Genomic DNA, 72,089 nt, shown 5'->3' with positions numbered 1-72,089 from the left:
TGCCTATTACAGGTAGAAAAATGGAGATGGAAACAAATAACTCACGCGGTCCAGAATCAAAAACATAAGAGTTTGGAGTAGTAAATAACTTGTATCCATAGAACATTTGACGTGACATAGATAATAAATAAATAGGAGTTAATATCATTCCAATTGCCATTACAAAAGTGATGGCAATTTTGGGCATTAAAAGATATTTTTGGCTGGTAATTATTCCTAAAAAGACTATCACTTCTGCAACAAAACCACTCATACCCGGTAATGCAAGGGAAGCCATGGAAAAGCTACTGAACATTGTAAATATTTTTGGCATGGGGATAGCTACTCCACCCATTTCGTCGAGATAAGCAAGACGTATTCTATCATAACTCGTTCCTGCCAAGAAAAAAAGTGCAGCACCAATAAAGCCATGAGAGATTATTTGTAAAATAGCTCCGTTTAGTCCCTTATCGGTTATCGAAGCAATTCCTATAAGTATGAAACCCATATGAGATACGGAAGAATAGGCTATTCTTTTTTTTAAATTACGTTGGCCAGGAGATGTTGAAGCTGCATAGATTATTTGTACTGTGCCTACTATCATCAACCAAGGAGAAAATATAGAATGAGCGTGTGGTAATAATTCCATATTAATCCGAATCAATCCATACGCTCCCATTTTTAATAAAATTCCGGCTAGAAGCATACAAGTACCGTAATGCGCCTCTCCGTGGGTATCTGGTAACCATGTATGTAAGGGTAGAATCGGCAATTTGACAGCAAAAGCAATAAAAAATCCAATATAGAATATTATTTCCAAAGCCACAGGATACGACTGATTAACTGATGTTTCAAAATTTAATGTTGGTTCATTAGAACCATATAAACCGATACCCAAAACTCCCATTAAGAGAAAAATAGAACCCCCCGCCGTGTACAAAATAAATTTTGTGGCTGAGTAGAGACGTTTCTTTCCTCCCCACATGGATAGAAGTAGATAAACTGGAATTAATTCTAATTCCCACATGATGAAAAAAAGTAAAAGGTCCCGAGAAGAAAATGATCCTATTTGACCACTGTACATTGCTAACATCAAGAAATGGAATAATCGAGAGACCCGAGTAACAGGCCAGGCCGCTAAAGTAGCTAAAGTAGTGATAAATCCTGTTAATAAAACGGGTCCTATAGACAGCCATCTATTCCTAATTTCCAACGGAAATCAAAAAAATTGATCCATTTATAGTCCTCTACTAGTTGTATTAATGGATCGTCCAATTGGAAATGATAACAGAATGCATAGGTTGTTAGAAGAAGTTCTAACATGCATATACATATAGCATACCACTTTATTACCCTATTTCCTTTATGGGGAAGAAAGAAAATTAAGGAACCTGCAAATATTGGTAAAACTACAATTATTGTTAACCAAGGAAATTTGTTCGTGGTAAAGACAAGATACACTTGGACCAGAAAAACCTGTGCTCAAAAATAATTTCAATATACAATATTGTATATATATATACAATATCTTTGGTAATTGTATACAATATACAATATTGTATATATATAAATTACAAATTCAAATTAACTTTCCGATAATTGTATGCATCTTTGGTATATGATTTAGACTTTATTTTATAATAATGATAATTATTTGACTATAATTTTCAACCTTTATATGAACTTTACAAAAATAAGTTATAGACTTTAATATTAAAAAATCGAAATTAAAAATTATCTTCCAATCTATTTCAATTTTAAATCAATATTATAATCTCTAAAACTACTACGAATTATTTCGTACTTTCGTTTTAAATATTACCCGGGTTTGAAATATATTGTTAGTTCAAATACTATCATTTGGACACAATATTGAACAATATTGAAATATATCATATATTTTTAAGTACAACATTTTCATTTGATTAAATTTATATTATGTTACATATATATTATGTTTTAAATATGTTATACCGCGTGTAACACGGGCACTATCCTAAATCAATATTAGAATCTATGTTTCTTTTAAATGATTTGAATCACTTGAATCTTGCTAATGTTAGAAAAGAAAGGGAACATTTGGATTTGGAAAATGAAGTTAGCGAGAAGGTAAAATGGTTGTTAGAGTGTGAGAACTATGAGTCAAATTTTGATGATCTTCTAAACTCTTTGGAATATGAAAATTAAATTTAAGGTCACACTTATTAAACAACTTACTTATGCATGAATTTGTTGTTTAAATTTATTATGTTTGTTGACATGTTTTTCCACCCGTCGTAACACGGCCTATACCCTAGTTACTAATACGTATCTTATTGATATGTTTTTCCCAATTAGTTAAGTCAGTGTGCCCGTTTAGGCAACATAGGTGATTCACAGCGATCAATTCCATATATATCACGATGATTAAGGTTGAAGACACCATCTGGGTAAACGGGTTCATGGTTTACGGGTTTTGGATCATTAGGTAAATGGGTTTGGATAATAATATCCAGATCTTGCTAGATAGTCCCTAGACTATTGAGGTGGGTATAAAATAGGGTTAAAGTTTGGTTTAGGGCAACAGAAAATAAATAAGCACTCAAAAAAAGTACCTGTTCGAGCATCATTAACCAACTCCTTATAAATCTCGATTCATTTCAATATGAACAACAATTTAACCAATTGGATTGACTAGAATATAACGAGTAATGCAACAAAGTAATATATTGGGAATAGATTGAACTAATAAATAATTTCTATTTTATATACAAAGTCAAATAGAAATTTATATACAAAGTCCAAATAGAAAAAAGGAAAGACATGTGATAGCTCATAACAAGGTTTTTCCAGTTATAAAGAGTTATTATTGACGAGCTACAGCAATTGCGCCGATTAACGCAACTAAAAGAATTATTGAAATAAATTCAAACGGAAGAAAAAAATCTGTTGATAAATGAATCCCAATTTGTTGACTATTACTTATCAGATCTTGCTCTACAATCTGGTTTGCTTTTGTAGTCCAAATAATCCCGTACCATGACGTATCTGGAATAGTAGTCATTAGTGAAACAAAAAGACTTGTACAGACCACGGAAGTTACTCCATCTCCCACGGTCCAAAGACGGAAATCTTTGGAATATTCTGAACCATTTATGAACATCACAGCAAAATGATTAAAACATTTATGGCTCCTACGTAAATAAGGAGCTGCGCAGCAGCTACAAAATGGGAATTCGATAGAATATATAATAACGATATACAAACAAAAACAAATCCCAATGAAAAGGCAGAATAAATGGGATTGGCAAGTAATACTACTCCCAGACCCCCTAATATAAGACCTAATCCCAGAAAGGCTAAAAGAAAATCATGTATTAGTCCAGGTAAATCCATTATATATAAGAGATAAATAAATCAAAATCTTGCATAACTTTATTGACCCGGTCAGGAAAAAAGAAGTAACTCCACTTTTTTCTATTTTATAACTTTTTTTCTATTTTATAATAGTTCTTAATTATTCAATTTGAAAAATTCCATTTTCATGGATATGGATTGATGTAGATGTAGTTATTGGCCAAATCTCTCGAAGGAGTAATTTGAAATCTATATATTTTCAAATCATCAATTTTCAAATCATCAATATAGACTATAGAAAAGAAATATATTTTTCATATTAATATAAATTACTCGCCGCCTAATCCTAATCAATATAATTATGAATATAATTGTAGTTATTCACCAAACAAAACCTTCATTCTTTTAGATCAAAATGAGTTCTTAAGTTTTTATTTCAGGCAAATTAAAATTGTTCGAATGGTGTAATCGTCAATTATTGACATTGGTAACCGACCCAAAGCAATTTGATTATAATTCAATTCGTGACGATCATAAGTAGAAAGTTCATATTCTTCAGTCATTGATAAACAATTTGTTGGACAATACTCAACGCAATTACCACAAAAAATACATATTCCGAAATCAATACCCCACCTGTAATTTAAGTAATCTTTTCTTTCTAATATCAGTTTCCAATTTCCAATCAACAACGGGCAGATCTATAGGACATACACGAACACATACTTCACAAGCAATGCATTTATCAAATTCAAAGTGGATTCGGCCGCGGAAACGCTCGGATGTGATCAATTTTTCGTAGGGGTATTGAATAGTTACAGGTAAACGATTCGCGTGCGATAAGGTAATCATGAAACCTTGACCAATATACCTTGCGGCTCGTACTGTTTGTTGGCCATAATTCATGAACTCAGTTACCATAGGAAACATATCGTGAATATCTATAAAAAATAAGATACTTGTTTCTTTCTCTTGTTTGAGACAAGTCGTGAATATCGAAGTCTTTTTTTACAGTGAAAGAAGTTGGAAAGAAGTTGTTAATAATAGATTACCTAGAGAAATAGGTAAAAGAAATTTCCATCCAAGATTTAATAATTGATCCATTCTCAGCCGCGGTAGAGTCCATCTTGTTGCGATAGGAATGAACAAGAACAAATAAGTTTTAGCTAATGTAATAAAGATACCAATTATTGTTCCAAAAATTCTACCCCTTTTAGTAATATCAAAAAGATCAGGAACATATATGTACGGAATAGAAAGATTCCAACCCCCCAAGTAAAGAACTGTTACAAATAATGAAGAAACTAGTAGATTTAAATATGAAGCAACATAAAATAAACCAAATTTGATACCGGAATATTCGGTTTGATAACCTGCTACTAATTCTTCTTCTGCTTCTGGTAAATCAAAGGGTAATCGTTCACACTCGGCTAGGGAAGAAATTAGAAAAACTAGAAACCCTATAGGTTGACGCCACAAATTCCATCCCCAAAAAACCATATTTTGACTGCGCTTCAACTATATCAACTGTACTTGAACTGTTAGATAATCATAGTAGATGATAACATCACTGTTCCCATCCCTATTGCAAAACCGTACATGAGATTTTCATCTCATACGGCTCCTCAAAGTCACAAATAAATCCAAGGACCCATCCATTATTCTTTTTCTTGATATGTTTGTAGGATAGATAGATATAAAATGAAATCCATTGTAGGGTCCCCATTAGACACTGGAATTCTGTCTGCTATATATATATTGCTTCTGAATTCATCTTATCTTTTAATAATTTAAATTCTTCTTCTTTGTTGAGTAATAACTTAATCCTTGAATAAAATGTTTCTTGTAACAATATAAATAGATATAGATATTTCAACCTAACGTTTTCAATTACGAAATCCAATTATCCAATTAGACGTTGGATTAGTTCGCGAATCATGACAAGAATTATATCTCTATATAGAGAAAGAAAAAAATCTATTTTTTCTAGTGCAATTTCATTCAGTCTTTCTATTTCTTTTTTTTTTTTTTTTTCGTTCCTATTCTCCTTTCCTCAAAACAGGGACCTTAAACAAAGTTAAAGGATTACTTCGTTCTTGATAGTTATTTACTTAATCGGTGAATAGAAGTATACTCTGGATCGGAATCTGGGAAGTACTCCTTGATCATTTCTACCAATTTAAAGCCCCTAATTCTTTTTATACACAGAAATACACTTACATAATCTCTATTACGAATCCTTTGTGTACCTTAGTGTTCCTAGCTATCCACTCATTTTTATCAATCTACTTTCGGGTAATACATATGGTAATAGATAGTAAAAACCTCAGAAAGTTGATCTTTTGAACCCGCTTCAAGTCATGATGACTAATCAATCAATCTTGGGGTAAAAAGTCTCTAATACTTATATTAACTTTTCTTAACTTTTGTACATAGGAAATGAGATTCAATCTTTTACTGCAAATTATAAGCCGTTTCTTTCACTCATATAACTATCTGGTTTCCTTCATCAACCCCCGAATAATGAATAAAAAAAACGAAAAGATATATTCAACTCATGACACTTCCTTCCTAGAAAGAAAAGAAATAGCGGGAAATTTATGTCTTAACGAATCACACGTAGAGATATTGATAACCACACATAGAGTTAATGGTATTTCATAACTAATTGATTGAGCAGCAGCCCGTAGACCACCTAAAAAAGAATATTTATTATTTGAGCCATATCCTGACATAAGAAGGCCGACAGGAGCAATACTTGAAATAGCAATCCATAAAAAAACACCAATACTGAGATCGGCTAGAACAAGGTGATAACCAAAAGGAATTACTAAATAACTTAATAAAATTGATATGACTGCTATAGATGGTCCAATACTAAATAAACGAGTATCTCCTCTAGATGGAAGAAGATTCTCTTTGAAAAGTAATTTGGTACCATCTGCTAGAGCTTGAAGAATTCCCAAAGGTCCCGCGTATTCAGGACAATACGTTGTTGTATACCTGCGGATATCTCTCTCTCTAACCAAACAATTACTAGTACAACCTATTGTAATTCCTAATACAGGAGTAAAAATAGGGATAAGCACCCATATGATCCCATAGACCTCTTTTAAGGATTCCAATCTAGAAAAAGAATTGATAGCTTGTAATTCTGTTGTATCAATTATCATTTTATAACGATCAACTTCTCCCATAATGATATCTATACTACCTAGTATCGTCATAATATCAGCCAATTTCATTCTTTTAACTAACTGAGGAAGAATTTGCAAATTAATAAACCCCGGCGGTCGAATTTTATATCGCCAAGGAAAAACACCCTTATCTCCTATCAGAAAAATTCCCAATTCTCCCTTTGGTGCTTCGATTCTCGCATAAAAGTTCTTGCTTCGACAATTCAAAAGTCGGAGAAGGTTTTTTACTAATGAATCGATAGTCAAACTCATTCCATACAGTATCTTTTACTCTATCAAAACGGCGGATTTCTAAATTTTCATAGGGCCCTCCCGGAATTCCTTCTAGGGCCTGTTGAATAATTTTGATGGATTCTGTCATTTCACTGATTCGTACTAAATAACGAGCTAATGAATCCCCCTCTTTTTTGCCATTGGACTTCCCAATCAAATTCATCGTAACACTCATAATGATCAACTTTACGAAGATCCCATTTTATTCCGGAAGCTCGTAGCATTGGTCCCGACAAACCCCAATTGATTGCTTCCTCTCCACCAATAATGCCCACTCCCTCAACCCGTTCTAAAAAAAATGGGATTCCGTGTAATAAGCTTTTGATATTCAGCAATTCCTGTTAAAAAATAATCGCAAAAAATCCAAACATTTATCTATCCAGCCATGAGGTAAATCAGCAGCGACTCCACCAATACGAAAAAAATTGTGCATCATTCGCATACCGGTGGCAGCTTCGAATAGGTCATATATCAATTCTCTTTCGCGAAAAATATAGAAGAAAGGAGTCTGTGCCCCAATATCTGCCATAAAAGGGCCAAGCCATAACAAATGCGAAGCTATACGACTTAACTCCAACATAATGACTCTGATATAACTGGCCCTTTTAGGGACTTTAATATTGCCTAATTGCTCTGGCGCATTTACAGTTATTGCTTCTGTGAACATAGTAGCTAAATAATCCCAACGTGTTACATAAGGCAAATATTGTATAATTGTTCGATTTTTCCGCAATTTTTTTCCATACCTCTGTGTAAATAACCCAATATTGGTTCACAGTCAATAACCATCTTCACCATCTAGAGTAACAATGAGTCGAAGAACACCATGCATTGATGGGTGGTGAGGTCCCATATTTACTATCATGAGGTCTTTTCTTGTAGATGGTACAGTCATAGGTTTTTCCTGATTCATTCTTCCATGAATTGCTGAAAGCGAAAAGAAGTTCATCAAACTTTAAGCGAAGAATTCAAATGAACTCTTCAATTTCTTCAAATTAACGACTTTTTCTCTCTCGAATATCCAACCGCCCTATTAATTCTTTATAACGCGCTCTATTTTGTTTTGACAAATAAGCCAGCAACCGTTGACGTTTCCCTCCCCCAAAATTTTCCGCAGACCTCTCTGAGATAAATAGTCTTTTTTGTGCAATTCCAAATGTGAAGTAAGTCTCCGTATCTTATTGGTGAAACTTACTACTTGAAATTCAACAGATCCTCTGTTTTCTTTGTTTTCTTCTTGTTCTTTCAAAAGAATTGAAATAAATGAATTTTTTTACCATAAAATAATTTGATACTCCCCTTTTTGCAGATATTGATTTTATTGATCAGTAATAATAATGTCATAAATTTTCATGTAGTATACACAACAATCATAATTTCTTTATATTCATTTTATCAATTAACATTAACCTATTTTTGAGTTCATTTGCCTAGTGATACAAAAAGACGATACCAAATAGTTTATCTTTTTATTTATTTATAGCTTGAATTGATACGCCATTTCCTTATTATTTATCCTAATAGGACAGTACATGTGTGCATCGGGTTACTTGCATATAACATGGATATTTACAGATCACGGACAGCAGAAAAAATGAAAAAAGATGATTGATAGAACAACAGAATATATAGGAAACTCAAAATTTTCTATTATGGATACATATATATCCTTAACATACTAAAGCGGCTCCCATTATTGGTGTCAAACAATAGCGATTCATACAAGCTAAATCCTCTAATCGATAATTAGGCCAAAAAAAGAACTTTAATTTAATTAATTCATTTTTTTTTATGTCAAAATTTTCACTTTCAATCCAAAAATTGACTCCAGTTTTTTATCTTGTTCTCCTTGCAAAATAATTGATTTCTATGCACATTATTTGATTCTTTAAATTGAAAGAAATTAGAATTCTCAATTCTCTACGACGTCTAGACGATAAAATTTTTTCAGGAACAAGCAAATTAGAATTCTTTTTGTCTCTATTTAGAGTTTTTCTTTTATGTCTTGGAATGGATTCATCAAAATGATTCTTAGCAACATTTTGGGGGTTTCGGTATCTTTGATTACTTTGGTGCTTACTTTTATGAACCAATGAAATACCTATGATTTGATACATAAAAAACTGTCCATCATTTTTTACAGATAGACGGGCAGGTTCCATAATCAAAATTCCCTTTTTCGTTAATTGTGTAAGATTTAAAACGTCTCCTCATTATATCCAGATTCATTTCTTTCCTTTGAATATAGGATATAGTAATATTTCTTACATTTATGAGGCTAACCAGGAGACCGTATATCTGGATATTATCATCATTTTTTTGATTCAATTGATTCAAACGTCCAGTCCATCTTAATTGCAAAGGAAAATCTCCTTTAAAATAATATGTTTAGTTTTTCAATTGATTCTAAAAAAGATTCTTCAATATTGTTTTGATTCTTTAATTCAAAATATTGTTTTGAATTGGATGGGCTAAAATTTAAAAAATCCTCACCCTCCTCTTGCCTTCCCTTTCTATTTTGATTTTCACTAAAATTTGGATTTCTATTCAAATTAAAAAGAAGTAAGTTGCTTGGGATAAACCAAGGTTTCTCTTTATATTTATGATAAAGTATCACAAGCTCTGGAAAGAAAAAAATTTTCGGATTTGATATGAGGCGATTTAAGATTAATAATTTTTCATTCATTCCCATCCAATCAAAAAAGACCTTTTTGTAATTGATTTCGGAATTTGAATCGATCGGAAGATAAAAAAGACCATTATTATGAATTTTATCCCCTATTTTGTTTTGGTCCTTATTAGGTTCAACCTGAATATTTTTATTCAATTTCCAACCCAAATATTTTCTATCTTTATTTTTTTCCATATATATATAATTGCTTTTTCCTAGATAATTCTTGATAGGAATATTTTTGAGTATGTTAACAATTTTTTCTTTCTTTCTGGTGGAATTTTCTTGCTTCTTTATTTGTTTCTAATGATGATCTATAAATATAGGCCTTCTTTTTAGTTTCAGAATCAATATATTTATATGATAAACGATCATATCTATAGTTTTTTTGAAAATTATCTTCTTTATTTGGTAATAAATAGACTTTCGAGTTTTTTTTTTTTTTGTAATCAAATAATGGGTCTTTTTCATAGGAATACCATTTGTTTAGATCCTTATTTTGAGACGTCTGGCATTTCTTTTTTCCATTTCGCCCTTTTTGTGGGACTAATCTAGACCATGTAATCTGAGATAAATCGTATTGATAATGACCTCTTAACCAGTTTTTCCAGGATTCATTCCATAATTTGGAAGTTGATTATGTGTTACTTCGGAATCAAATATTCCTTGTCTTCCAAAAAAATCCTTTATTTCATTCTTAAGAAAAAAAGACGGTCCATTATACTGAAGAATAGATCTGAACTTATTGAAGTGAATAACCTGGGTTTGTGATAATTTGAAAAATACATATTTTTGTGACAAGTAAGATAAATCAAAAAAAATATGTGACTTCCCCTTACTATTTCTAAGATTATCAAAAGCCTTTTTTATATTGATAGTCGAAATAAAGTCCATTTTATTTTTTTTTTTTTTCTTTTCTTGATTTGTTTCGTTATTGTCAATGTATTTCTTAATAATTTTTTTTGTTGATTCCATAAAAAGTTGTAGAGCGATTCTGCGCATATTAATGATACATAGAAGATATCTATGTATATCTTTTCAAAGAAAAATTGAATTAATAATTCAATATTTTTTATTTTGAATATTTTCCAAATTTTTGGCGGTGATTTTCCATTATTCTTTTTTTTTTTTTTCGTTATTTCTATTTGATTTATGATTGTGTTTCTTTTTATCAATTCTATGTTTCATTTCTTCTTCTGCCTGTGAATAATTTGTGAAACCTGTAGATCGATTTTGACTAAGTGATTCATGAATTATCGGATTGCTTATTATAAAATCCTTTTCTATTTCAGTTTCATTTGATTTGTATATTTCTCGCGGTATAAATAATGGAATTTTCTTTCCTTTTAAAAGTTCTTTTAGTATTTGTTTTACAAATACTAATGCTTTTTCTTCTTTTTTTTTTATTTTTTTAAAGCTCTTCGAACTCTAAAATTAATTTTCTTATTTTGACTTTATAGTCTATATCTTTCAAAATTGGTTCAAAAAAGGAAGGTGTTTTTCGCGGAGGACCAAAAGGATATTCCGTTTCCATTCCAAAAACTGTTAAAAAACAAGAATCAAAATCATCTTGTTGCTTTTGATCTCTATCAGAGAGTCGTAGCTTAGATTTGTGCCAAGGTTTCAAACGAAAAGGATATAGGATTTTGATTTGAAAACCTTCGCTGAAACCAATTTTTAGGAAATTCTGTTTTGGAAAATTGAAGACCATTATAGCTACACTTTAGATAAATTTCTCTATTCCAATCTTGGAAATCCTCGTACCATTCCGGAGATTGTCTCAATAAAATACGGCCGATATTCTTAGCTATTATTAATAAGGGTAATTTAATATATCTTCTAAAAATTGATTGAGCTAGTAACAGAACACTTCTTGATTTTGTGCATATGGAATGTTCTCCCAGAATTCTATTGCGTCTTCCCTGGTCGTTTTTTTTTATTTGGAATTGTTGATTTAAAATCTCGAATTCTGACTTTTTGCCCGACCAATCTCTAATAAAAAAAAAAAGTTTCATTAGGTCAGATATAGGAAAAGGAAAATCTTCCGTTTTTTCCAAAAAAAAGCGGGGAATGGGGATTTCCTTGAGACGGTCCCCAAATAACCATTTTACCGCCTTTGAAGACGGCTAGAGGTTTTGATTAAGGCTCGACGAAAATCTGGTTCTTCCAAATAACTTATAAAACCCGAATCTCTATTAAATTTTTAAAAAAGATTAAAATTCTTGAAATTAGACTTCTTAAAACTTCGTGTGGAACGAGTTAAAAAATGCTATATGTTTAAATTTTCCTTGTTCGAAGCTGGTGATCCAGCCCTTGCATTATGCCTTGTTCTTTTCGTCGTTTTATAAAATATTGTTCCAACTCGTTGATTAATTTGTATGACCATCGAGGGAGTTTTTTACCTATTTCGTTTATTCCAATATATTTTTTTTCACGTTTAGGGTTAGTTAGAATTGCGTTCAATGAAAACTTTAACCTATTATTTGAATCGATTTTGACTTGTTTTTTTCTGATATTTCGATTTTCTGTTCATTTTCTGGAGAATTAGGATAGGGAAGAAGGATACCATGAATTTTATTTAGTTCAGCTTTTTCTGTGCAATTTTCTATCGAAGTTTCATTTATGATTGAAGAAGAAAAAAATTTCTTCATTCTTCCACGATACATCCCATTCAAAAAGGGATCATACATTTTCACTAGGCAATTTTTTTTGTTTTTCGTCTCAGCATTAGACAATCTAGTCTTTGTTTCAAGTATATTTAGAGAAAAAAATACTGTCTCTAAGGCCTCAATTCTATTATCAATTCATTATTTAAGTTGTTATTTTTATCTTGATTGGTATAAAGCCACTCGGCGTATAGTTCATCAGGGGAGATTTTTTCTAATGTAAACAACGATATTCTTCTTGCTAGTATTTCCCCAAAAGTTGACAAACTCGGAGGATATGTAAAAGATATTCTTTGTTTTCCATCGCTTTGGCATGTATAAAAAAAAATATTGTGAGGCTTCTTTTCTTACAGAGCCTTTCAATTTTTTATTTATCTTTCTTATGTATCGTAATGGACGAGTCCATCGGTTATAATCGAAAAAAAAAGTAAGAATAGGTTTTTCAAAAAAAAAAAAAGTATTTTTCTTCATTTTTTTTCTTTTTTTCAAGTATTTTGAACTTCAAATTTTCTTGATTCCCATACATATAATCAACTTCTTCTTCTTCCATTTTGTCGAGCTCGTTCAGTTTATCACTAAAAATAGGTGACGGTATTCTGCCTAAATAGTAGACACAGGTAACTAATGAATAAAATACTAAAGATACCAGCCATCTTTTTTTTTAATTCTGACTTTTTAAATTCTGACACAGGGTATTTATTAGATCGAATGTAGTTCCGAATAGATCGATTTTTGCCGTATCCAAACTAATAGCAATCCAATCCATTTCATGAATAAAATGTGACCAATTATCCAACCAACAAAACTACTTGTTAAAAATAAAATCTTGCTGTTGCATCGAAACATAAAAATGTTGACTAATCTCGCTAAACATTGAACTTGGTAAAATGAAATGATTCAATAATTGAAAAATGAGATTATTCAGGAATACACATCAGCTGAGACAAGTGATTTAGGGTTTAGGGGAAGTATTATGATGAATAATACAGAGGTTAAATGGTTTAGTTAAGCATTTAATCGATTAAGGAAACCGAATTATGCATTGATGACCAAAATTGGGTGTTTTTGTGACACTCGTCAATTTCAGGTTAACTCCGTTAATCCGAACTCCGTTAATTCAAACTTAAGATCACACGAACTGTAACGCATATCTCATTACATTTAAATTAGGTTTTAAATGACGCATGGCAATCACTACACAAGTAGTCTTTCGGAATTTCACCGAAACACACACGAGTCGACTCAAACCGTTGGTGAACAAATGATAAGTAATTGATAGTTATGTGTTAATCTATGTGTTACTTGATATTTTATATATATACATATATAACACTAAATTCAAGAAGCAAAAGCCTAGTTTATGCTAGAAATTGATTAACTAGAAGTTCAGGGGGCTAAGTGTAACATAATTAATAATATAAACATATTATTACACAAACCCTAACCCCCTAATCCCTGAATACGATCGTCCCCTCCCCCCCCCCCCCCCTCTCCTCTTGGCAGCCGTGAACACACACACACATACAATCTCTTTGCAAGCTTGTTTGAAGAATTAAAGTGGTAGCTAGGTAAATTACATCCTCTCTAGTTTATTCCATTGAGTTAATTGCATGATTAAGCATAATAAACATAAACCCTAGATGTTAAAACTATTTATTGTTGATAGATTATGAGTCTAGAGGGTTGCTTGCATGGTTAATTGTTCATAGGTTAATTGTTTATTGAGTTTTGATGAAAACTGATGCTGGACAGATTATTGAATTCGTGTTTGGACGACTGTAACTCGATGTTAATATTATGTTTTGGTGCGATTGTTGATTCTACAGTATCCTAGGTCGAGTCTAGTTTCTGAAAAGTCCGAGTTTGTAATTTTTGGACGTATAAAAGTCTGTTTTTATTATTTTACAAAACTGTTATGCAAGGCTGATTTGGGAGACCTGCTGTTAGACTGTTTTGCGACTAAGATATCTCATAAACTACAAGACCAAATGGGTTGGTTCCACTTCTAGAAGAAAATACATTGAGTTAGGAACCTAACCCAATTGGTCTTGCATTAATTGGATTTTTCATTTAACAGGAATAACAAATAACATTCTGTTGCGCATGATAATGATTGCTGTGTGTTTGCTGTGATGTTTGGATCTTTGTGGTAAAACCATATATGATAAAAATATAATAAAAATAGATATAGAAACCTAACCCAAGTATGCTTCTGTGATGATTTTTGGTGATTTATTTGACTTTTTAGAATTTATTAATAAGAGTAATCTTGTCGAGTGAAAATCTGCATGGATAATTTAGCTGCTGTATTATTTAAATTGTCATGAAAAGTGCATAACCGATCGATGTTTGCAATGTTTTGACCAAATTTCCCTTTTGGGGGATAATTGCTAGTAATGTACAATATTAATACTTGACACGTAAGTAGTTGTTCACACATGTAACGTATCACCAACGTGTTTGTCGAGTCGCACTTATTTCACAAACGAAACACGAAACGCATCTCATGCATAAGTTGTATGTGTCGAGTCTAGGGACTCACTCGTAGTTTAAATACTTAGAAAATCTCGTTTTTGTTTTTAGAACACTAGTGAGGATTTTCTGTGACGCACACCTTTTTCTCGGATCTTTTTGGTTATCTTCGCAAACAGTGAGTTTCACGTCCCCTTTTTACTCTTTTTAAACGCTTTTATTTGGAGGAGATAAAATACTCCAACGCTGTAGATTTTATTTAGTTTTTATATATCACTTGTAAGACTAAGTGGCAAACAAACCAACCAAAGTCCTTCATAACATCGAACCGGTTAATATTTGGATAATAGCGAGTCACTGTTGAGTAGTTCTACTGGGTTTGACAAACCCCACCCAACTCTAAACTCGACTGTAGGTCGAGTGGGTGTAATCTTGGCTAACACATTACCATGGTCGTGGTTGACATGGTGGCAAGGCAATTGATAAACAGTCAGCTTCGGTGTCGAACACTTAGTAATACTTGTTGATAGGTTAGCTACCTATTGATATATAAATTGACTTAACACTATCTGGTAACGCAAACGCAAACGCAAAACGCAAACGCAAAACGAAAACGCAAACGCAAAACGTAAACGCAAACGCAAACACTTTGTTTATATAAACCTGTGAACTCACCAACACTGTGTTGACACTTTTAGTATGTTATTCTCAGGTAGCCGAGGCGGGCGAGCGGTATATGAACATGCATTCGCTAAACACCATCGCTTTGAAAACTTCTTTTAATTTTTATCTTAATAACTTGGGTTTTAAGTCGTCCTGTGTGGCGCAAACTTTTTGGTTTACAATTTACGCATCTGCATTTTTATTTAAGACTTAATGTCCTGTTGGGTTGAAAACTTTAAACATGGTGTTTGATAATAACTAATGATTCCGATCCTGTTAGTTCACACCCTCTGACGGTAAAACTCCGTTAGCGGATTACTTTTCTTGGGGCTCAAAACTCGTGATTTGGGCTTGATTAGGAGTAATTTAGCCCTTTAACGAATTAACGAACCATAATAACAAGAGCTGCCCAGACACTTGGACGCGCTACGTGACCAGGTTGGTCTTCCTCCCCGCGCGACGCAGCAAGGGAGGTTGGCCAACTCTTTTCTAAATTGTCAGTTTTAGTCCATATGGTTCCAAAAATGCATTTTTTTAGCCATTATAAGTAGTTTTAAAGGTTTATAAGCATTGTGTGACAAGGGTAAAAGTTATTAAAGTATAAAATTAGTTAAACCAAGTTAAATACAAGTTTTTATCAAACGAAAGATTCAAAATATAATCCCGAGTAGGGTAAATGAATACGAATTCAAATACGAAAAATCTGAGATGTTACATCATGTCTCACATTCTGACCAACCAGACGTTGAAGCGTGTCACAAGTAGGCTAATTTTAGCCTACATACAAGTGCATATTTCATCCTACTGACTAAGAATAGAGAAGCCGGCTAAGGAAATGCATTTGTAAGCTAATCTTAGTGTAGATGTAACACATGGCAACTCAAAGGGTGAGATCCACTAACTTTTTTTATTTTATTTTTATTTTTTTTAATCATTTTCAATGTTAAAAGCACCGGTAAAACATAACGTCCTTGGCATATGTAGAAACCTATGATCGGCTAAATTTGAAAAAGTCTATGGTCTTGATATATTTTTGAAAACACAAAGTTAAAAATATTCTCGTTGTTATTTCTGCATACCAAACGTTACCTTATAGTCTAGGTTGGATGTTTGACCGGATAATCAAGATAGTCCTTTTGTTGTATTACATCAATTTTTGTTGGGTTGTATGTTATTTTGGTTTTATTTTTTTATACTCAACTTTGATAACATTTTTTTTTGGGTTTGGGCCTTATTTGAGTTGGGTCCATGTTAATATACTTTCTTATTTACTTTTGAAAAGACATTCGACTTCTTGGATATATAAGTGGGCCATTATTTTGCACTTATATGCGCAAATGCAAGTAGAGGTGTACAAAACCGGTTTTTCCCTCAAACCAAATCGGTTTGGTTAAAGCCTGGTCAAAACCGGTTTGACTCAAACCCGTTCGGTTAATAAACCGGTTTAGGAGCAAGAGAGGTCGACCTGGTCCATGTCGGTTCAGTTTAGTTTATAACCGGTTTATAATCGGTTTTCCTCAAACCGGTCCGGTTTTAAAACTGGTTTGGTTGTTCAAAGAGGAACCAATACCAAAACTAAAACTGGCGGTTTGGGTCGGTTCATGAACCAGTTTGGGTGAAGCCGGTTTGTTTGTCAAACCGGTTACGGTTGGTTTTCCATGAACCGGTCTCAAACCTGTATTTTTTTACACCTCTAAATGCAAGTATGCAACTATGCGAGTAATTAGTTGAAAGTTATGGTTTTATGAGTGGTTATTATACTCATAAGTCAGACCTCTAAATTTTTTCATTTACAAATTCTCATCCACAAATTCGATTAATTAGTTGAAAGTTATGGTTTTATAAGTGGTTATATATTTCTACTCACAAGTCACACCTCTAAATTTTTTCATTTACAAATTCTCATCCACAAATTCTTCTTCATACTCTTATTGAAACAGAGTAATGATTTAATGAGTTAGATGAATGGAAAACTCATTGTTAATCCAATGCAAGTATACATTATAGTCTTAGAGATATAAAATTTCATCAATGTTTTTGATGCAGGAGCATCTGGTTCATTAAGTCGGTCCGGCCCGGCCCATCTCAATTGTTTATTTTTATTTATAAATAAGTTGTTAAGTCTTTTGTTTAGTTAGTTGATTATTTTGAATAAATAATTTGTAAGCTTTTAAGCTTGTTCACCGAATCATTCGGTTTGAATCGTTTGAATGAAACCATTGTGTTCTTGAGCCATTTGATTTCTAGTCAAAACTGCATCATTTGGTATCAGAGCTTTTGTTGTTCAAATGGCTCTACGTGAAGGCGGGTGTTTTCTTGTTCGAAGAGTCGCCGACCGAGGCATCGATGAGAACATTGGTGGTTCACGTGCCCGTGGAGAGGATCGACTACCTACTCGCAGATTTGCCGCTCGAGGCAGCGATCGAGTCTGTCCCTACCCATGGGATTACGAGATCAAAAGACTCAAGCGACGAGTCCGTGATCTTAAAATAAAACAAGAGATCAAAATGCTCCAACAACGAGTCCGAGATCTTGAGTTATAATGGGAGATGCGTGTTAAGGAAACCGAATCGGGAACTATCGTCTGGGACGATGTTAACGAGGAAGAGGAGCATCCTTTCGGCCATCCCCGTCCTCAGTTCGACGAGCCGATCTATCAAGAAGAGTGTTTATTGGAAGACAAACCAAGATTCGATGAAGATGGGAGTGATTTCGATGAAGAAGAATGTTCATTTGTGCAAAATATTCTTAGCGGTTTTTTTGGTGGTGATAGCGTGATAAGGAGCGGTGTGGCTATCGCTAAAACTGGTTCAGTGCACGGGGAAGATGAACCAATTATGGAGTCAGAAACAATTCAACCGTGGATCGTGGGAAATATGCAAGTTGAATGGTCATGTTTCAGATCTCCGGATTTGAAAATTAAACTTGAAGATAATGGTTTGACTTTTGAACCAAAACCTTCGGAATTTATTAAGGAATTGCCAATTCAAAAGGATGAAGCCTTGACTCCTTATCCGATAATTATGGAATTTCAATATGGAAACAATATTGAAATGGAGGAATATATCTTGTGTGAGGATATCTTTGCTAATAAAAAGGTTTGCATGCATGAGGAAAGTATACATGGGACACATAAGATTATGAAAAACTCTAAAGCATTGTGTGAAAATATAAGTCAAGTCCATGTGGGCGTAGGTACTCTCCAACAATGCCCACCATTAATTCTTATGGATGAGACAAAGTGTGAAGTTGAACTAGTTACGCGGGTTGTGATGATAGTAAATAAGGAGCGGATTGATGTTCCATTTGATCCAGGTGGCTTTGTTCCGGAGACAAAACTCGAGGACGAGTTTTTTTCAAGAGTGGGAGTATGATGCAGGAGCATCTGGTTCATTAAGTTGGTCCGGCCCGACCCATCTCAATTGTTTATTTTTATTTATTAATAAGTTGTTAAGTCTTTGTTTAGTTAGTTGATTATTTTGAATAAAGAATTTGTAAGCTTTTAAGCTTGTTTACCGAATCATTCGGTTTGAATCGTTTGAATGAAACTATTGTGTTCTTGAGCCATTTGATTTCTAGTCAAAACTGCAACAGTTTTCCCTAGATTTGACCAAGTTAGGGTACATCAAACTAACGACTCCCTCCAATTTTCCTATTTAACCATGTGTTGAATTATGAGAGGCATATAGTAACATGGAATAGAAATTCGATTCGGATGCTTTTATATGTACTTTGTAAGATTATATGCATTTTTAGAGTAAATTACAAACAACATCGGTATATTATAAATTATGGATTTAGAAATAAAATATGGATTTAGTCGTTTCATTTATTTCCAGTTTTTGTTCGCGATTTTTATTATTTTAAATTGGTTTGGTCTCAACCCATATCATGAAACTTTATGTGAGTGGTCTAAGTCTAGTTATAGATTTAAGTTTAGAATATGTGTAACATTTATTTACTAATGACAAGCATTTTATTAAAACATAATAACCTATTTAAGTTATTATCAATAGATATATTATTATCCTTATTTCCTATATAGTTAGACATCGGCTTTGAATCTATTTAGAATAGTTTTATATACCCTCTAGAAGATGATGGAAATAAGTACAAAAGACCAAAATCAGAAAATCTGTCACTTTCATGTGGATGGCCGATGCCAATATTGATTTTGCAACTATTTACCATGCCATTTTATATTATTAAATTAACCCCATGTAACTAGCGTATTTAAAATGATAGTTTAAAACATTTTTGTTTTGAAGTAAAAGATAAATAGGCATGATAAAGGGACATGAATCTTGCACCAACGAAACTATCATGTCGTTTTTTTTATTAGTTTAGTGCTCACTTAAAATTTTGATTAGTTCACATGACACCAATTCATGTTGACACTTTCAAGTTGTTTATTTTTTTGTTAAATTATTTTAGCCTACGGTTTAGTGTCAGTAGCGTTGATAAAGGCCAAATTCCATGTATACAATTTAGTGCCTACTTCGAGTTCCTTTGGTATTGGAAATGTCGATAACAAGCTAATCATGTGTTTACAAGTTAGTGCCAATGTCGTCGATACTGTGTAAGGCTATATTTAAGAGGCTTATGTATTAGATAGTATTTCTATGTAACTTTATGTTTCGTTTAACTAGCATCAATTCTTAATATGTATTAGATAGCATCAATTCTTAATATTTTAAAAGTAAAAACACCAGACCGATGTAACGCTCCGTGTAAGACAGTTAGTGTCACTTGGCCCTTTTATAGTTTGTGTCTGTATGTTAATTAAAAATTATAGAATTAAATAACGGCCTTCTTTCTTTACTTTTTATATCAGTTAATAACTTTTAATTATAAGCTAATGCATTGCATTGCCCTGTCATTTGTCACATCCATTATCCATACCACAATCGTATTATTATTTTCTTATAAACTACAAATTGGTATATATAAGTTTAAATAACCAAATTTACATATATTAAAAATATTATATTTATTTATGAAAACTAAGTTAACATATAAAAAGACAGTAAATCTATTTTAAAAATAAATCACGAGCTAATAGTAGACTTTGACTACCTGATTCAGCCTATCTTCATGATTGTGACACATTCATAACAAACTGAAACAATTTGTTACCTTTATACTAAATAAAATCATGAACAAATTTTTCATGTAAATAGTTTATTCTTCTTGCAAGCATTTTATTTGTTATATGCTCGAGCAGAGAGCGAGGAGCGTCCTTTATATAAGAAAACCTCAATCATCAAACGAACAATGAAATTAAGCCGACTAATTGAGCCGTTAGAGTGTCAATAGAGTTTGCACAAAAGAGGCCGCCACGGCACCACTAGAAATCAACACCACATAAAGTCGTTTGTGTACATACTAGTATGTTGGTTTTCACATTGATCCAGACCTCGAAATCACAAGTCCAAAGTGGGTGCTCTTAGAGCTCCACAGTGCCAAACCTGTACAAATCGTCACATAAAATTTTAAATTTTTTTAAAAAATCGTCACTTTCTTAGATAGTTTTAAATAATTCAAACACATATTTATAATCATTATTTATTATAATTAATAAAGTATAACAATGATGTCTTTTTTTAAGAATGGGTGTCGATATCAACAAAGGTGGATAAAACTTTATATAAAATATTGTATGGCTCCCACTTTGCTTCGTGACATTTGCACTATATAAACAAACAATAGGCCCTAACAAATGTTAATAGTTTGTCCAATTTCAACGACTAATGGACACTTATTCCTACTTAATCCGATCATCATCGGATTATCGCCGGAAAATTCGTCGAAAAGCTACCTTTCAAAAACGGTGCTTAACTATGGCTAAGCAGCATAGAACGCGGTTCTACATACTCCGACGATGCGTCTCTATGCTCGTGTGTTGGAACAATCACTCCGTCTCTGATTGATCATTTTAGCTTTCGAATTATGCATATGGCTTTGATCTTTCATATGTATATTACGTTCGCCCAGGCAGGCAGTGAGCTGGCAGTGGTGGAGATCGAATTGTTACTAGTTATTTTTGAATTGTATGGAACAAGTTTTCGAAATTAATGAATGTTTACGAAAGAAAATTGTGGTTGTTTTCGTTCATGTTAACGTTTATAAGGGGTGAGCAAATCTCGGTCCTACCAGAAAAAGCCAAAATCTAATATGCTATCATGGTCATTAATTTATGACCAAGATAGCATACGGGGTTTTAGTTTTTATTGGACTTGTGTTTACCTGATATTAATAATGATATTAATAAGATCACATACTTGATAACTAGTATAAGGCAGGATAGTAATAGGATTATAACTAAATTGATTAAGTTGTGAACAAAGGGGCATTAAGTGCATTAATTAGTCCAAGGTTTTAAGACAAATTCTAGCTAAGAAGATCATAGTGTAATTTTTGCAACTTGGCTAAATAAAATACGGATAGGGTTTGATATGTGATGATTGTGATAGATAGAGTGAAGATCGGATAATAGGGATAAAAAGGAAGAACGATTGTATTAACGAAAACGTAAAGGTTACAAGTTTCGGGCCTAGCCCTATTTCACTGCATAAGCAGGAGCTATGACAATGCCATATTCAACATAAACGTACTCCCCCCTCTCTATTAGCTATTGACACCTATTTATAGAAATATAATTACACTTAACCCCCTCCTAAAATAGACAAATGACAATTATGACTAAAACTAGAGTATGATTCTTATCAAATTCCTAGTTGCAGCCTATAAACATAGGATTTATATCAAACCCAAACCACGTTAAATTGTCGTGTTCTTATTTTTCTTTATTTCTGCATGCAATTCGTTAAATTCGCCACTTGACTCCACTAGATGTTAGCTACCGTTTAAACTCATGAACTAGATCATAATGATAATATAATTAAGTCTTTATTTTGCAAGTTTATTTTATATAAATAAAGTCGGCTAGCTTCTATCCTATCTGGAGTTTGGAGTCTATTTAGTATGTGAAAAACGATGGCTATTTATAATATACTCAATTAATACTTATTAGAAGATGAACGAAATCAGCACATTATCTATGAATTGTTTATAACATCCAAAATAATGGCTTAGTCAAAGTTTTAACACCATTCTAAATATGCAAGAGAAAAAAATAAAATGTCTTTTTCATGTGTAAGTGCCAATATCGAGATTGCAACTATTTACCAGCAGCCGGACGAATGGCTTTGGCCAAAAGACTCATGGGACGCTTTTCGGTTGGGTCCATCAAGACCATCCTGTTTGAAGATCGAAGACTCCGGTTTCTTTTATAATGAGATGGAATAGCCGGGTTCCTAAGACGGTTAATACTTTTGTGTGGAAGGTGGAAATGGATAGGATCGTGACATTGTCGATTCTTAGCTTTAGAAACGTTGAGGTGTTGAGGTCGGTTCCACAGTTTGTAGGCTATGCGGTGAGTATATTGAAAGTCTGAAACTAGTGACCATCCTCTTTACTGTACTCGTTTTCGTTGTTGATTTGGCAATTGTAAGTAATTGGTGTCGTATCCCTACCATTTACGCTTTCTCGGTTCGAGATTTGCTTAAAGTTCATGAAGCTAGTAATCTTGATCGAAGAAAAAGAAAATGTGTTACACGGCATTATTTTCACTGAATGTTGGTGTATTTGGAAGACAAGAAACATGCTTATATTTAATAATAAACCGACTTGTATTTCCAAGGCTGTAGGAGTCATTAAAGCCTTAGGTTACATATGGATAAAAAATAGATCCTATGGGAATCACATTTTATGGAAGGATTGGTATAATTTGTTATTGTAACTCTTTATAGAGGTAGGGTACTAAAAAGACCCAAATACTCTTAAGTGTTACCCACGGGTCAACCAAAAGTCCCCCATAAGACACCCGCGGAACATATGGAACGCCCGCATAATTGTTGGCGGGAGAAACATCCCCACAAGGCATGCGGAAGCATCCTGGCACCCTCAAAAGTCATCCGCAAGACGGAGAAAGCATCCGCATAAATAACTGCGAGGTAATGCCCCGGGACAGCTGTCATTAACTAGTGACATTCTAGAAGATCTACCAAGATGCTTTATTGAGCAATACGTGATCTCTCAACCAACCAGAAAAGGACACCTGGCAAGGCCGTTATAACCGTGCACATGGCCAGGGATATCCACTACCCTATTATAGGAAGACGCGTGTCCAGGTTGTTATACATGCACATGCAACGTATAAATTGAACCTATTACATGAGGACACGTGTCTAGGTGGTTACGAAAGTATCTTCCAAAGGGACAGCTGGCTCAATCATCTTCCCACACCTTACGGCTATAAATACCCTCTCAATCGTCATGAGGTATTCATTCACTCCCACTGTACTCTCTCAATTTACTTAAGTACTTTATCTTCATCGGGATTGTACTTATTCTCACGTCGGAGGGTGGTTACGGGAAGACCCCCCTCTTGTCCTTCCCGTAACGAGCTCACGGTGTCTGTTTTGCAGGTTCACGTCACTAGACTTTGGGAATTGTGCTCATATCGTATTGGCAGCTAACCGTATCCTACCCTGTGGACTCATTGGATCTAAGACCCGCCAAAGGGAGTAGATCCGTGTTTCTTCATTGGCGCCATCCGTGTTTTTGTTAGAACAGCAAGAAATTTTTTCCGTCCTCTTTACGATATGAATCAGTTACCTAAAGGGCTGACGGAGAACCAGGTGCAATCTTCACGAGATCCTAATTTTGAATCACGTGAAGGAGCAAAGTATGTTTTTGCTCGATTCACGACTCCTGTTACAAGAACTGATGCTGTAAACCTCGGAGGTTTTACCTTAGGTGGTTCAACGACTCGGGGACATTTCACTCCGTTACCAGATGTCACTGGTAATGTTGTTACACCAACTACTGACCTGGGGCATCTTATAGCCCTAGGAGGTTCTAATCTGGGAGATCTAGAACGAATCATGAGAGACGCCCACCAAACTCACTCAGAGTTGGCCCTGGAAGAGGATTCTGGCGATTCCAATCCAAGAAGGACTCGTCGTCATAGCTTCAGAACCGAAGGACTTTTGTCTCCAGATGAATGGTTTCGTATCCAACAAGATAATTTGAAAGCTGAATATGATCGCAGGGTGCGGAATGAGCGTTTTCATGGTCGTACCTTGACGTATGATGATCCTCCCAGGAGATTTGTTTCTCCTCCCATAAGGGGAAGTCACATTCAATACAGTCAGCCATTCGAACAAAATTTGGGTGAGATCTGGAGGTTACATCCTTGTCCTCGCATTATTATGCGAGTTCCATCTTATGAGGACGAACTGGATGGGCATGACTCAACATATCGCCCTGAGGGCAGTTATTACAGCGGGGACAGCCGACTCCCGTCATACGGAGGGGCTAGTTACCTGCGACCAGTTGTCCGCCATGCAGATTATTGCAGTAATGCTGAGTATGATTTTTCCAAACCATACCGTCCAGAGTCTTTTGCAGAAAAGTCAAAATTTATTCTAAGCATCGCACAAGCTCCATTTCCAATGAACACGAAGATTCCAACATCTGTTGGAACATACAATGGAATTACAGATCCTAGCGATCACTTGTTGAGATTTGTGGCAGTAGGAGGAGTCAGTGGTTGGAATCTTCCGTACTGGTGTCACATGTTTGCAATAACGTTTACGGGAGCTGCTCGTGAATGGTTTGAAAAGCTACCCGCTAGACAAATTATAAGCTGGAATGATTTTGTGGCAAAAGTTTCCCAACATTTCAGTCAGCAGAAGAAGCATACTCGAGACCCTTCAGAAATATTGGATGTTACAAGGAGAAATAATGAGTCTATCGAAGACTTCATTACTCGTTTTAATAACGAGAGCCTTAACATTGGAGGGGTCAGCGAAGATATGCTGAGGGGAGCATTCCGCAAGAACGTTCATAGTGATGCTTTGATCCGCACTCTCATGGGAAGAGATGGAATGCCCGAATCTTGGGATGAAATCATGCAGGCAGCAAAGTTGTTTGCAAGAACTAAAAAGACTTTAGGCTCCAGTGGTCCGCCGAGGATTGAGTTTCAAACTCCGAGACTAAACAGACACGCCAAGGGACCAATATGGTCAAGACTTCAGCCAAGTGCTGAAATGTCTAAACCATTCGATGCAAGAACCTTGATCGGCAATAAGGGCAAACATATTTTTCAGCTCGATCTTCCAACAGTTGGACACCATTATCAAAGACTCCCTCAGAAATCCTCACCGCCGAGAATTTGACTTTCAGAAAACCTCAACCATTACCAAGGAAGTCTTTCCTCGACAAGAAAAAGCACTGCTCATATCATAATGATATTGGACACAACACGAACGAATGTGTAGCCCTCATAAATGAAATTGAAGCAGCCGTTAAGAATGGTAAACTAGAACATTTGGTCAAAGACACACGACCAGGGACTGGTAAACCTCCCGCAAGAGACAGACAGGGACCACCTAAAAGACAAGTCAAAGATTTGAACGTCCACATGATTCAGGGTGAACATATGGTTAAAGGAAAGAGAAGGGAATATTTGGATGAGGAATGGAAAAACGAGCCCGTGAGTTTTCCTCGAATCAGAGGAGGACCATGTAACAAAAACCCGTTGATAATCACTGCTCTTTTTGGCCACTACCGATCGTAATATGTGTTTTTTGACACCTGTAGTACATCGGACATCATGTACGAACAATGTTTCGAACAGTTAGACGACGAAGACAAAGAAAGGTTGAAGCCAATTCATGCCCCCATTTCCGGTTTTGGAGGAGAGATAATGCACCCGCGTGGGGTGATATCGTTTCCGGTAACACTTAGCGACGGAATTCATTCAAGATCAGAGGAAGTTGAATTTTTGGTTTTACCAGCAACTTCCAAACTTGACATTATTCTAGGACGAGAGCCGATTGGTGACTTCAACGCCCACCCGTCCACAACCCACGGTGCAGTAGGAGTCCCAACTCGCACCGGTGTGGCAATAATTCATGTCAACCGACATTGCTTTACAACGGAGAGTTCAAGGCCCGGAAAGGTCCCAAAGAAAACTTTAAAGACCGAGACGGAAAAATGGGTTTTGAACAAAAAATTCCATGATCAAATAGTAACAATTGGACCCGCTATTTCAGAAATAGTGAGGACCTTTTTGAAGCAGCTATTAACTAAAAACGTTGACATCTTCGCCTGGCAGCCCGCGGACATGACTGGTGTCCCGCGGAGCATTGCTGAACATAAGTTAAGGGTAAACCCGGTGTTCACACCAATTGTCCAGAAAAAGCGGAAGATGGGCCCAGAACAAACGAAAGCTATGAATGAGCAAGTGCAAGATCTTCTTCACGCCGGGATCATCCGGGAGAGTAAATATCAGACATGGGTAGCTAATCCAGTCATTGTTCCAAAGAGCAACGGAACATGGCGGATGTGTATTGATTTCAAAGATTTAAACAAAGCTTGCCCAAAAGACTGTTACCCACTACCTGATATTGACCTCAAGGTAGACGCTGTAGCCCCGTTCAAGTTCAAGTGTTTCCTTGATGCTTACAAAGGCTATCACCAAATCCGCATGGCGGCAAGTTATGAGGATAAAACAGCATTCCGAACTGATCAAGGCACTTTTTTTATAAGATGATGCCTTTCGGGTTAAAGAACGCGGGTGCCACATATCAGCGGTTAATGGACCAAGCTTTCAAATATCAGATAAGTCGAAACCTGGAGGTTTATATGGATGATTTAGTGATCAAAAGCATCGAAGAAGATCAAATGTTAAGAGATATTGAGGAGACCTTCGAAACATTGAGAAGCATCAACATGAAGCTGAACCCGGCTAAATGCTCATTTGGGATGGAGGAAGGAAAGTTCCTTGGAGTCATAGTTACGGATGCAGGCTTCAAAGCTAACCCTGAAAAATTTCAAGCTATAGCCCGCATGCCTTCTCCTTCTTCCCTCAAAGAAGTTCAGACACTTAATGGAAGACTCGTGGCGCTAAACCGATTCCTTGCAAATCCTGCGGCCAAGTCTTATCCATTCGTGTCAACACTTAGAAATTGCCTCAAGAAGGCACATTTTAAGTGGACCGCAGAAGCTGAACAAGCATTCTCAGAGGTCAAGAAGTGTTTAATGGAGTTGCCTACTCTAACAGCACCATACGCGGGTGAACCCTTGACACTATATTTGTCTCCTTTTGACATTGCCTTCGGGGCTGTACTACTGACAGATAGAAAGAACGTTCAAACTCCAATATACTATGTCAGTAGGACCTTGGCGGATCCAGAGACCAGATACTCAATGCTAGAAAAATTCGTCTTAGCACAGGTCTATGCAGTCCGACGACTCCGCAGATATTTCCAAGGACACCCCATAAATGTCTTAACCGGATATAAACTCAAGAATGTGTTAAGTAAACCAGAGTTGTCCGGACAGTCGGCAAAATGGGCCATTGAACTAGGTGAACACGCGATCGAGTATAAACCTAGACCAGCAATTAAAGGGCAGGTATTGGCAGAATTTGTCATAGAAGTCCCGCAACACAAGGAACAGGAATGTCTGATCGAGCAACAACCTCAAGCACCTCCGGAACAAGGGAAAATTTGGTCATTGTTCACGGATGGAGCTTCAAGCAGTGAGGGATCCGGTGCGGACCTCCGGTTAGTCAATCCCGAGGGCCACGAATTCACATATGCCATAAAGTTAGACTTCAAAAGCACTAACAATGAGGCTGAATATGAAGCCTTTTTGCGGGCCTGCGGATAGCTAAAAAGCTTGGGGTAAAACATCTGGAAGCACAGGTGGATTCAATGCTAATTGCGGGACAGATCAATGGAACCTATGAAGCTAAAAATGATGTCATGGCTTCTTATCTGTCACAAGTGAAAGTCTTGATTCGCCAATTATCTTCTTTCAATGTTGTTCACATAAAAAGAAGGGAGAATAAATCGGCGGACGCTCTTAGCAAATTGGCTTCAACGAAGTTTGAGCACTTTGCCAAAGATATTCGTGTGGATGTTCTAAACCATCCATCCGTTCCACAAAACCAAGTCTTGGTAATTCAAACGGGCTTCGAATCATGGATGACACCAATTAAGGCTTACTTATCCTCCGGAATCCTTCCAGCAGAAAAAGCTGAGGCCCGAAAGATTAATCACAAAGCTTTGAATTACCAGTTGAGTGATGGCATTTTGTACCGGAGGTCATTCCTCGGCCCACTGCTACGTTGTGTAGACGCGAAAGACGCAAATTACCTAATCCAAGAAATTCATGAAGGCATTTGTGGATTACACACGGGTCCGAGAATGACAGTTGCAAAGATCATGAACGCGGGGTACTACTGGCCTGGCATGAACTTAGACGCTGTGCAAGAAATCAGAAAGTGTGATTCTTGCCAACGTCATGCCCCCAATACTTTGCGTCCTAAGAACGAACTGATCCCGGTAACATCTGCTTGGCCATTCCAGAAGTGGGCTATTGACATCATGGGACCATTCCCAGAAGCCCCTGGACGAGTCAAATTTTTGATAGTGGCCATTGATTACTTCACCAAATGGGTCGAAGCCAAACCAGTTGCATCAATAACGGCATCAAGTGTCAAAAAGTTCATCTGGGAATTCATCATTTGCCGGTTTGGTCTTCCGCAGGAACTGGTAAGTGACAATGGGACCCAATTTGCTGATAGCGGATTACAGGAATGGCTGAAAGAACTTCAAGTTATTCAAAATTTTACGTCTGTAGCTCACCCGCAAGCAAACGGTCAGGTCGAAAGAACTAACCGAACTATCAAAGAAGGGATTAAGGCAAGGTTAGGAACTAAATGGACGGGCTGGGTGGACGAATTGCCCCATGTACTTTGGGCCTTTCGCATCCAAAGTAATTCCAGCAACTCTGAGACGCCGTTTAGTTTAACCTATGGCACTGAGGCCATGATCCCAGCCGAAATCGGGATTCCATCCGCAAGGGATTCGTTAATTGATGACAATGATTACTAACTCCGGATGAATCTTGATTTACTAGAGGAAAGAAGAGAACTTGCATCGATCCGCGAGCACAATTATAAGCGACAGCTTCAGAAATATTACAACTCGCGGGTCAAGAAATGTGAGTTCGATGCGGGAGAGTTTGTCTTCCGTAACAATGAGGCTTCTGGCCAGGAACCCCCGAGCAAGTTGGCCCCAACTTGGGAAGGCCCTTATACGATAAAACAAATTCTAGCTAAGGGTGCTTACAAGTTAGAGAAGTTAGATGGAACCGAGGTTCCTCGGACTTGGAATGTGGCGCAATCAAAAAAATGCTACATATAAAATTTCAGTTTTTTTTTCATTTCGGCCTGCGCCCAAATAGATTAGCCAAAGCCATGTAATTTCGGTTTTTGTAATAACGGCTTATGCCCGATCTATGAAAATTTTACGTTTGTAATCTTTTATTGACAAAATCGAAGGTCCGGCAAAACACTTATATTATAACGTATAAGACAAAGTGTACCGGATGGAACAAAACTTCTTATTTACTATCAAAAGAGATTACAAAAAGAAGTACATGTACAGTTACACAAAGAATAGATCTATATCTAAGAAGCTGCGCCTTCACCCTCTTTGTCACTAGCTTCAGTATCATCTTGATCCTCTTCATCTAAATCAAGAAGAACTTTTAGCTGGTCAATGGCGTCTTCCTTGTCGGCAAATTCATATATCTGCTCTGAAATCGAAAACTTTAGAGTATCATAAGTCTTCGTCTTCTCAGTAAGAATCGCAGCAGTATCCTTGCCGTGAAGAATGAATTCTTCTGGAACTCTGCCTTAGGAGGCAAAGTTACAGCCCTCTTGTAACCCTATTTGGCGTCCAGCCTGCTTGGAGGAATTCAAGAGCACTGCAACACAGTCCAAGAGCATCACTTTTATGAACTTGCGTGATAACCTGTTAAGAAAAATTTAAACATAAGCAATTGTGACTGTCATAATCACTTTCGGCTGAATTAAAGGCATATATACCTCAGGAATGCCTTCCGCCAAAAGTCACTTCCTATCCTCCTCCGCCCGCAGCAACTTCATTTTATGGCTGGCATATTCTAGTGATTGTTCCCGGCTTTTGGCGTTGAGGTCGGACAGACGTTTATCTTTGGCTGCCGATTCAACCAAAAGAGTTTTTATCAGCTCAGCTTGCTCCTCCAATTGCTTCTGGAGAGCAACCTTGGTCTCCTCAGCAGCAAGGCGATTGGCTCTCTCGGCTTCGTAGGCTTTGAAATTCTCTTGAGCCTCAGTTAGAGCATTGAGAGCTTCTTTCTTAGACTCAAGAAATTTAAGCTCTAATTCGTCCCATTCTTCGTTCATTACCAACCAATCCCGGGTGATCTCTTGATTGGTAGAAATAGTGTTCGCCAGGTGATAGGAATTTGAGTTCAGCAAATCCTGGCGAACACGTCGACGTTGTCGCTCCTTCTCTGCGGTGTAAGACTTTCCCCAGGTATTCAAAACAAACATCCACGTCATTTAACGTCGAATTTCGACGTAATGACCAGTGTGGATTATGAGGGGCAGTGTCCTATTCCGCGGGAGGCGGGGAGGTCTGACCCCCATAACGGAATGTACTAACGCCCCCTTGGTCTCTAAATTGATGAACATTAAAGTTCGGAGACATACGGTGGGCGTCAGACTCACCAATTTCCCTCTCCATCAAAGGGGAAGTATCCATCAAATTGATCGGATTTAAAAGAGTGTTTGGTGGTGAGGATAGTGGAGTTGGAAGTTTTGGAGCACTTGAGCTCTTTAAACCTGAAACTTCTTCCGAAAAATCTTTCAAACCCACTGACAAAATGATAATCACGCATCAGATAAATTACTGTTTAAAAATATGACAAATATAAGAGATATTGAAATTACCTAAAGAGGTGTCCTCAGCATCACGTTGATGAAGGCATGATTCCAAGATGGCGACTTTAGTCTTCTTCTTCTTCTTGGATGGAGCAGCTTTGGTAGGATGAGCTTTACGCTTACCAGCTGCTTTCGATGCACCCGCATCAGTGGCTTGAGGCTCCTCCTCAATATTAGTGTCATTAACTGCCTAGTGATCACCGTCATCACCCACCGATTGTTTGGCAGCAACTTTAGAGTCTAGCTTGCGGGTTAAACCTACAGTTGAACGCGATGGGTTAATAGAATCAACTGTAAACCCTTCCTCACAGAGTGATGACTCCTCACTGGAGGAAAGAAGCACTATCACTCCGCTGTAAGTAGCAGCAGTAATGGGTCGAGGTTGTGGAATGCCCTCACCTTTCAAGATGGACTCCTCACCTTGAGCGTACATCGCCTCGGAAACCATGGGTTCTGGGCTAAGAGTAGTGGGATACAGAAAATTGTTCTCGGTACGCTCCAAGAAAGACACGTCCCTCGGATCAATGGGGCGGCGTATCATCATCCCTCCCTTGTGATCCAAAAGAGTATTGAACACGGAACCCTCGTCTGGGAAAGAAAATAATAAAGTTAAAAATGAGGAAGGGTATTGTGAATATAGTTAGCAACATACTTACGTTTGTCCGAGTTCTCGTAATACTGTTCCAGTTGAGGGAACGGCCATAAGCGGCTCATCTTCGCATGTACCATCGCCCCTTCGTGAATAGGGCGCATGGGTGTTGGCGTTTGGGTCAAAGTGTTGAACCATTTATGACCCTCGTATTCAATGGCAGGGATCTCGGGGGCGGCGTCTTCCGGTTTCCATCGGGCCGTTGTGAACGGGATGACATCTTCCCGGATCCAAAAGAACTTGGATTTCCACCCATGAATACTCCGGATCCATTCAAAGCCGATTGGACCCTTTCCGGTAGTAGCAAAACCATAACATCCGTCACGATATGTCATCTTGTAAAAAGTCGCAAACATGTTGACAGATGGATCATAGTTATGAGATTGGCAACAGAATTCGAAGTGTCGAATTCTTAACATCCCAAATGGGTGAACTTGGGATAAATGGAGCCCATAGGCTTTCAGAACGGATCGAACGAACTTCATCACGGGTAGCCGGAAGTTACCCATGGTAAAATGGTCCAGGTATACGACCATCTTCTTCGCCGGTGGCGCCGTGGCAATTGCACCTTCTGCCGGACGTTCGGCTTCCCATTCCGGTGCCAGTCCATACACGTTTCTCACATCATCAAAGTCCTTTTCTTTAATATTGCACCCAACCTCGTGGATGGCAGGAGGATTCTTCTTATCACCGACCATCGTAGTATATATCGATTAAAAAATAAAAGACGAAGTCTTAAAGATCTCAGATTTGCTGAATAATTGAGAGAGATGTCTTGAAAGCGATAAGAACGAATGAAAGGCCATGGACCTATTTATACTCATCGCAATAAATGCGTCTGATGGAGTAACAGAAGAAAGAGAAAGTACGAGCCGTTGGATGACTGACACGTCAGGCGAGAAATTCGAAAAAGCGTGTACAGGCTGTCAAGAGGCGTCCCATTAGCCGCCGCTTAAAATTTCTTTCCCCGCCACGTCATCAGTATAATCCAACTTGCAAAATTCAAAAATCAAAAATATCTTGCAAAAGATATTATCTCGTAAACAAGAACATAGTTATCAAGGCATAAGAGTTCTTTTCATTAATAGTCAAAAAGGTGATTACAAAAAGATAAAGAACAATTACAAGCCATACAAACTAAGTCAGGGGTTAGGGACTGATGTGTCTTCCGGGGCATTTGGAGAAGTATCCTCAGATTAGTCGTCCTCAGACTCATCATCTAAGTATACCCGCAGCGGCTTCATGCCATCTCCAGCGGACGCAAATTCTGGAAGCATGTTCTGCAGCGGAAAGACTAGAGTATCATACTCCTTAACTCACATATCATACTCCTGTTTTGCATCGAGGCCGTGAAGTGGATGACTTTCAATAGATTGACCGGATTGAGCAAATGTCATCCCTTCATTGAAGCCTTTCATCCTGCCAACTCTCTCGGAAGCAGTCATCAAGTTCACAAAACAATCAGTTAGTTCAGTGCTTCCTTTGATATGCCGGACGACCTGAAATAGATCATGTTAGAGTCACGAACGCGAAGTATAAGAAATACACAACCAGGTAAGAAAAACTTACAGATTCAAGTCCTCGTTCAAGAAACCATTGCCGATCCTGCTCAGCACACTCAGCTCTGTTCCGAAGCCCCTGTAATTCGGTGGAGGCGCGGGTTTCTGCTTCCGAGCAGGACTGCAGTAAAGAATCATATGCGGACTGAATTTCAGCAGCGGCTTTGTCCTTGAGTTCAGATTGTTCTTTCTGCAGTTGTAGCTCAACCTCGAGCTCTTGGACCCGATTGTTTTGGCGGGTCACCTCTTCTTGTTCCCTCGCCAGCTCAACCTTCTTCTTTTGAGTCTCAGCTCGCGTAGCCTCAAGAACTGCATTTTGCCTCTCACAGGCTTCCTTCCAGTTGTGAGCAGCAGTAGAACTTCGAGCTTTTTCTTGTTAGAGAGCAACCTCGGAATCGGTTTGTTTCCATTTAGCAGCACTCGCCGCCTTACGATGCTCTTCGGCTTCTTTATTAGCAGCCTCAACGGCTCGAGTAGCCTCACCTAGTTTCCCTCCCAAGTGCGCCACTCACACAATATTTCCTGGCTACAAGCCAAACTGTTAGCCAAAGAAATTGATAAGTCTGTATGGAGGTCGTGGCGAGAACGATCACACAAATACGCCATATCCGCCGGAGGCACACAATGCTTGATGAAATTAACACAAGTCCCAGGTTCAGAAAACCGGGACCCATTGACAATGTCCCAAGGAGGGACGAATAGGTCATAACCTCCTCCCAGAACCGCATCCCAAAAGTACCGGGAACTTGAAGTCTCGAGGCGAGTAGGGATCGAGAAGGAAGGGTGTGGACCATCTTGTATTGAACCTCCTTCAACCTCGTGGACAGATGGGCCAAATTGGAAACCACCTCCCGCACCCGTCGTCAATGGCTAGGAGGGAGAAAACATCTGAGGAGCAGATCGGGAGGGAGACTCATGAATCCTGAACCCAGCCTCATCCACCGCTGGGTTATTTCCTTCATAACTAGTGGCTCCTCCAGCCTGGAAAAGGCAGTCCAACGATTCGTTATTTCCGTTTTGAACACTGGACCCCTCCACATGTGTTTCAAGAGGAGGGGTAGCAGACTTGCCTTCCGCCTCCTTCTGCGGAGGAGGAGATGGTTGTTTTTCAGCCATAGGAGTAGGTGTCGGTAACTTCTCAGAATTGTCGTCCCTAGCTGTAGACGGATCTACAAAAGAAGATCACATTCAAATAACGTCTTAAAATAATAAGAGTTAGAAAATAAAACGCATACCAGTCACCGTCGTCAATCGGTTCGCAAGAACATACTGGGGTTTCCTAGGACGACGCGTCCGTCGTTTCTTAGTCACCGGCTCATCTGCAGTAGTCGCAGCACTCGAGCCTGCTTCGTTAGCTTGGACAGACCCAAAAGTCCTTTTTTGAGCTAATTCTGCCAACAAGTGCGACACAGATGAAACCTCAGAAGCATCGTCAAAGTTTTCTTCCTTTGAGGACGATGAATCATCACTCGACGACAGAATGACGAATACTCCCTCAGAGGTAAGCGTAGTAAGAGGAAGAGGATTTAGAGTGTACGCACCTGTTTGAAAGGTAGCATCCGAAACAACGGATTCGGCACGCACCTTCACCGGGAAAAAGGAAATATTTTGCTGTCTTCTCAAGGACAGGCATATCCTTTGCGTTTCGGATACTTTTCATAACATGCCCTCTGTCATCAAACAGTGCGTTCAACATCGGTCCGGGACCTGAGAGAAAAAACACCAAAATCAGTCATATAATTCCCTTGTAATAAGAGGAGAAAGACAACTTACGTTCGTCTAGCCCGATAAAAACAGGCTCCATGTAAATAGACGACTCATGCCTGCCCATACAAGGGCTTCCTCGGGTAATGACCACATAGGAGTTGGATTGGTAGTCAGGACGCGGGACCACTCTTGTCCTTCATGGGCGGCAGGGGTGACATCAAGAAGCGCCTCATTAACTGGACGGCGTATCATTCGGCCCGGTACCACATCCTCGGAAATCCAGAAGAACTTGTTCTTCCAATTCGGAGAACCGTCCTAGACCTCCTGGCCGATTCGCCTACCCGGTATAGCTTGGCAGGTGAACCACCCGTTCCGGTTGATCATCCGGTAAAAGACAACAAATCGGTCAAGACGTGGTACCATATCGTGAGCTATACACACGAATTCAAAATGACGAATTCGCATGACAGCACGAGAATGCAACTGGGACAAATGGACCCCAAAAGCACCCAATATCCTCATAAAAAACTTTGTCACAGGGAAACGGAAATTTCCATGGACAAAGAAATCAGAATAAACAACCATTTTCCCAGGAGGTGGGAAACTGGCTATAGAACTAGCAGAAGGGAACTTCGGCCCCCATTCTGGTGGAATACCATACGTCTCAAGGAGTTTCTGATATACAGGCTGGTCCCATTGGACCTCTATCTCGTCAATTTCAGACTGTGTACTCGTCATTATAATATGGTTCAATAAAATATCAAATGGTTGGGTGACTAATCGACGTTTTCAAATAAAGAATGTAAGGCAACATTCAGGATTCAAAAGGTAATAAAACTTCAACGAGAAGTTAAACTCCACTATTTATACCCGTCGCAATTAATGCGATGGGATATGAACACTAGAGAGAAGAAAAATCACCCAATAGATGAACGCCACATCACGCGGGAAATTCGAAAAAGAGAAAAAGGTGAACAGTCGGGTACAGTGACAGCCGGCATAGACGTCATATCCTCTGACACACGCGCTTGCGAGTGGTCAACTTGTCCTTTTTCATGATTATCCACAGCAACAAAAGATATTTCTCACCAACTTGCAGAATAAAAAATCCCCAAATACACATTAAGTCCAGAATTTCACCCGCATAAAATACTTCACACGGAAGAAACACTGGACTGGGGGAACTTATAGAGGTAGGGTACCAAAAAGACCCAAATACCCTTAAGTATTACCCGCGGGTCAACCAAAAGTCCCCCATAAGGCACCCGCGGAACATATGGAACGCCCGCATAATTGTTGGCGGGAGAAACACCCCCACAAGGCATGCGGAAGCATCCTGGCACCCTCAAAAGTCATCCGCAAGACGGAGAAAGCATCCGCATAAATAACTGCAAGGTAATGTCCCGGGACAGCTTTCATTAACTAGTGACATTCTAGAAGATCTACCAAGATGCTTTCTTGAGCAATACGTGATCTCTCAACCAACCAGAAAAGGACACCTGGCAAGGCCGTTATAACCGTGCACATGGCAAGGGATAATCCACTACCCTATTATAGGAAGACGCGTGTCCAGGTTGTTATACATGCACATGCAACGTATAAATGAACCTATTACATGAGGACACGTGTCTAGGTGGTTACGAAAGTATCTTCCAAAGGGACAGCTGGCTCAATCATCTTCCCACACCCTTCGGCTATAAATACCCTCTCAATCGTTATGAGGTATTCTTTCACTCCCACTGTACTCTCTCAATTTACTTAAGTACATTATCTTCATCGGGATTGTACTTATTCTCACACCGGAGGGTGGTTACGGGAAGACCCCCCCCCCTCTTGTCCTTCCCGTAACGAGCTCACGGTGTCTGTTTTGCAGGTTCACGTCACTGGACTTTGGGAATTGTGTTCATATCGTATTGGCAGCTAACCGTATCCTACCCTGTGGACTCATTGGATCTAAGACCCGTCAAGGGGAGTAGATCCGTGTTTCTTCACTCTTGTTTTATTTGTTCGGTTGTTAGCGCCTTGATAGTTGTTTAATAAAACTTCTTGTTCCAAATAACATAAAGAAAAAAATATATATGTTTACCATGTCATTTTTATATATTAAATTAAGAGAAAACTTTATAAATGAGTAACATACTTGTACCCTCTCTATATTTTCTATGTTCATGTAACTTGCGTATTTACAATAAAATGTTTATTGATAACAATACAACAACAATATTATAAACCGACTCTTAAACGTCACAAGAATGCCTTAACACTGAAAGAGAGGGAATGAAGCTCACCTTTTGTACTTGTGAAAAATAATACTCACAATTAACTTGAAAATAGGAATATTAGATTAAAATAATCTCAATTATTGACTAGTGATAAATAATAATCTCAACTAACCTTGACTAACAAAATTCTAATGTCGTTAGCCGTCGGTCGTAAAAAAAAAAGAACGTTTTTGCCAAAAAACTCAATCTTGTCGTCAAACCTCTTTGTAACCTTAGTTTGGACCTCCAGGACCCTTTCTTCTGGCAAAAGCCCCGGTTATTGAGGTCGTTGGACCCTAGAATCACCGTCGGAGTTAGTTGGTAGTGGTTGGTGAGTCAGTTGGTGGTGGTGGTCAATGGTGGTGTTGGCTGGAGGTGAGTAAGTTGGTGGCGTTGTTCAGGTGGTGGTTATCGGTAGGTGGTGGTGGTGGTCGGCGGTGGTGTTCAGGTGGTGTTGATTGTGTTTAGAGTTTTCCAGCATAAAAAGTTGATTTTTCCAAGAAAAAAAATGTTTTTGTGGCGGAATTATGTTAATCAAAATCCGTTGGTGGAAAATATGTTAAAATGTGGGGCCGTTAACAAACATTTCGTTAGTTTTGACTGTTATTTGCTAGTAGTCAATAGCTGAGATTATGTATTTCCAGCTTTTATAGAAAATATAACAGATTATTTAAAGAGGAATCTGACAAATACAATTTGTACTTAAAAACTGAATGTTTATACAAATTTTGTTATGATTACAATAACTATTGGTGTAAAATATTTAATTATTATGAAATAGTCACAATCATGAAGATAAGCTCAATCAGATCGTTGAAGCAAACTCCTCTCGTGAGTTTATTTTCTCAAAAAATTTAGTGTATTTTTATATGTTAACTTAATTAGTTTTCATAATTACTTATAATATGTGTGTTGATTTGGTTATTTAAAATTATACATGTCAATTTGTTGTTAATAAGAAAATCATATGTTTGTGGTATATGTGACAATGCCATACGTGAATTTATATGCCAATATTAATTAAACGAAGTATAATTAATCCTATTTTATAATTTACATACTAAGATTTATCAAAATGGTTTGTGTGAGCTTTTAAACAATATAACTCGAGCTAAATTTTAAACAAGTAGTTTAAACCATGATTTAACCCATTTGACCCGTTCCTCTTGTAGTTGGTAGTTTGTCTCCTGTTTATACTCCTCTTATAGTTGACCATTTGACCTGCAAACCCCTAAGGTTTTCCTACAATTATATTTTTTTTCTTAAGTCAACTAAACTGATTGTTTTCAACTGTTACACAATATGTTTAAAATTATGAATTTACTTATTATTATTATTAGTATTGAACCCATCAATTTAATATCAAGCTTAGTCTTAAATGAATCAACAGTATCAACTAGTGACGTGGATTTTTCCGTAACATTTAAACACTGTTTCTACATTTGCTTTATATTTCTTCGAATCCTCAACCATTATCACATTCATATCATTTATTTGTTGCATTCATTTTCTCTCTCGGGTATTTCATCAAACTCCTTTAGTGCACTTTCATATTCATTGAGTATTGTTATAATATATTCAATCCAATGCATTTCACCAGTTGTATTGTTTGTATAACTTTGTAACTGGTGATGAGTGTACAGAATCTATAAAAATGATCATCTTGTTTCCAATACGACATTTCGTATTTCCCAAATTACCCCTTCGTCGATATCCAGTCCTTTTACTAGTTTTATGCCGGTAAGTCAACAGTATACCGGATATCAAGTTTGACCAGGAGAAAGTCAAATTAGTCACAACTATTTCCTCAGTCATACCATTTTGCAGATTCTTTTGTTGACTACCGTTTGTAGTTAAACTTTGACTATTGTACCAAAGAAGTTATCTTAAATCCAAGCTGAGTTGTTACTGACTTACTGCTTAGCTAAACGGTATATAGGAGTTGCATACGATGATAAACCACACATTTTGCAGGTGGTATCGAACATCAACTATCAACTAATGCCGCTACTTCTTCCAAAACATCTAAACACTCTTATTTGTATCTGCATTTCGTTTGATTCCACGTTCTGATTCTGTAACATCATCATCCATTTCATATACACCTTCAGATTCGTTGAGTATTATTCTCGAATATTGAGTCCATTGCATTTCTACTACTATATTGTGTCTGTAACTTGGTAAGTTGTAATTTGTTAAATATCAATCGTTTCTGTTGACTGCTTGTAAACTGTTGAACTGCTGAAATCTTTGCAAGAATTAAGGATTGTGGTATACAACGAGTTCTTTGTTGCCACAGGAATAATTACAAAGTAAGTCTCTCTACTTTGCTAACTTGACATATTAGGCTAAACTATTATTTTAGTTGTCACAAAACCTGAGCATCTAACACAGACCAACACATTAATACCATTCAGTTCAGTTCTCTGCCTTAACTTTTGTGTAAATTCATATTCAGATTGGTTCGGATAAAAATTAAAATACGAAACATCCTAGCATATAAGAATTTTAAGTTAACCGAGAATTGGTGCTACAATCAATTGATTCCCTATAGACATTTGTTGTTTGATTTATGTATGCGTTTGTGTGACTTCAGATACAGTTCTTTAGAAAATAAAAAAAGAATTCATAAAATTATGTAGAAATTTTAGCAACAGGCTGAATTGATGAACATGACAATCATGAGACTTCATACCAAGTAGTTTATTTTCTTTCATGGACACCAACCTTTTAATGTTTGCAGAATAGCATGATGGAACCTTAATATCATGTAAACATTTACAAAACTTTGTTTTCTCTGACATTGTATAAAACGCGGGGGGTAGATAAACGTGAGTACCGGTATCAACAGGGGCAAGCTCTTTACGTATTCCCATTTCTTTCATGTCTTTACGAGCATAGATACCATCTTTTGTTTTTCAGGAATGTTTAACAATAACCCGAGCAAGCTATCACATACATTTTTTTCGATATGCATAACATCTAGGCAATGTCTAACCTCTAAATCTCTCCAGTATGGCAAGTCCCAAAAGAGTGAGCTTTTTTCCCAAATGGATCCTTTCTTAGAGCTAGTTCGTTTTCGTTTTCCCAAAACAATATTTAGATTTTTAACTCTTGAAAAAGCATCAAGGGTCTTCTTCCGGTCTCGGTCTTTCCATTAAAGTCCTTCATGTTCTTTCGATAACCGTGACCAGTTGGAAGGAATCTTCTGTGTCCCATGTATACTGTTTTATTACAATTTTTTAACCACACTGAACTTGTCTCATCTTCACAAACAGGGCAAGCTTTCTTACCTTTCGTATTTATGGTGCAGAATATCATGGCATGCAATTCAAAAATATTCCTTCTTATAAGCATCATACACATTTACACCAGAACTCCATAGAGTTTTAGGTCAGCAATCAAAGGGGACAAATAAACATCAATGTTGTTACAAGGTTGTTCCGGACCCTGATTCAACAACGAAATCATTATGTATTTTCGTTTCATGCATAACCACGGTGGAAGATTGTAGATGCAAAGAAAAACCAGCCACGTACTATGCTGACTACGAAATTGTCCGAAGGGATTGATTCCATCCGAACTAAGCCCAAATCTTATGTTTCTAACTTTATTACCAAAATTTGGGTATTTTCTATTAATATTTTTCCATTGAGGTGAATCTGCCACATGTCTTAATTTTCCATCAACGTAATAATTTTGCGTCTCATTTGAATGCCAACGTAATAATTTTGCGTCTTTCTCATTTGAAAATAATCGTTTTAGTCTCGGTATAATGGGAAAATACCACAATAATTTGCCGGTGGTCCATTTTTCTTCACATCATTTTCATATTTACTAGTTTTATTTTCCCTCTTATACCTTGATGCACCACAGTAAACACATTCATGATTGTTCGCATACTCATTTCTATACAACATGCAATCATTCGGACATGCATGTATTCTTTCAACTTCCAATCCCATTGGATTCATCATTTTTTTTGCTTGGTAAAACGAAATTTGCAACTCGTTACTTTTCGGAAGCATAATATGCAAAACATATAATAGATCTGTGAAACTTGTATCACTCCATCTGTTTTTCGCTTTCACATTAAACAACATCAAAACAGCTTCAAGTTTTGAAATCTCAGAATCGTTATATAATGGCTTTTGTGCATCTTCAAATAGATGTTGTAATTTTTCTTTATCATCATCGCCAATATCATTTTCTAAATCCTTAAACATGTCATCTAAATTGTCAACATTTTCATTCTCTACATCCTTAAAAATGTCATCTAAATTGCCAACATTTTCATTCTCTATATCCTTAAACATGTCATCTAAATTGTTCTCATTTAAATTGTCATCATTTAAATTAACAGATGTTGTGACACCGTCAATCCGTTGTTCCCCATGCCTGTACCAACATGTGTAATTAGGCATAAAACCATTCACAATCAAATGATGCTCTATACCGTTAATATTTTCAAATCTCTGCAAAGTTTTACAAGTCACACAAGGACACCATATCATTTTAGAGCCTACATTCCTCCGATTGGATTCAGCAGCCTTAAGAAAAGTATAAAAGCCATTCGTATATATTTCAGAAGGACGTCCACTTTTGTACATCCAATATTCTCTACATTCCATCTGAAAATAAAATAAAATCAAATAAGTTATATGCAATTTATGCACGGGTCATTAATAGGTACATAAGGCGGTGGATCCTAACCCACTTTTTAAACATTCTATCTCATTTGCATACATTTTAACTTGTTAACTATTTAAGAAAAAATCGGCAACGTTTCCCCTTAACTCCCCAAGTATGCGGATAAGCCACACACCCGAAGGAGTAGAAGAAACAACTGTCGATTTTTTCTTAAATAGTCAACAAGTTAAAATGTATACACGTCCTAATGAGATTGAATATTCAAAAAGCAGTTCCCAACAGGGACAATTCAAAATTTATCTCTATTAGATCAATTTTAGACGGTATACTCTAAAGGTCAATTTTATATATACACACACATATAACACATATAGATCAACAATGAAGGCCAGTAATGAAGCTAAAATTGTTCGTACCTTTAACGCGGTGATATTGAATAAAGAAAAGAAAAGGCTACAACTATTTGATTATCTACAATGAACAAAATACAATCAGTTAATACATATAAAATCAATAGTTAAATATATGAACAAGAAATTCTATAATAAAGTTTATATTTTGATACCTGCTATTATGAAAAATGACTTCAGTGAAGAAAGAGTGAATTTACCTAGGTAGAAGTGACTAAGAGTATGGGAGTATGAAGATGAGATCATTAGCCGTTTAGGGATTTCTAGTTTATATTAAAAATATCTAGAGTTTATCAAAAAATACTAAAAAATAGGTAACAAACCATCCTTTTGAGCGGTTTTAAAAGGCATCGCCCAAAATATGTTGAAACAGTTGGAGATATTTTTAAGCTGTCATTTATGGCTTTTATTCTTTTAAACTATAAACCACCCAAAATTAGTTGTTAAAGGTTTTTTAAAAAATTATATAAAATATTTTATTGGAGATTATGGCATCAAATTAAACCAATGAAAAAGAACTCTTTTAGGCGGTTCAAAAAGTCACCGCTCAAAATCCATTTGTAGGTTGAAAATATAAGTATTTTAGGCTGTCATTTCTTTGTTTAGGGCGGTTAGCTTGGGTAGGAAATAAACAATCATGTTTCAAGCGGTTTTAAGATATGGACCGCCCAAAATAGTTTAGCCAACCGCCCAAATAAATCATTTTTGTACCAGTGTTTAAAGTGTGTCTCATTTTTTTTCTATAATCAACTTAATATGCTTAATATAATTATTTTACTATTTTAGGTTTATAACAGACTAGCATAACTTCTTTTTATTTATTATTATTTTTTTAATTCAGTTAAGGATCCTTATCTTATATTGACCAAATAAGAGGTTTTACTACCTCCACGTAATTGCACAAATTTTCCACTCAAAATATCAGTTTGTGAAGTCTTATTTGATCATCTCTTTACAAGTTAATTCATTTGCATTCTGATTATACAAATTCCCCATATAAACAAATTCGTTTCGTTTGATCCTTCAAAGCTTACAGCTAATGGCATCCACTTCAGCATCAGTTGCTCAAAAGAGCTTCAAGTATGATGTCTTTTTGAGCTTCCGGGGTGAAGACACGCGCAAGAACTTTGTTGATCATCTTTATCATGCTCTTCACCAGAAAGGCATTATAACTTACAAAGATGATGAAAAAATCCAGAAAGGGGAAAGAATAAGTGAGCAACTCATCAGATCCATTAAAGACTCGAGATTTCACATCATTGTTTTCTCCAAGAACTATGCATCTTCATCATGGTGCTTGGATGAGCTTGTACAGATTATGGATTGTCAGAAGACGATGGAGCAGACTGCTTACCCCATATTCTTTGATGTGGAACCCACTGAAGTCCGTCACCAAAGTGGGGCATTTGGAAAAGCCTTTGCAGAACATGAAAAGGTTAGTAGGAGCTTTGTTCTACCTCTCGACTATCTTTGTTCCACTCTAGCATTTTGTTTCTTATCCAAGTGCTTTGTACTTGTGTTAAATCTTGTTAAGACTAAGAAAGCTTTGAACTTTATCAAACAGGAAAATGAAGATGATGTTGGAAGATGGAGAAATGCTCTCAAAGAAGCAGCCGGCTTGGCTGGGATGGAGTTGAAGACTACTTTTAATGGGTAATTCCTTCATCTTATATTCTTCTTTTCTTTCCTATGTAACATGTTCTTCATAGGGACATTCATGCAACCTGAATGAATCTTCTTTAATTCATAGGCATGAAGCTAAATTTATTCAACAAATTGTTCAAGAAATTTCCCGAAAGCCATATTTCACTAATTCGAGCATTGATGGGAAGTTAGTAGGCATGGAGACCCGGGTGGAGGATGTAGTTTCATCTTTAGAAATTGGTTCCGATGATGTCCGCATGATAGGGATCAAGGGGATGGGAGGTGGTGGAAAGACAACTTTGGCGAGAGCTGTTTTTGATCATATTTCCAATTGGTTTGAGCGTAAAAGCTTTGTTGAGAATGTGAGGGAAGTTTCAAAAGGCTCGTTGTCTGGTTTGAAGGAATTGCAAAAGCAGGTCCTTAAAGATGTGTTAGATGATCAAAACATTGATGTAACAAGTGTTTCTGATGGGAAAAATAAGATGAAAAGGATGATGCCTAGTACAAAAGTTCTTCTTGTTCTAGACGATGTGGATGATATAGAGCAACTTGAGGCGTTAGCAGGTGAGCTCACTTGGTTTAAGCCAGGAAGTAGAATCATCATTACAACAAGAGATCAGCAGGTGCTCGTAGCACATGGAGTGAGCATTATTCATGATGTTAATCTGTTATCAGATGTGGAAGCACTCCGCCTCTTCAGCAGGTATGTATTTAAGAAAGATATTCCAAATCAAGGGTATGAAGAGCTATCAAGTAAAGTTGTACATTATGCTGCTGGTCTTCCCTTAACAATCAAAGTTTTGGGTTCACATCTTTGTGGTAGAAGTGATCATGTATGGAAAGATGCGATAGAAAGACTAAAAACTATCCCTGAAGATCGAACTTTGAAAAGATTGGAGATAAGCTACAATGGCCTAGAGGATGATCAGAAAGAAATCTTTCTAGATGTTGTATGCATGATGAAATATAAGAACAAAGAAATTGCAATCAAAATACTTGACAGTTGTGGATATCATGCTGAAATTGGTTTAGGTGTTCTTGAGCAGAAATCTTTGATAACTATTGATGATGATGGCGAATTAGACTTCCATGATCGTATAGAAGAAATGGGCTGGAATATAGTGCGTTGCTTGCATCCTAACGAGCCTAGCAGACATAGTCGATTATGGATTAGAAAGGAAATTGAAGACATATTGGTTAAGGAATTGGTAAGTTTTAAGTTTATATGAAATGTGGACAACTAGGAAATATTATTTTCTTTGACAAATTTTCACACCAGCATTTTTTTTTATTATGTACAGGGCACCAAAGAAACAAAAAGTATGTATTTGAGAAGTTACAATCTCCAACCTGTTATTATTATGAAAGGTATTAGAAAGATGGAAGAACTTAGACTACTTGATGTGCGATGCTACGCAAAAGAAGTTGATGAAGTTAGCAAATACTTACCAGATGCTTTACAATCTCTATGTTGGAGTTGCTACCCTTTTCGGTCTTTACCTGAAATGTTTCAAGCAAATAACCTTGTTTACCTTGAAATGCATGAGTGCAATATAATTGAACTCTGGGAAGGAGGAGAAAGAAAGGTAGAATAATGCATATAATGTTATATATTGTGATTACACTGATTCTCATCTATTTTTCTTTTCTTATGATAGGTTTTTAATAAGCTTAAATTCCTTGACCTCCGTAGTTCTTTGAAGTTAAGAACCTTTGACCTTAGCATGACCCCACATCTTGAGGAGTTAAATCTTGAAGGATGTGGGGACTTTGTAGAACTCAAATTGCCCGTTGAATGCCCGAATCTCAAAATACTCAACCTCAGTTGTTCTAAGGTGAGTCACCTTAACATTGGGATGGTTCCACATCTTGAGAAATTATATCTTGAAGGTTGTTCTCATCTTAAAGAAATTCATGCTCCGGTGGGATGTCTTAAAAAGCTTGTTTACTTTAGCTCAAGTGATTGCTTAAATGTTGCACATTTAAAGGTTGACAAACAACATGAGTCAGCTTCTCTTATAGATACAGTGGAAATAGAGGTTATTACAAATTTTCATGGAGGGTTTGGGTTTAGATGTATATATGATGAACCTAGATCCTCATGGAGTGGAAATTTAGAGAAACTTTTTGGTTTTGGTTCATGCGTTTGCGAAAACCAAGAGTATTTTCTAGCAACTATATGTGATTTACAACATTTAAGAGAGCTTACACTTTACCAAAGCATTCCTCAGGACCTGTGGCCGTTAGTAAGTCTAGAGAAGCTATCTTTGGGTTTTCAACAGTTTCAACATCTTCCGGATAGTATTTTTATGTTGAAAAATCTGAAATCACTTCAACTTGATTCTTGTTGGGCTCTTGAGCAGTTACCTGAGAATATATGCAGATTAGAGTGTTTAGAGAACTTAATCATAAGTGCTTGTGGATTATTGCTCAGTATTCCGAACAACATATGTAGGTTGAAATGTTTAAAACGTCTAGTGCTCTCCAATTGTAAAAATATTAAGAAATTGCCAGAGGAACTTGGGAGTTTAGAATGTTTGAAAGAGTTAGATATATCTGCTTCTTCAGGCATAAGTCATCTTCCGAAGAGCATTTATCAGTTGAAAGGTCTGCGTATTTATGGGTCCAGTAATCAACTTGAATCCTATGGTTTTACATCCATTTTGGCTGAGGATGATCCATGGTATCCCAACTACTACTACGTAGAGCTGTAAATAAGCTTGTCAGCCACAACATGAGTATTTGTCTTAATCAGGTACATCAAAACAGAATAATCACTTCTTTATAAATCATATACGAATTTATACTTACAATCAATTCACAATTTAACGATGTTGTTTGTTTACACTCGTGATTATGAGGCTCAATTGAATCAAATTATACATATTCATGTATTTTTTAATTCATGCACACCACCTGCTCGACTAAATGCTTGTGTAAGAAATTTTCATCTTTAAATCAAAATCGATGAAAAGACCTTGTTATCTTCTTTCATTTTATATGGTGATTGGAACATATCATTTTATATAGTGATTGGAACATATTAGTAGACCGAAACCTGTCATTCCATGACGTCTGTGCTATTTTTTTCTTTCTAAATCAGTTTTAATCTCAATATACTTATGTTATGTTTGCTAAGTAGCATTTTGAAACACGTATAAAACTTGTAAATTTATGGTTTGCAGGCCATTCTTTGAGGGCCAACACGTATACTCATTGACGGAGCTCTAATACTCGTTGATGGTGCTAGAGCTAAACTCTCCGTAAGTTTATTTCTGAGAGGCTTTTGTATAATTGAATATTGGTTATTTATTTATTTGATTTGTTTGCTTTCAGCTTCAATTTGTCTTGTGAAAAGAGATACGAGATGCTAAAGAGTCTTTTTGTATTTTGTGATGTGAGCATACATGCACACCACATGTTTGTTAAAACTCCTGTGTGGACTTTGTATTTTGCCATACATTTGTTTGCTTTTGAATTTTATTTCTGTGTGAATTCTGAATTTATTTCTGTGTGAACTGTGATTGTCAGTATTTAGTATATTTTGCACTTTGATAAGATACTTTCTGAATTTATCAGATTTTGTGGTTCTAGATTGTTGCTGTGATTATGATAATATTGATCCCTGGTTCTTATTTTATATAAATAATGTTACTGCGATTATTTTGTTGCTGAAAGAGTTATGGATATAATACACGGGCATAAGGCGTCTTCCGGGGAGCATTTATCAATTGAAAGGTCTACGTAATTATGGTTCCAGGGAGGAACTGGAGTCGTATGGTTTTACATCCATCCCGGAGTTCTTTTGGGTAGAGCTGTGAATAATATCTCCTTACAATCATGAATGCTTGAATCACCTGCTCGACGAACTGCATGCGTGAAAATTTTAATGTTGAAATCAGAATTTGTTGTCTTTCATTATATTATCTTTTTCTGTACCTTCAATTTATGTGGTGATTTGAACAGATCAGTAAACGAACTGTTACTCGGATCTCGATCCGGGCTCGGGTTTTTTGGTCGTTTATTCAGTCTCTTTTTGGTCGTTCTGTACTTTCATTTTATGATGTGCATGTGTGAAAATTTAATGTTCAAATTTATAGTAGAGGAAATAAAAATGAACCGGCTCAATGGTAAGGATTGAAGTATGAAGGATCTCTAAAGTATCCGTAAGTTTATTTCTGAGAGGCTTTTATATAGTTAAATATTGGTATTGGTTTTATTTATATATTTATTTATTTATTTGTTTTCAGCTTCAATTATTGCCAAATTAATTAAAAATATTTTGAAAGTTTCATACGTCATGTTTGACCAGCAAAAAGTCAAACATGGCCTGAAACTCATGATTAATCAAATTGCTGCTATTAAGTAACAATTCATCCACTTCCCAATTAAACTGAATTATCATATCCTTAAACTTTTGTATACAGCCCAATGACTAAAATACCCTTACTATGAAAGAGTTCAAAAGTGGATATACCATATGTTAGGACCTGCAATAAGAGTTTTCAGTCCAATACAAGTCAGAAAAAGATTGACTTATAACACTAATCACCAAAATAAACTTGTGATCTTTAATAAATTCCAGTAAGACAATGGCTTCAATAGTTTGTTTTTGTGATTATGTACCTGGTATACTAAGAATGATCTTAAGGTGCCAACAAAAAACTAGTAGCTGATATATTCTATCAATAAGGAACCACCAGCATGTGCAGTTGACCACAAGAAAGTCAACCATAGTCAAAAGGTCAATTTTGATCAAAAAACACAGAATTGACAAAAAAAAAAAAACAGTTTTGACCACAAACTAGTCAAAATAAAGGCCTTTACTCTCTACATATATTTGCACATATGTTTTGAATATCTTGAATGCTTATCACAATTATTCGAGAATGCTTGAGTTGAACGATGATGTTTGTTTACACTGGTGCTTATGAGGCTGAATTGAATCATTGCCTAATTTTTTGGTCCATTCCAAACCAAAACTATCAAAGAACTGCTTAGTAACCGGATACTAACCGAGCTGCTTACAAAGAACTGATTGAAAAATCAAACTATCAAGGTCTGGTTAATTTATGTTTATTAGATTTTTGGTTATATCTGTTTACTATGATATGAAAAATTTTAAAACATGTAGGAAGGAGCTAAATTTATCAAAAAAAAATAAGAAGCAAAACCTGTTGAAATTTTTAACAATGAACTGATGAAGAAAAACACAATACATCTAAATGAGTTTAACGGGTTTGGTGAGTTTTGTTAAACAGGCTAAAACTGGTTGATGGGTTTGGGGAGTAATCATTTCTAAATCGGCCTGTTTTGTCCTGCACCCATTCTGACCGGCACCAGTTTTTAACCGGGCCGCCTGTTTCGCCAGGTTTAACATAATCACTTGTTGGTTTGGTTAAATTCGTGTTTTTATTCCCAAAACTGAAACAGAGATGTCTGTCAATTGTTTAGCTCAGTTAATTTGGGTCGGTTTTATTTGACTATGAGCCACCTTTTAACTGCAGAATCGAATTTTGTGGACCAGTCCGGTCCACTACCGCCTCACCAATAACTAAATGAAAGTAATCCATCATTTACTGAAAAAATTCGTATTATTAAATATAATAATACAATGAACAATCCAACATTGGCCAATAGGAAAATGATTGACGACATGTCATGTGCCGCGTTATATTGTTCTCAGCAAATGTAAATAAAAATACAACATTTACCTACTCTCTGTCTCTTAAACTTGGACCACATGTTTACAACATTTATTTATATAACTTAAGAATGTTTTCATAAACGTATTTCAGACATTGTTCCATAATTAAAACATTAACAGGCATACACCATAACAATAACTTCAACGACAAAATAAACTTAAAAGGCACAACTTGAATCTAATAGAGATGTCCACAAATGGTGATACCATCACCTAACCGAGCCATAGAGATCTTCACCGTTGCAAGGTGCTTTGTTAAAATTTGAAGTATCCATTCGGCCTTGTTCAGTTGCCTTGTTACCAAATCCTCAGACATAGCAATAAATCCATTCCTTAGTGTCTTGTCATACACCATGATCCCTTTCACCTTCACAACTTTCATCACTAACTCGTGATTGTTAAGATAGTTTGGTTTGGGTGAAACGGGCTTTCTTGTCAAACCGGTTCAGGTTAGTTTGCAGTGAACCGGTCCCAAACCGATTTTTTGTACATCTCTAGGCTAAACCATCAAGAGGAGGCGCAAACTCAAAATCAACAAACTTTTGAGAGGCCAGCCCATTGACCAAAGGTGTGGGCACGCGAATGTCGATCAGTCCATATAGCTACGCCTAATATGTCTTAATTCAATGATGATGTTCGTTTAAACTGGTTATTATGAGGCTGAACTGTCAATAAAACCAATGATGTAGATATTGACAACTTTATTAATCCAGGTCATTCCAGGATAAGCCAACAGCTGCAAATTCTTTTGTTGACTTCCATTTATACCTAAACTCTATACCAATATTGCATGAGACTCAACAATACAACCGATTCACCAAATTTCTCAATTATTTTCAAAATTGATCCAAATCTTTTGAAAGTTCCGTATGTCATGTTTGACCAGCAAAATGTCAAACATAAACCGAAACTCATGAATAACCAAAACACTGTCTTCTCAAAACCAATTAATTTACCAAAGAGCCCAATGACAAAAATACACTTACAATGAAAAGGTTCAAAATTTAATGTTCCAACTGTTTGAAACCCCGATACAGAATGTTCAGTCCAATACAAGTCACACAAATATTTCCCAATAACAAAAATTCCCATAAGACAATGGCTTCAAAAGTTTGATATTGTGATTGTGTACCAAGAATGAGCTTAAGCTGATACATTCTGACAATGTGCAGTTGACCAAAGAAAGTCAACCATAGTCAAACGATCATTTTTTATCAAGAAACAGTTTTGACAGCAAAAAAGTCAACGTTGACAAAAAAGTCAATTTTGGGAAAATAGCCCAACAATGACCATGACCACAGTAGTTACCGTGCAATACCAAATTCCAAGATTACACATGTCGGCCCATTTTATTACCAAAATTCCACATATTCACATCGTATGTAATTCATGTACACCATCTGCTCGACGAAATGGATGTGTCAGAATTTTCACCTTCATATCAAAATTTTGAAGATTTATTGTACTGGTTGTGACCAGCAAAAGAAATCGACGAATGGCTTTTATTTTAAAACCAAAGGTGATCAGCACTAGCCAAACTAAAACTGGTTTGTATCCAGATCCGTACCCTGATACAAACTGACTTTTTTGGGGTAGGAAATAGGTCTCATTTGGTTAAATCTGTCCACCACAAGAGTCTCTTTCATAACTAGTTTAGTATATACTCATTTTTGCATGTGCCCACAAACTTTTATTTGTTCAAATTAAGGCAACCAGTGTCTTGACACTTATTACACTACACAAGATTGAGAATGATGTTAAAAGTTTAACAAGTTCTTCGTCTTGTAGATGGACTTTTATTATTATTATTATTATTGTTGTTGTTGTTGTTGTACTTTTTAGGACGTTTTTTTACAATGTTTTCTCCATCTACAGACACGGAGACTTAAAGAATGTTTATGTCTGTAGAAATTATAAAAAATGCATAATATTTTAGGTTAAGTATTCATTTATTGGATTTTAGGTACCTTTGGTTTTATTTGATTTTGAAATATACTGAATGTTTGAATAGATTTTTGGAAGGGGAAAAATTTTAAATTTTTGGTGACTAAAAACTGGTTGCTAAACTGTAAGTTGGTTCACTACTATAAAATGGTGTTTTTTTATATTATTTTATTTTACTGAATTATTTATGAAAATCATAGACAATCATATTATTCTGGATATCTAATTTTCTCTTATGGGTGCTTTTTGCATACACTAAGTTTTAGATATTATTTTGTACAACTTTTAGATAAGTTGAATAATTTCGTCTTTGTTGATTTTTGTTGGTTTAAATTGTTTATTTAGAATTATGTGACTTTGTTGATTTTTGTTGGTCCTTTGACTGGATTTAACAACACTATTACTAGTCTATGTGGATCAACCTCTCCACTAGCTAGCGGAAATCACTAGTGAGGACCGAGATCTCAGATCTTGTTTGGTTATTATTTGCACTGTGAGGGTAGAGAGAAGGGAGAGAAGAAAGAATTTGGAACTTGTGGATAAGATAGTGAAATGGCAAAAGGTTGTTGTGTGCATGAGATACACACACTATATATAGTGTGTGTGCTCATGCACTATCTATTTTATTAGCGGCCCATTGGGCTCCAAAGTACATGGCCTTGGGCCCAAACATACATATAAACGATACATATATATCAAACAAATACGAAAGACTAATACAAAAATGGGCCTAACAATCTCCCTCTAGTCTTTGGTATTTGTCCCGTTAACTTCAATCTTCAGTCGCACTCGGACTCTTATTCGAAGATATCGTCACTGGTTTGGAAGGGCTGCTTCTCAACAAGTAGTTGGACGAACTTGTTGAACTTTCTGACGATAGCATCCGTATTGTCTCGACGAACGTCTTCAACCGTGCATAGAGGTGACTCAAGAAGCTTCATCAAGTCAGCTCTGCAGAACCCAGCCATTTCATGTTCATCAAAGAACCGGAGGTCATGAGATCGTTCACAGTGAATAATGACCTCATCGTGAGCATTGTCGAACTCCCAAGCAACAAAGTCGTGAAGAAAGTTGTCATCAAAGGGCATGCCGGGAAAAATAGGTTCTCCATCCTCGTCTGTCATCTTGTATCTTCATCCTTTAGATAGCTTCTTGGTGAAGGGGTTGATATCGTTTGACTTGTATGACCTACCCGGGTTTAGAATAAACTTTGGGTAGTCATATTTCCATTCATGATTCAAGAACCGTTTGAACCATCCCTCCACTGTTCCTTCCTTCTCACCACGACCCACCGTTTTTCTGAAGTAGTTCATATCCAGGATCGATAAGGTGTACATATCTCCATAAGGGATATATGTCAAATCACCATTTGCACGACGAACAACCCAACTTTTGCTGTCCTTGTGCCACCTTGCATATAGGATAGGATCGGAGTCATGGAACGGCTTTGATCTCCACCTCATGCTTGCCATACTGCTCACACCATAATACTTGATACACTTTCTTGATCTTTTGCGAGCATGCTTGGTAGAGGGAGCGACAACTGGCTATTGAGCAACGGGTTCTTCAATCACCATCTCCGGAGTGTCCGAATTAGGTGAGTAATTGATGCCATCATCACTATCATCTTTATTCTCCACGGCTTCTTGAACTAGTGAGCTAGTACCTGCAGCAGAACAAACGTTAAAAATAGAGGCAATTTCAGCCTCGACTGCTGCGTCAGTCTCACGTGTTTTATTTTCTTCACTTGGCGATTCCTCCTCCGCCATCTTATTTCCACCAGTGGCATGACCATCACCACTGTCATCACCATTTCCACCATTTCCACCACGAGGATCATTGACACTATCATACTCGTGGTCATCATCCTCATCCTCTTCACCCTCTTCACCCTCATTTTCATTATCACCAACATCATCGTCATCATCATATGTTTCATCATCATCGTCATCACCACTTCCATCACCTCCACCACCTCCTTGAGCTACATTATTGTTGTTGAACAATAGGAACCAAAGCAGATGTAGCAGGAGCACTAACTTGTTCACCCGTAGTAGGTATAACAAGTGGGGAACTTATGGAACTGACCTGCCCAGTTGTGGCGGCAGTTGTAACCACGAGTTCAGTGCTTACTATGGTTCCAACAACCGTAGGAGGCTCATCTTTACTCTTCTTCACACCAGAACCTCCTTCTCCAGCATCTTTCCTGGTTTCGCCGGTGTATTGGAAGCCATGTAGCCTTCCTTGAGCTCTAACATTTTCGGTGTCAGCGACTAAATTGACAAGAGCTGTTTGTCATCTATTGCTCTGCTCGGTCCTTGGCTCGTTTACACGCAGAAAGTCACGGAAAGTCTCCATCAAGTGATTCTTGTGGTTGTTCACATCCTCGTCACTCAAGCGCATCACCTCCATAACTGCAACATAGCGATTGACAAGTGACTCATTTACACGACCTTGAGTGTCGCGTTTTTCTTCTATCTCACCTTCAAGCTGCTCAACCATGTCACGCAGCTTCACACTTTCACCCATGAGTCTATCCACGTCCCTTGAGGAACTGGATCCACCCTCCAACAGACTGACTTTTGAGGCCAGTTGTTCAAAGTCTATCCAAACTCAATCAAGTGTAGAATCCAATTCCCTCCTGAAGTTGTTATGTAACATCCCCTTTTCTCGTTTCAGTTAATAATATAAATTGTGAGTTATTATGAGTCGGGCTTGTGCTGGTTTAAATGGATATGAGTTACGGACTTGGGTTAAAAAGGAAAGAAGAAAAGACTATCGGCTTAAGCCCATGATCCATAATATATAAACCATAAATTCTCATTAATTCATTCATTTCACATATTCCATACACCACCAAAAACACACACTTAAGCTCTCTCTCTAGTTCTCTCTTTATCTTAGCCGAAACCAAGAGGAAAACCGAGCATCGACCCGATGTAATGATAGTATGATATTGTATGGATCCAAACCCGCTAGATCTAGTCGCGAAACGACGAGCCGACACCCTAAACCATTAAAGTCACGAGATCGGGGTAGAATCGGGTATGAACCGAGCAAAAGAAGAGCCTAGGGGTCACCCTAGCTCAGATCTGGATCGAACGGGACGAAAAACGGTGTAAAACGGTGGAAAACAAGTGAGATCTCGCTTTTCCAGCGATATCCCGGTTTTCCATCGATGACGGCGCCGGAAAGGCGGCGCCGGAAAGTGGGTACGAGGTTAAGGCAATGTCAGAGAATGTCAGACTCTGACCTAAACCTAATTCGTTAACGGAAGCTTTCGTTTGACTTGTATGACCTACCCGGGTTTAGAATAAACTTTGGGTAGTCATATTTCCATTCATGATTCAAGAATCGTTTGAATCATCCCTCTACTGTTCCTTCCTTCTCACCACGACCCACCGTTTTTTTGAAGTAGTTCATATCCAGGATCGATAAGGTGTGCATATCTCCATAAGGGATATATGTCAAATCACCATTAGCACGACGAACAACCCAACTTTTGTTGTCCTTGTGCCACCTTGTATATAGGATAGGATCGGAGTCATGGAACGGCTTTGATCTCCACCTCATGCTTGCCATACTGCTCACACCATAATACTTGATACACTTTCTTGATCTTTTGCGAGCATGCTTGGTAGAGGGAGCGACAACTGGCTATTGAGCAACGGGTTTTTCAATCACCATCTCCGGAGTGTCCGAATTAGGTGAGTAATTGATGCCATCATCACTATCATCTTTATTCTCCACGGCTTCTTGAACTAGTGAGCTAGTACCTGCAGCAGAACAAACGTTAAAAATAGAGGCAATTTCAGCCTCGACTGCTGCGTCAGTCTCACGTGTTTTATTTTCTTCACTTGGCGATTCCTCCTCCGCCATCTTATTTCCACCAGTGGCATGACCATCACCACTGTCATCACCATTTCCACCATTTCCACCACGAGGATCATTGACACTATCATACTCGTGGTCATCATCATCATCCTCTTCACCCTCTTCACCCTCATTTTCATTATCACCAACATCATCGTCATCATCATATGTTTCATCATCATCGTCATCACCACTTCCATCACCTCCACCACCTCCTTGAGCTACATTATTGTTGTTGAACAATAGGAACCAAAGCAGATGTAGCAGGAGCACTAACTTGTTCACCCGTAGTAGGTATAACAAGTGGGGAACTTATGGAACTGACCTGCCCAGTTGTGGCGGCAGTTGTAACCACGAGTTCAGTGCTTACTATGGTTCCAACAACCGTAGGAGGCTCATCTTTACTCTTCTTCACACCAGAACCTCCTTCTCCAGCATCTTTCCTGGTTTCGCCGGTGTATTGGAAGCCATGTAGCCTTCCTTGAGCTCTAACATTTTCGGTGTCAGCGACCAAATTGACAAGAGCTGTTTGTCATCTATTGCTCTGCTCGGTCCTTGGCTCGTTTACACGCAGAAAGTCACGGAAAGTCTCCATCAAGTGATTCTTGTGGTTGTTCACATCCTCGTCACTCAAGCGCATCACCTCCATAACTGCAACATAGCGATTGACAAGTGACTCATTTACACGACCTTGAGTGTCGCGTTTTTCTTCTATCTCACTTTCAAGCTGCTCAACCATGTCACGCAGCTTCACACTTTCACCCATGAGTCTATCCACGTCCCTTGAGGAACTGGATCCACCCTCCAACAGACTGACTTTTGAGGCCAGTTGTTCAAAGTCTATCCAAACTCAATCAAGTGTAGAATCCAATTCCCTCCTGAAGTTGTTATGTAACACCAGTTGTTCAAAGTCTATCCAAACTCAATCTGCCTCTCTCTCTCGCACCATCTCTCTCCCTCTCCGGCCGTCGTCTTCAAATCTCTGGCAATCTCGACTCGGTTCCTTCCCGAAACAGAACCACGACTCGTGAACATATAATAGGTAAAGTTAATTCGAGTTTTAGTATTGTTGTATTCGTATAGAGATTGTCGGTTTTAAACCGTTAAAAATCGGTTATATTGTTGGTCATATAATTTGAAAAGGGTTAATTTGGGTATTGAGTTTTTTTGAATCGGGTAAAAGGTGAACTATCGGATAATAGATATATCAAGTTTCTTATGCGTTTAATTGACAATTGTTATCTTGGTTTCGTTTTGGGTTATACGTTAGTCATTAAACTAGAGTCTCGGGTTCACGTCTCATCCTAGACCGATTTTGGTATTAATCTTATACTTAACAAATAAGGGTTATTATTAGTACTAATATTACTACATAAAAACTATTATTAGTATTAATATGTTGAGTTTACTATTATAGGTATTTTATTATTAATATTATTATTACCATTATTATTACAAATATTGAAGTTAAAACTATTATTAACAAGATTATTATTATTATTATAAATATTAAAATTGTTATTAATATTATTAAATGTCATATTATTATTATTTATTAAAAATCATATTTTATCATTAATTACTAGCAATAATATCATTATAGTATATTATGAATTCGTTTAGAAATCAAACCGACATCGAGTATAATATCGTTATTTACTATCAATAATAATAATTATTATTATTATTTTTTTACCAACAACATCTTAATTAATATTAAGATCTTTATTCTCTAACTATTATTATTAGTATTATTAATAATAAGTACGGTTATTATTTTACGTCATATCGTACATATCTATATATCTATATATGAAACACTTCTTTTAAAATTATTATTATCATTACTATCATCATCATAAATAATATTATTATAAGCTTCATTATAAATTCATTTTCATAAAACCGAACTCGTGATTTAAACCCGTCTTTTTTTCTTTTAATATTGGTTTAGCTATTTCAAAGCCCAATAAAATGATATTTTATTATTAATTATGTACGAGTCCCTAATCATTAACAAATTAACCGATAATCCGATTTACAACCGAACCTTCTCGTCCAATGTTTCCAATATAATTTCATTTTGGTTTCAAGTTCATTAATATATATTACGTTATTTATTTTAGCTAAGGTGTTTATCGTTTCAAGTCGGATCTTTCATTTACCGTTCGAGCTTCATTTATTTATCTATTTGAGGTGAGTACTTTCATACCCCTTTTTTTATCTTTCGTTTTGGGGTGACATTTCATACTTATCAAACTAAATGCTTTAATTACTTGCATCTTAAACCCACAAACGTGATTGTATACCTTACTTGAATAATTGCTCGATTTGGTGTTGTATGCTTATTTAACTATGTGTTTACAGCTTTTGGATGGTGAAACTATAAATCCTATACCATTTGGCAAATGGCAAGGTGTCGTTAACGTATGCTATTAACGATAACTATAAATCCTAGACTACTCGGCATCCCCTTGTAGTTAGGTGGTGCTAATGTAAGCTTGTTAGCAACTGTCATAAAATCCTAGACTAATTGCCAATAGCTAGGTGTCGCTAACTTGTTTAGCGATAACTATTTACTCCAGTTTATAGCTCTTATTTATTGTTTTGTATACAAGTTTTGTGGATTTTCATACTATACACTTATATGCTCAAACTTATGAATTGCTCACCAACCTTTGTGTTGACAAACTCTATTTTATGAAATGTTACAGGTTTGACTTTTGTTGAATCGAGTGCTTGATGGAAAACGTTACCAAGACTATTAGGGTATTAGTAAAACAAACAATATGAATGCTATTTGTTTATATGAACGAGATGTGTTGTTATTGATTTGTTGAAATAAATTGAGTTGAATAAATATTGTCACTTTAAATAGTGTCTTGTGTATTTGTCCAATCACGTTGCACCCAGGCATGTTCCGCCGCCTTTGGTCGGGGTGTGACAGTTATGATGACCAGTTTGTTAAGGTCCAGTTCGTTATGATGACCAGTTCGTTAAGGTCCAATTCGTTATGATGACCAATTCGTTATAAGGTCCAATTCGTTATAATAGCAAATTCGTCAGGAAGACGGGGTAAGCAGTATGCTCCATCGTCTTGTGGCACTCCATGATCTTTAGGAGCTCATCTAAGCACCATGATGAAGATGCATAGTTCTTGGAGAATACGATGATGTAAAATCTGGACTCTTCAATGGATCTGATGAGCTGATCACTTATCCTTTCTCCTTTCTGGATTTTTTCATCATCTTTGAAAGTTATAATGCCTTTCTGTTGAAGAGCATGGTAGAGATGATCAACAAAGTTCTTTCGTGTGTCTTCACCCCGAAAGCTCAAAAAGACATCATACTTGAAGCTCTTATGAACTGATGAAGCTGAAGTAGACGCCATTGAATGTAAGCTTCGAAGATCGATAGTATAAAATGAATTCTTTATTAATTGGGGAAAAAGTTAATAAACTTAATGGAAACTGAGTTGGAATATGACTTTGAGTGGAAAAAGTAAAGGTCCTTATTTGTTCAAGATATGAACAAGATTCTTTATCTGCCATTTCAACAAAAAGAATAGATAATTCAATCACCAAGACTTTAATATATATTTCATATAAGATCAGTCCTCTTATAGCTAGATCTGTGGTATCAAATATAGGCTCGAGCTCGACTTCAAGCTCCTTTAAATATGGCCTAGGTCAACCCAACCCGGTACAAAAAAATGACATGTTTAACCCATTAGCAAACACACTCAATCATGCACAAACAAGGCTACGTTGACCCGTTCTCAACACATGTTTACCCTAGGGAACATTGAGCTATTTTAATATTACTTGAAGCAGTTGTAGGGTTTATTCATCTATACAACTAAATATAATCCTCAAGATTCATAATGAGCTCATGAAGAACGATATAGTCAACCTGTCATGTTTTTACTTGTATGCGCATCAGCTAGTAATTTTCTTAAAGACTTGGTCTGGCATATACTTCTTTGTGATGCAAGAGCTTCCGGCTTATTAAGTTGGCCCGGCCAAAATATTTTGTTTATTGTTATTTATAAATCGTGTTGAATCTAGCATATAAAAGAAATGATGGCAAAAAACCAAACAACTATCAGTTGTTCTTCATTATGTTTTGGTAAATTGCTACTTCAAACATCTGAAATTACAATGATATGAAAGAACTAAAGATTAAACTGATCAAGCAAACTATAGAAGATCCAAAAAATTGAAGAATCATAAGTTGTTTCAGCAAAGATCAATAGTTAGCATAAGATTAGACAGTTGTTTGTATTTTGTTCATCAATAGTGCGTAACTGTATATTGTTTGATTTTGTTCATCAGTAGTGTGTAACTATAACTGATTTGTTAGATGTCTCTTTCACATGTATATAATGAAGAAGAGAGTCACTTTTTCATTAACACTTTAACACATCAAAACATTAACCTAAATGATGAGCTAAGGTTGAGGGGGAGCAATAGATTATAAGTTTTCGATTATAGTTAATACAAAATTGTTATTCCATATGAAACCTCAATTAGCTTTATGATTTCCGATGTATATTTACTTTAATAATACTAATTAGTTCATAGTTCAAATATGAATTTAATTAATGTGATACTAATCCATTCAAAGGATTAGATTAGCAATTTACTGTTTCATTAGTGTAATTGTGTTTATTAGCTTAGATTGAGATCTAGAATCCTAACAATATGGTTATTAGGTCTCTTGTTTACTTAGTTTTGATATTATAATATTGTCAATAACGTTTGTTCTTGAACCCTTTGGTTCGTCTCTAACTTTTCGGTTAGATGAAGTCTATCAATAAATTATGAGTTTCATGAGCCATTTGAGTAAAGCCGTGGATTAATTCGACATCATTTTGTCTCCTTTTCCTGTTGGATAAATGTCCCTATGTATAGAGGTGTGTGGCCTGTCATTAATAAAGAACGTTCTTAATTAACTAATTCATGTTAATGCCCAATCATTAATAATTTATGCAAGAAGGGAATTTTGACTAATGAGATTGCAATTTAAAAACTATGATTTATTTATTAATGTCCTAATAGGATTGAAGCAAACTATTTGAAAATAAAACAAATGACACTTGTATTAGCAACATATTCATGCCTATTTGTACGTTGATTGTAATGTGTTCTTTGCCTGACAAAATAATTGAATTTCAAGTCACCACGAATTTACTAACAAAATCACCCGTTAAATTCTCAAAATCACAAACTCAAACATTCAAAGACTGCATGGATCGGCTCGAACATCATTAATTTATGCCAGAGATTAAATATGCTTCTATTTGAATGAGGAGCTCCCTCCAAATCTCCCCTGCACGTAGTAGGAAGCTCTATGTCATGAAAAGAATACAGAATCACAACGTGTTAAAAACAACAGAAAATTTAGGGAATTTTTTATATACCATTGTCACCATATTAGGATATTAGGCCCAATAGTCAGTTATAAGACTAGGGTGGTTGTTTCTACTTCTGTCTGCTAGCGGCTTGTTAGTCCCATTGTATTTATATTTTGCTGCATGTTATTAAATTGCTTTCAATTGTCTTAAAAAAAGGTCAGTAATAGTGTAGGTCTCCTAAAACCGGATCTAACATAATGAACGGATTTGTTCTTAATAAACGATCGATGAGGGTGCGATGAAATTAACAAACCGAACATATATTATATAGAGATAATATAGATAGTGAACGATTCCATAATAAGTAATAAAACATGAAATATATTAAACGAACCAATCCCACCCAAGGTGAGCTCCCATTGGATGGTTGATGACACCATAGAAAACATACACATAAAGACAACAAACGTTCCCTATTAATTTATAGCTAAACACAAATAATCTATAAGTTCTTCCCATAAACGCGTCACCGAAGCTCTTGTCTCAGATCCGGATTTCTCGCCGACATTACCAATTTGATTAACCAAAATATATATAACGACTTACGCTACATTGATATCGCAAGTTATAATGTTTGGCCTTAGAAGTAGCTCCACACTAGTATTCGGAATTGTCTCATTTGAGGGTTGTAATTAATTACTAGGTGCACTCAAGTTGTTCATGTCTGAGAGAAAAAATGAATGAGACAAAAGGGGATTTGAGGAATCAATAAATGAAATGGATAATGATGATACTACAAAATAAAAAATTGAATTAGAATAAATGAGATAAATGTGATGATGGTTGTTGATGTATGAACAATAATTTGTGACTTGCGATCTCTATATGGGAAACTCGTAATATATTTTTTTCAAGCGATTACTTAAAGTTAGCATGAGTTCGGGATCCGAAAGCTTTGATGCACGCATTTAGCTTCAACGAGGAAGAAAGCTTCTAGAATGTTTATTTTTTTAGCTATTTATACTTTATTGTCATATTAATGTGTGTGTTTTCTAGTGTGTAATCAATCACCCAAGGGGAGCTCATCTTGGGTGGGATCGGTTCATTTAATATCATCAATCTTCTATTACCGATCACGAAGTCATTCAATATTATCTTTATATTATTTGTTCGATCTTTTGATTTTACCGCACCTGTCTCGATCGCTTATCAAGAACAAAATGCTTTAGATGTTAGATCCAACAGGGTACCTACAAATGGTATCAGAGCGGGTTTGAATCACCTGATTCAACTTTGTTCTTGATATTCGGTTTCTAATTCTGTGATTACCCTAACGAGACGTTAATTTCTTGACGTTTTTAAAGATCTGTTGAAGCTTTTGAAATAAAGGTTGAAGAATTTAGATATAAAGTTTGGAAATAAATGTGCTTGAGGTTTGTCTTGGAGTGTAGATTCGATCGATTTTGAGGTTCGTTTTATGGTTTTTGTGAAGATTTTATGGGTTTATGATGATGAATATTTGGTGTGCGTATGTTTTCTGGCTGCCAAAACCCAGATCTGAGATGGCATGCCGCCGCCACCTCTCGTAGCGGCGACATCACAATGGATCAAACAACTAGTTCTTGAATCAATATCTAACAAAAGCTAGCAGAAATCACTTATAGCCATCGAGATCTCGGATCTTGTTTGTGTTTGATTATTTCCGAAAACAAGAAGAAAAAGGGAGTAGAGTGAGAGTTGTTAGATGGATAAGATTGTTTTTTCAAAAAGGTTGTGAAATGCATGGGCATGCTCTACTATTTATAGTAAGAGCATGGCATGCCTCATTTCCTTATAAACGGCCCAATAGGCTTGCACTACATGGCCTCAGGACCAAACATACAATAAACAAAACGACAAGCTAACAAAATTACACCGTAAATAAATTAAACAAACACAAAAGACTAATATACAAAACTTGGCCCCTACAATCTCCCTCTAGTCTTTTAGTATTTGATCGGTCAGCTTTAGCCTTCTGTCGGTTTCTTAGTCGAATCCGTCGTCGTTTACATATAGTTGATTATCAACACTAAAGGGAACGAACTTGTTAACTTCTCAATCAGAGTTGTCTCGGCGAACGTCTTCGACGGTGCCGAAAATAGAGTTGTACAACTTCAACATATCTTCTTTTCTGAGGGCAGCCAACTCATGCTCATCAAAGAAGCAGAGGAAATGCATCCTTTGGCAGTGAATAACAACCTCTCTGGGTTGTTGTCGAACTCCCAACAAATGAAATCATGAAAGATGATGGGCAAAACCAGTTCTCCACGATAGATCGGCCACCCATCTTTGTGGGTCTTGTACCTCTAGTCCTTTTTCTTCATTCCTGACACCGGATCAATCTTAGTTGGGTGACGATACAACTTACCCTTATTGAGTTTGAAGTTAGGGTAATCATGCTTCCATTTCCCGCTCAAGAATCTCATAAACCATTTTCACAACTCCTCCTCATCGGCACCTTGACCAACAAATCATCTGAAGTAATTCATGTCGAGCTTGACAGTGTATGCAAGTGTAGTAGATGTAGGTCAAACCCCCATTGGCACGTCGGATTGCCCATGTTTTGTTGGACGGGTGCCACTTGCAGTAGATAATTGTGGAGTCGTCATGATAAGGATAGAGACGGTCTCGGAGACTTGCAACCCTAGTGATGTAGTGTCTTTTCTTCATCCTTTTTCTTGGTTGATGAGAAGATTCACCACCTGTTGCTGGAAGAGCCATCACCGTGGCTGGCTCCTAAGCTTGATCCGTATTCTCACTATGAACTGGAGTGTCTAGGTTTGGTGAGTAGTTTATTTCATCATCCTTAACAGCTTCTTGAGCTTAAGAATAGGTACCTACACAAGTAGAAAAATTAAAAATAGTTGCAATTTTTCCTTTAATGCAGCATCACCATCCATAATTTTCTTTGCGGGATCTTTAGTGACAACATTATTAGGAGAGTCGTCATGAGGCTGTCTTGTTCTATTGCCACCATCAACACCAACATTACCTTTTACATCACCATCACCGTTACCGCCACCATGTGGTTCATCAAAACTATCATGAGGATCATCACCCTCATCATCGTCTTCATCGTCATATTCATTCTCATAATCCTCTTCATCGAAATGACCATCATCGTCTTCAACCACCACTTCCTCCTTGTTCCCAGCGACAGTTGCTCCAATATCCTAAGCAGCCACTTGAACGGTATCAACACTCACATGTGAGACGACAGTGGCCTCAACAATTGTACCAGTGACCACTGCCGCTTCACTAAGACCAAAACCAACGCCACTTCCACTCGCACCATCAAACGACTTTGACTCCACTACCACTGGCGCTAGTTTTAAAGCCTACAGTTTGAGCATTAGCAATGAGCTCAACCAAAGTGTCTTCTCTTCTTTTTCCTTTGTTTTCATCATCATCATTATTGGAATCATCCAGCTTCGGAAAACTGCTTTGGTTCGGCTTTTGAGGACGTCAATATCTTCATCACTCAGCTTCATTACCTTAACGGCATGGTTGATGAGAGCTTCATTGACCGTGTTTTGAGCATTGGTAAAGCAATCATGTTGCTCTATTTGGAGTCTAATACGTTAAACCTCGACTCTTAGATATGCATTTTAATCAATCAACATTCCAATGTTTCTTGAGGCACTTGATTTACCCTCCAACATAAGGACTCTAGAATCAAGTCCTTCAACCTCGATCATCGTCTTGTCAACTTCTGACTCTAACTCTCTCCTCAAGTTTTGTGCGAGATTTAATGAGGAAGGTAGGTTCGTTACAAAATGTGAGACCCTTGATTCAAGACTCATCACCTCATCATTACGCTCAACATTCAACAAAGATTGATTAGTTAACCAAGTATGCTGATTGTTGACTTGGTTTTGAAGAGTCTCGATCCATATACGTTGACTCTCAATCAGGGCTCTATCAACCTCCCTGTCTTGCTCCAACTTAGCAACCCTAGTAGCAAGAGTGGTTCTTTACTTCATCACCTTCTCGTTCGTGTCTTGTTGTTCTTTCATGAACTTGATCAACAGGTGTTCACGTTTCACTCTCTTCTCGTTTGATTACCCTAGTGCCTGAATCCTCTCAAGGATAGGATCTTGGTAGATTGGGGACTTCCTAAATTTCCCACTTGACCAAGGGATGGCTGATATGACTGAGTTTTGGGTGATTGTGGGTGGTGCAATTGAGAAAATGGATTTTGGTGAGGTTTGGGTAGGCATGGCTATGGTTTGGGTAGCTAAGCGTAAGGTTAACACTAAAGGTAGGCTAGTTGGCTCGGTGGTTATTTGGGTAAGGCTGATGATGGGTAAGGTAGTAGGTGAGGCAGTGAATGTGGTTGACCAGAATGTGGTTTCTCTGAGTGGTGAGGTAAACAATAAACTAAATGGGGATGGGATTGGTGAGGTAGTCCTTGGTGGGGAGAGAGCTAGTTGTTGTATGGGTGAGGTGTGGGTTGGTTTGGTTATTTGTGGTAAGGAAGGCCTTATAGAGGTTGGTATTTGTGTGTGGTGGATTATTCGGGAGAGGTTATGGGTGAGTCATGGAGTCTCCTAGGGGTGGATTTGGTTTAGGTTTTGGTTTTGGTTTGGCCTTAGTTTTCAGTCTCGGCACATGAATTTGTTTGCCTTTGAGGGTTTATATGATGCATGACAGGGTGGTTGGTGAGGCATGGTGTGGGTCAGCTTGGGTGGTTGGTGGTGGTTGTGTCAAAGTGGAAGCATAGGGAAAGATTGCCTTAATGGATGTCAGCATTGTTGAAGGCCCGGACTTCTTGGAGTCATTTTCTTTCTTTAAACGTTTCAGATGTTGCTAAGGTTCCTCTTCTTGCTCTTCCTCCTGTTGTTATTGGGACGAACCACGAGCAGAAGGCTTATTTATAGCCTTCCTCTTTTTATCATGAAGCTTCTTGGTATGATTTTCACCCTCGACGTCAGTGCCAGAATCAGTAGCCTCACTAACATGCTCTCGGCCATCACCGATTTCACCATCATCATCTCGACTATCATCACCTTTTTCCTCAGTAGTCTCCTCACTATCAGGTTCGGTCTCCGAAAATAAACTGAACTTAGGACCATGTAGATCACCTTGATACTTGTACCCACTTCTTCCAACAGGCTCCAGCATAGCCTTTAATAATGTTTGCTTCACCATCTTAGCATGATAAGGGTTATATGGTGGAATCACATTTCCTTCATCATTGGTAGACCGGTTTTAAAACATTTGGCATCAAATCATCCAGAATAAGTTAGCAAAGCGTGGATACATCATCCAGGTGTTCTTTGAGAGCACATTAGTTGGTATGCCCTTAAAGAACCACCGAGAGAAGTTGAACTCCACTTTGTTCATTAAGCAAGCCATCACCCCAACCCATTCTGTCTTCATTTTGTTGAACCCACCTTTCTGCTCAGATAAACAGTTGGCAATGATGTGGAATAAGAATCTCCAGTATGGGGGAAAATGCCTCTTCTCACATGTAGTCCATACAACGTCATACCCAATGTTTGGAACATAACCCTTCAAATCCTTCTTCAGGATACACTCATAATAATGATGTGAGGTATCCTTGATATTTAGGGGTCGACGAACAACATCCTCCGTTGGAGGGTGAATCATACATGTCCTTAGGCATATGTATAGTGGAGAGAATGAGCATGCATGAGCATGCTCTTACTATCCTCCGTTGGATATGCATGAGCATGCTCTTACTATTTGTAGTAGAGAGCATGCTTCTTCTTTGACTTGGGCTCAAATGGGCTTTACATACATAGCCTTAGGCCCAGACATATAACAAACAAAACCAACAAGCTAACAAAATATATCTTGGATAAGAAAATACAAAGACTAAAATACAAAATAGGGCCCTACATTCTCCCTCTAAAATTGTGACATATTTTAGAAATATTTACAGTTTTAAAATACAAAATGATAAATAAGGTTTAATCAAAATAAATCATGTTTAACGACTCTACAAGATATAAAAATTGGTCATGATCAAAGGCTATTGTGAAAAGGTATGCAAAGTTGTGATAAGAGTGGACCCTTTTAATACTGACAAGATTCCGGCCATAACAATCATGAATGAAATGAATTCGGATGTCAATATGTTTTGTCTTAAGAGTGTTGGACCGGGTTTTTGACAATACAAACTGCTGCTTCCTTATCACACTCGATTGGGGTGAAATTCAAACCGTAATTCAGCATCCTGATGCTGGATCCATATCACTTGTGAGCAGAATGCGGAGGTGGCAATGTATTCTGCTTAAGCTATGGAGGTGGATACGGTGACTTGTTTCTTGCATTGCTAAGAAACTAACCGGTCACCCAGGAGCTGACATCCTCTGGAAGTTGATTTTCTGTCAAGATTACATCCCTATAATCACTGTCAGTGAACACGTGTTGCACTAAAGGAGAGTCTCTGGGATACCAAAGACCTTAGCAAGGATTTCCTTTAAGATACCGAAATATACGCTTGACAGGGGTTAAATGGGATTCTTAGGATAACATTGATATCTTACACATTGATAGATAGGGAACGTAATGTCCGGCCTTCTTGAAGTGAGGTACATTAGGGTGCCACTAATTAACCAACAAAGGTGTTGATCGACCGAATTTCCCAATGGATCTTGATGTGTACTAAATTTTATATAAATATTTCATACTGATGTGTGAAAATGTATAATATGAATAAAGAACGAATCACAATTAAGCTTTAAATTTATAAAAACGAAAATCCTATAGAAACCACAGAAAACCGGCAAGTGTACCGATCATAAATAGTATAGCATCAAGGAAGTCCGGATGTCGAACGCAAAGACACGTGAAAACGTTTTTATTTACGAAACTCTAATTAAGACTTACCAAAATAATATTTATTTGATTTTTAAGATTTTATTTAACTACTTAACTTAATTAAAAGAAAACTGTCAACAAAATACTTTAAGAAAACTTTGATTTAAATTCAATGAATAAAAACGTCTACCTAGAAATGAATCATGTTGACAGAAATAACAAGACAATGGATTGAAAATATTCAAGACACCGGTTATAAAAGATGACACAACCAAAACTTGTTCAAGAAAGTCAAATTACCTCTCAGTCTCTCTAACAAACTTTAACTTATTTTAGTTGATTTTTAAAGAACAAACCGGAAAACAATTATTAACGTGTTCAAATATCGACTCACCTCTCGGTCTCCTCGACACACTATCCTAATGGAGACGAATACTACGCAACCAAGGATAGAGGAACAATTTAACTTAACCCAAATTAAACCAACTAATTGCACATAAACACTCAAACTTGACAAGACAAAAACCCGCTCTCGCGCGGTATTAATTCTAACAAGTAAAAGCAACGAGACAATATTACTTCTTATCACCTCTCGGTCTCAAAGAAGGTGTATTTTAACTGATTTTATATGATATATTACCCACTTATCCCTACGGTTGCGCATCCTGCAAATAAACCCAAAACACCAAGTAAAGAGCTTAACAAGCAATCAATTAATCAAAACCGATTCAATTAACTAATGCAAGAGGATTATAAGTAATCACAAATAAAACACAGCCATCACACACAATCTAATTCATGGTTTAGTTAAACTTTACATCAACAATTTAAGTCTTGAACATTAACAATCCATTAAACAAGTTAAAACTACTCAACATTCATCTATCCTAGGTAGAACAAACAAATTTAGCTACTCATCACTTTTGGACAGCCACAAACAATCAAAGTAAACATCATAAACATCAATATAAACATTATAGAACTCATTCAATATCAAAACTCAATCAATAACAAGTCTAACAATCAAACAATTGCAAAACAATTCAATTAAAAAGACCAAATCAATCCAAGTTAAGGTTCTTGAAAGATAAATAAAGTTTAAGGATGTATACTAAGTAATATGGCTGAGATTTATGGATGTTTTGAGTCCCTATCAGCTGCCCAAGACTCCTTCTTTCTCCCTCAGCCGTCCAAGACCCTTCAACAGCCGCCTCTTCCTTTTTCTTCTTCTTCTTCTTGCGGCTGAAAGTTGCGATCGGCAGCTTGTAGTTAGGGTTTTAGGGTTTTCAAATTCGGGTATATGGCAGAAGTTATGGCTGATTATGACTGATATTTTCTTAATATAATATATTATAAGGCTTTTCACTTGTGGGCTTGGACCGGGCCTTGCTTAAACTTTAAAACTTTGACCAAAAAGGCCCCTAAACTCTTCCAAATTGCCTCTTTTTTCACCATCTTCTATAAACCTACAAATAAATATTCAACTTTGTAAAATCAATCATAAACAAACCATAACACTTAATAATTAAACTAAAAACGATTAAAACATGATAAAAATTCTACGGAAAGTCAATGTGTTTTACAACACATCAAACATCCCCACACTTAAACCTTTTTCGTCCCTGAAAAAGTCTAATGCAGTTGGATCAGAATCAGAAAATCAAAGTTAAATCAAACATATAGGTTAGATTTTAATGCTCAGAAAAACGCAAAAACCGCGATCATCGATATTGTTGTCCACCTAAACCCACGCCTTAATCTTTACCGAGACAAATAAGATCCGACAATATTACTCAGTGGTTTACACAATTAAGACCCGCTTATTTTCTGCTTTTACCGGACCAGACCACCCCAACTTGACTTAAACCTCAAAATTAGCAGAATTAAAACTTTGTTGCTCAATATTTATGAATAGTTAAGACGATCAAGGGTATTGTTTATCCACCTAATCTTAAGCATCAAAGTCTACCAAGCAGCCATTAGATACGGTTAAGGTTCAATTATTTATAGCCAGTGCTCCCCACAACATGACATACCCCATTATCAAGCAATACCCCAAATCCTTCACCATAGGTGAGTATGCAAAATTTTATCTGTAGGGCTTACATGTGGCGTGTCCCTTGTGGTCCGTTTCTTAATGGTAATGAGACGCGAGCAAGGGGACCCCACATGACTAACAGCGTGGATGATCAAGTCTGTAGTGTATTTGTACTTTCGTACTGTAATGATCATGTTTATAGACTTATAAGGGTTTGCTCATTGGCTTTATTTTAAATATCCACAACCCCACTTAGGAATTGTGAATACCCAGCTAAATATATTGCATACAGACCCATGGTCTCCGGACCCGAAGTATCCCATCAATACAGGGTTTAAGGTTATAAAACCATACGCCGATGAGGTGTAAAACACTAAACTATCATTTTAAGATTTATATCACAGGCTACACGGCATACTCTAACGTTAAACCTACCCAAGCATCATATGATAACGTATTCAGATTTTTTAAAAACTCATGATATTTCCAATTTTTCATACCAAAATTTGAGGCTTGAGTATGGCCCGACCTTTCATTGCTTATTTTCCACGGACAAAACGCTTTACCCACAAAAGATTTCCGTTTTAACCGTTTTATCAAATTTGCCCTTTCATTTTCAAGGCTGAGCCTACCGACACATCCCAAGTTAAGTGCGTTTTCTTTTATTTATCTCATATTATTAGTAGTTTGAAAAACCGATTTCCGAATAAAATCATCATCTCCGACTTTAACGCAAAAGAAACTAAAAACAAGGGACATTTTTTTTCTCTTTTTTTTATTTTTTTTTATTTATTTATTTTTTTAACATAAACAAACTTGAACAACGTACGAAAACGAAAAACGAGTGAAAAATTTTTATTTTTAAAATTTTTTAATTTTTTTATTTTTTTATTTTTTTTCTACAACTAAGTAAAATAAATTCCCATCCCCACACTTAGAACGAAATCGTCCTCGATGAGAACAAGGGAAAGAAATAAAATAAAATAAAAACTGGAAAATAAAATTAAAACTTAAAGCCTAAAATTAAAACTTGAAAGAACAGAAATTAAAATAGAGAAGGGGTTACTCCCCTGGTTTAGATGCAGATTCTTCATTAGCTGTGTATGATTCGAACGAACGACCGTATAGCATTTCATTCGCGGCCGCAACCTCGGGTGAACCGGTTCCAAAACGCCATCAGAGCTACCTTGCGCATAATAATACCTGTAACAACTCAAACTCGCTCGCATGTAGCGGCGTACGAAACAGAAAACAAAAACATAAGAAATAGACATATTTTTGTGTTTTTGAATTTTTTTTAATTTTTTTTTATTTTTATTAAATATTTATTTTTTTTGTATTTTTATGTTTTTATAAATAAAAATAAAACAAATAAAAACAGATAGTAAAGAGAATCATAATACAAACTCTACAACTCGGGCTGTCTCTCGAGTGATGCATCCATCACGCCTAATCCTCGGAGAATGAGTCAAGGTAGAACACTTCGACTGTCTGATTAGTTATCGCCTCTCCAATGTAGTGCTTCAATCTATGGCCGTTCACTTTAAACTTCCCGCTTCGATCTTGTATCTCAATCGTGCCATACGGGAAAACTTCAGTAACCGTGAACGGTCCCGACCATCGGGATTTCAACTTTCCGGGGAATAACCTCAACCGGGAGTTATACAATAAAACCTTATCCCCACACTTGAACTGCTTATTACCCTGCAGCTTTCTATCATGCAGTTCTTTCGTCCGCTCCTTATACCGAAATGATTGTGCATATGCGTGATCCCGGAGCTCCTCCAACTCGTGCAACTGATGGAAACGTGTACTCTCAGCGACGGATAAATCAAGATTAACCCTCTGAAGGGCCATGAAGCACGATGCTCTAACTCAACTGGAAGATGACAGGCCTTCCCATAGATCATCCGAAATGGTGTGGAACCAGTCGGAGTCTTGTAAGCTGTACGGAAGGCCCACAGAGCGTCATCTAATTTGTCGGACCAATCCCGACGATTCGAACCAACTGTTTTCTCAAGAATACGTTTTATTCCACGATTACTCACTTCCACTTGCCCACTGGTCTGTGGGTGGTAGGCGGTCGCAAGCCGGTGGGTGACCCCATAGCGCTGCAACGCCTTCTCCATCTGCGCATTGCAGAAGTGAGTACCTCGATCACTGATCAAGGCCTTCGGGACTCCAAAACGGGAAAACAAACCTTTTAAAAATCTCACTACAACTCGGGCGTCGTTAGTGGGCAATGCTTTGGCCTAGACCCACTTGGAAACGTAATCAACAGCCACAAGAATGTACTTGTTCCCTCTAGACGACGGGAACGGGCCCATAAAATCGATACCCCAAATGTCAAAAACCTC

At 36.8% G+C, this 72,089-nt stretch overlaps 1 protein-coding gene and 1 pseudogene across 2 annotated transcripts; both read left to right on the top strand.

Moving 5' to 3' along the window:
- The first annotated feature begins 25,938 nt into the window (after window positions 1-25,938).
- Window positions 25,939-26,880, top strand: LOC143622451 (uncharacterized). The gene has a single exon (XM_077093595.1). It carries the CDS (start codon window positions 25,939-25,941, stop codon window positions 26,878-26,880), a length of 942 nt encoding a protein of 313 aa, XP_076949710.1.
- A 16,502-nt stretch (window positions 26,881-43,382) lies between these two features.
- LOC143622449 (TMV resistance protein N pseudogene) lies at window positions 43,383-45,229 on the top strand (annotated as a pseudogene). Its single transcript, XR_013151707.1, has 3 exons — window positions 43,383-43,778; window positions 43,878-43,996; window positions 44,094-45,229. The product of XR_013151707.1 is annotated as a TMV resistance protein N pseudogene (transcript).
- The last annotated feature ends 26,860 nt before the right edge of the window (window positions 45,230-72,089 follow it).

This window comes from Bidens hawaiensis, unplaced genomic scaffold, assembly GCF_021521415.1.
Source record: "Bidens hawaiensis isolate Kalapana, Puna unplaced genomic scaffold, B.hawaiensis_p1.1 tig00003141_1, whole genome shotgun sequence".
Taxonomy (NCBI): Eukaryota; Viridiplantae; Streptophyta; class Magnoliopsida; order Asterales; family Asteraceae; genus Bidens; species Bidens hawaiensis.
The sequence above is the reverse complement of the archived record's forward strand: the minus strand, read 5'-3'. Positions and strand labels throughout refer to the sequence as shown.

What these genes read in the sequence shown, in the direction of transcription:
- LOC143622451 (XM_077093595.1), top strand. Translation starts at nt 25,939, where the DNA reads ATGTACGAACAATGTTTCGAACAGTTAGACGACGAAGACAAAGAAAGG.